The sequence below is a fragment of the Myotis myotis genome, unplaced genomic scaffold (assembly GCF_014108235.1).
Source record: "Myotis myotis isolate mMyoMyo1 unplaced genomic scaffold, mMyoMyo1.p scaffold_m19_p_2, whole genome shotgun sequence".
NCBI classification, from domain to species: Eukaryota; Metazoa; Chordata; class Mammalia; order Chiroptera; family Vespertilionidae; genus Myotis; species Myotis myotis.
The window spans coordinates 111,154,107-111,226,195 of NW_023416324.1; the positions used below are offsets into that span (position 1 = coordinate 111,154,107).

At 41.4% G+C, this 72,089-nt stretch overlaps 1 protein-coding gene and 1 pseudogene across 4 annotated transcripts; both read right to left on the reverse strand.

Annotated features, from left to right (window-relative positions):
* Nucleotides 1–9,248: 9,248 nt before the first annotated feature.
* On the reverse strand, nucleotides 9,249–10,254 carry LOC118676298 (annotated as a pseudogene).
* Nucleotides 10,255–59,989: 49,735 nt separating this feature from the next.
* On the reverse strand, nucleotides 59,990–68,820 carry TM4SF1 (transmembrane 4 L six family member 1). Of its 4 annotated transcripts, XM_036350552.1 has the most exons (6): nucleotides 68,488–68,809; nucleotides 66,873–66,962; nucleotides 66,639–66,784; nucleotides 62,734–62,914; nucleotides 60,829–60,887; nucleotides 59,991–60,177 (listed from the first exon to the last, which is right to left on the reverse strand). In XM_036350552.1, the coding sequence occupies exons 1-5, from the start codon at nucleotides 68,662–68,664 to the stop codon at nucleotides 60,873–60,875; spliced, it is 609 nt and encodes a 202-aa protein (XP_036206445.1). In that variant the 5' UTR covers nucleotides 68,665–68,809; the 3' UTR covers nucleotides 59,991–60,177; nucleotides 60,829–60,872. The 4 variants fall into 4 exon arrangements, with proteins under 4 accessions (XP_036206446.1, XP_036206445.1, XP_036206447.1 ...); XM_036350553.1 differs by lacking the exon at nucleotides 60,829–60,887 and having other exon boundaries at nucleotides 59,990–60,177; nucleotides 68,488–68,820; XM_036350554.1 differs by having other exon boundaries at nucleotides 59,991–60,887; nucleotides 62,711–62,914; nucleotides 68,488–68,817.
* Between the last annotated feature and the right edge of the window lie 3,269 nt (nucleotides 68,821–72,089).

Sequence of the window (72,089 nt, forward strand, 5' to 3'; positions counted from 1 at the left end):
ATGGGAAATGGAGAAGAAGGAAGTATCTAAAAGAAATTCATCATATGTTTGCCACAAAGACAAAAGTTTGAATGCAGCAAAGGCTAACATTCAGAGAGAAATTTCACCCAAGGAATTCAGTGGGTGAACTGTGATTTACTCCACTGACCATGGGCATAAAGTAGTGGTTATGGCTCAATCTAGGTACCCACTGGGAGTGCATATTTCCTTAAAAACACATTAGAAAAGCTACAGTAGAACAGCTGTGTAAACAGAAATGGGCCATTAGGGTGAAGAATCCTTGATTTTTTTTGTGTTTAAAATTCTTTCTCTAGAATTATCTGGCCCCAAATGTCTATAGTGCCACTAGACTTTAGGTCCATCTCCAACTAATGGTAACCATCTAGCATTTTGCCTACTGAGAGGCGGGAAGGAGCATACAACTCATATTCAAAGCTCCTCAAGCAATAGTCCATATTAGGAATAGACTTGTCTTGCCTGCCTTTTATTCCCTTCTTCCTGGCTCCATCCCTCCAGAGTCCATTTATTTATTCCAGCTCTTCACAGTGAAGGACCGAGAAGCTGCATTCCATCATTGATTCTTTAAATGTGTTTTGGACAATTATTACCTAGCAGGGAGGCAAATGAGCCATTTCTTGCCCCCAAGATGCTATGCTTAAAGTCTAGTTGGGGAAATAGAAAAGTTCAGTTAAAAGTTTGTAATACAAAATGTTGAATCCTCAATAGATTTAAGCATAGGCTTCGTGAAAGTACAGCAGGTACAGGAACCTTGAATAGAGCTGGGGTTTATGGGAGATTCCTTGGAAAGGTGGGGATAGAACTAGTCATGGCAACTAGCTGGGCAAACTAAGACTCAAGCAAAGTTAAATGTATACTGATACATAAGTGCAATGTATGACACTTGATTGTTTGGAAAACAATACGTTGAAATACATTTTGGGGACAATTAGAAATACATGAAAATAGATAATATTGGAAGGTTGTTTTTAATTTATTTTGGGTGTATTAACGGTATAGTTATGAAGGAAGTTGTTCTAATTTTTAGGAGACATATACACCTGAAATGCATTTAGCAAATGGTTTAACAAAAATCTGAAATCTGAAATGATTTAGCAAGAGGAGGCGGAGATGGGGAGGGAGAAGAAGTATGGATGTAAGATAGATTGATAAATGAAGCAAATGTGACAACCTGTTAACAATTGTTTAATTCAACCTGGATGTTCATTTCGCTAGTTTTTCTACTTTCTTGAATTTTTGAACTTTTTCATTAAAAATAGTTGAAAAAGTTCCCGGCTGGCATGACTCAGTGGTTGAGCGTCAGCCTATGAACCAGAGGGTCATGGTTCGATTCCAGGTCAGGACATATGCCCAGGTTGCAGGCTGGGTGTGGGGCATACAGGAGGCAGCCAATCAATTATTCTCTCTCATCATTGATGTTTCTATCTCTGCCTTCCTCTCTGAAATTAATTTTAAAAATATACATATATTTTTTAAAAAGTAGTTGAAAAAGAATACTCGGTAGACATTCAGTTGTATATTCACCAACAGTACCCAACATTCAGAGGGTGATTTCATTTTGGGAATTCAAAGTGGAAAATAAATGCTCTGTCCAAACAACTGCATCAGGCTGCACAGAGCACTGAGTTGGGAAAAAGTGGCCACTCTGCAGCTTGGGACCAGTGGAGCTGGCTGCGTCTGGCTACAAAGTGGGATACAAGGAATGTAATTGGGAAGATGGCTGAGGAAGGAGCCCAGAGCTCAAAAGGTCCTGTGTATGTCAGGCTAAAGAGTTTGGACTTTATCCTGAGGAAGTCAGAGCCACTTAAAAGTGGATAGCATTTTGATATCACTTCATACCTGTCAGAATGGCTATCATCAATAAATCAACAAACAAGTGTTAGAGAGGATGTGGAAAAAAGAAACCCTCATACACTGTGGGTGGACATGTAGACTAGTGCAGCCACTGTGGAATACAGTATGGAGGTTCCTCAAAAATTAAAAATGGAACTGCCTTATGGCTCAGAGATTCTACTTCTGGGAATTTATCCAAAGAAACCCAAAACACTAATTTGAAAGACTACCCCTATGTTCATTGCAGCATTATTTACAATAGCCAATATTTGGATACTTGGAAGCAGTCCAAATGTCTATCAGTAGGTGAGTGGATAAAAAAGCTGTGGTACATTTACACAATGGAATACTGCTGGGCCATAAAAAAGAAGGAAATCTTACCCTTTGTGACAGCATGGATGGACCTGAGAATATTATGCTAAGTGAAATAAGCCAGACAGAGAAAGGCAAGTACCATACAATTTCACTCATATGTGGAATCTAATGAACAAAATGAACTAACAAGAAAAATAGAGACAGACTCATAGAGAGCAGACTGACAGCTGTTGGGAGGGTGTTGGGGGGCTGGGTAGAAAGGGTGAAAGGCTTGAGCGAAAAAGAAAAAAGGAGAAAAAAACTCATGGACACTGACGACAGTGTGGTGATTGCCGGGGGAAGTGGAGGAGGGTATGAGGGGACAAATGGTGATGGAAGAAGACTTGACTTGGGGTGGTGAACACACAATACTGTGTACCAGATGATGTGTTGTGTAATTGTGCAATTGAAACCTGTATAATTTTGTTAACCAGAGTCACCCCAATACATTCAATAAAAAGGAAAAAAAAAAGAGTGGATAGAATTTTAAAGCTCATTCTAGTTTCAGTTTGAAGGATGGATCAGAGTTTGAAAGGTCTGTAACTAAGAGATCACTCTAGAGACAATTGTAGTAATTCCACTATATATAAAGAAGGCCGAATGCTGGTGAGGATGAAGAACAACAGAAATCCTCATTTTTGCTGGTGGGAATGGAAAATGGCCCAGTCACTTTGGAAAACAGTTTGGCAGCCTTGTACAAAGTTAAATATACACATACCATATGTTGGAACCATGCCAGAGGTGCCTAATAGTCAAGGCCAATTAAAGCACAGAGGCCTTGTTGTCAATTCATCGGACTGTCCAAGGCCACTCTGCACCTAGGCTAAGATAACATACACAGCTGCAAGGCCACAGCAATCTCACGGTAAGCTGTGTCCTTCTATAGCCAAATGCTTGATGTCACTGTTGGCAACTAGCCTTCTTTGTTTCTGGAATTACTGACTAGCTAGTGTGAGAAGCAGAGGTGGTAGGACAGAGAATGTAGCTCCTATGTGTGCGGGAAAGAGGAGAGCTCAGATGGAGCTGAAAGCTGATACTGCCATGATGTAATCCTAAGAGCTCATAGAGAGCTCAGATATAGCTACCATATTAACCAGAGTGCTGGGCAGGAGAGACTGGAGAAGATGCTGAGCCAGAGAGCTTAGGTACCGCTACAATGTGAGGTGGTGAGTCTAGGGGGCAGCAGTACACTGGGCTGCTCAGATAATAGCTGTGGGTGCAGAGATTAATGCTACTATGTGGGGCAATTATGTTAACCAGCCAGTGTCTGGATGCCTGCCTGTATGGACTTTGCTGTAAAGAACTGTTTTGTCTAATGGCTATGTAGTCACTGGCTTCTGCAATATAGACTCATTCTTATATGCCCACAACCTCTCATGGCTTCTCTGTCTAAGACCTGACATCCAAGGAGGTCCAGCCCCAGGGAGGGGGGCTCGGGCCCAACACCTGTTACTACTGAGTAGAGGATAAAGGAGGAACTTGGACTAAGTTCCCAACAGTTAGTACAGTGGGCAGGGTTCGAGAAGGAACCTGCCCTGGCATAGTCGGGAAGAATTTAGAGGAATACATGACTCAGCAGCAGTGTTCGTGCAGGGCTCTAGCTCTGTCTCTGACACCATACAACCTAGCAATCCCACTCCTAATTATTTACTTAAGAAAAATGAAAACATAACTCTACAAAGACCTTTACAGAAATGTTTATATTCACCAAAAATTGGAAGTATTAACTGATAGATAAATAAGTTGTACATTTATAAATGGGATGTTATGTAATGAAAATGGAAGGAACGATTGATATTAGAACATGAGTGAATCTTGAAAGACTTATGTTTAGTGAAAGAAGGCAGACTTCATACTATATATGATTTTAGTGCTATGATGTGCTGAAACAGACAGAGCTATTGGTATAGAAATCAGATCGGTGATTACCAGGGGCTAGGGTGGGGGAGAGTTGACTACAAAGGGCCACAAATAACTTTCTGGGGTGGCAGAAATACTGTATACAGTATTTTTATTGTGGTGGTGATTAGACAACAGTATACATTTGTCAAAACTAAGCCTTCAAAGTGTGAATTTCACTGTACAGAAATTTTATCTCAATACAGCTCATTTCAAAAAAAGGAGGGGAAGGTAATAGGGGGTTTGGGGGCTGGATGAGAAGATGAAGAGATTAAGAAGTACTAACTGGTAAATTCAAAATAATCAAGTAAAGTACAGCATAGAGAACTTAGTCAATAATATTACAATAACTATGTATGGTGTTAGATAGGTGCTAGCCTTATCAGGGGCTTAATAAGTTATATAAATGACTGATCACTAGGTTGTATACCTGAACCTAGTATCATATTGAATGTCAACTGTAACTGAAAAATTTTTTTAAAAAGTGGGAAGAAAAAGAATAATAGGATTTACAATTTACTGGATAGAGAATAGGGGGAGGAAAACTAAAAGATGTTTTGATGATTAAGAAAACAGGCATACTAGTCAATGAAAGAAAAATACCACATGATCTCACTCATCTATGGATAATAAAGACCATTATAAACTGATGAACAAAAATAGATACAGAGGCAGAGCAGCATCGAACAGACTGTCAAACTACAGCAGGAAGGCCAGGGAGGGTTGCGAGGGGGGGGGGGGGGAAGGGCGGGGGGGGGGCGCGGTAAGAGATCAACCGTAGGACTTGTATGCATATAAGCATAACCAATGGACACAAGACCCTGGGGGGGGGGGGGGCGGGTAGGGGAGGCTGATGGAAGGTCAAGGGGAAAACAAAAAGGAGACATATGTACTACCCTTTGTAATACTTTAAGCAATAAAACAAAATTCAAAAAAAAAAAAAAAAGAAAACAGGCATACTGCCCTAGCCAGTTTGGCTCAGTGGATAGAGCCTTGGCCTGTAGACAAAGGGTCCCGGGTTTGATTCTGGTCAAGGACATGTACCTTGGTTGCAAGCTCCTTCCTGGCCTGGGCCCTGGTCAGGGTTCATGCAGGAGGCAACTAATCGATGTGATTCTCTCACATTGATGTTTCTGTCTGTCTTTCCCTCTCTCTTCCACTATCCCTAAAAATCAATGGAAAAATATCCTCAGGTGAGGAGAAGGAAGAAAGAAAGAAAGAAAGAAAGAAAGAAAGAAAGAAGAAAGAAAGAAAGAAAGAAAGAAGAAGGAAGGAAGGAAGAAAAAAAGGAAGGAAGGAAGGAAGGAAGGAAGGAAGGAAGGAAGGAAGGAAGGAAGGAAGGAAGGAAGGAAGGAAGAAGGGAAACAGGAATACCAAAAAAAGTGGCGATGGCAAAAGATAGCACATGATACAGTCATTTAACTGAGGGAGTGAAATGCTGAATCAAGTTATATCTGGGAGTAGTTCAGAATACACTCAAATATTTTCATCTGTTTTTATAGTATTATTTTAGTGGCCATTTTGTCACTATATGAGGAACATGTTATTAACTTTTAAACGTGTATAATGGATTCTCAAAAAGAAATTTTACTCTGGGGACATACAGAGGAATTTTTTTTTTGTGTGTATATGTGCATGGGCATGCCTGTCTCAAATAAACTGATGATAATCTTCCTTGGGATATGTTTTTCACTGATTTTACATGTTCTTTAAGCAATTAAAATATATGCAAAATGATTTCTTAATTCTAATTAATAAAAAATATTTCACTTAAAAAATGAAGAATGCCTATAATAACGTGGCAGCACTAGGGATGCAGATAGTTTGGAGAGAATTTAAGAAGGTAGGTTCTTTTCCAGGAAGGAATTTTTCAGGTAAGATATGCTTGCACATGAGCATATGGGCCAACCAAATAAAAATACTATTACAGTATTTGTGGAGAGAAAAGACTGGAAATAATTTAATTCCCCATTAATAGGAAGCTGATTAAATATATTATGACATATCTACATAATATGGAATGAAATAAAGGTATGTGTGCTAATATGAATTGATTGATGAGTTCAAAAAACACTATTCAGAATATTACTATTTATGTAACAAAAAAGGTGTATATATACACTCCTATAGGCATAGAATATCTCCAGAAGATTATGACAAGAAGCTGTTCTATCTGTCAGGGTCCATTCAGGAGACAGAAATTACACAATAATTTGCATAGTGAAGATTTAATATAAAGAATAATCCTATATAATAAAAGAGCAACATGCAAATTAACCATCCCTCCACTATGGTCAAGCCATGCCCACAAGCCAATCAGGAGCGAGTATGCAAATTAACCTAACCAAGCTGGCAACTGCCATGGAGCTGGAGCAAGCAGGAGGCTTGGGTTGCCCCAGCCCTCGGCTCTGCTCAAGGCTATAAAGTTTCAATTATAGAAGATAAATAAATCCCAGATACCTGCTTCCAGCCAGCTATGGCCTCCGCTCAAGGAGGGACTGGGAGCCTGGGTTCGGCCGGACATGGGCTCTGCTCAAGGCTACAAAGTTTCAATTATAGAAGATAAATAAATCCCAGAAAAAGAAAAAAGAAAAAAAAGGAGAGGCTGGGAGCTTGGGTCACCAGGGGGTGTGGCCAGACTGAAAATGGCCATTAGCCCCTCACCCAGGCTGGCCAGGCACCCCAGCAGGACTCCCCCATCCTGAAGGGGCTGTGGGCAGCCTGAAAACAGCCCTCAGCCCCTCACCCAGGCTGGCCACACCCCCATGGGGTAAGGGTCCCCACTGGGGGGCTTGGCCAGCCTAAAAATGGCCCTCAGCCCCTCACTCAGGCTGGCCAGGCACCCCACTGGGACCTCTACCCTGATCCGGGACACTCTTTAGGGCAAACCAGCCAGCTCCCACCCATGCACCAGGCCTCTATCCTATATAATCAAAGGTTAATAATCAAATTGACCCTAACAGCAGAATGACAAGAAATGACTGGGAATGACTGGTCACTATGACACACACTGACCACCAGGGGCAGACACTCAATGCAGGAGCTGCCCCATGGTGGTCAGTGCGCCCCCACAGGGGGAGCTCTGCTCAGCCACAAGCCAGGCTGCCAGCTGCCAGCATAGCGGTGGTGGCGGGAGCCTCTCCCACCTCCTCAGCAGTGCTAAGGATGTCCAACTGCAGCTTAGGCCTGCTCCCCGCTGGCAAGTAGATATGCCCCGAGGGCTCCCAGGCTGCCAGAGGGATGTCTGACTGCCAGCCTAGGCCTGATGCCCCAGGGAGTGGGCCTAAGCCAGCAGGTGGACATCCCCCGAGTGGTCCCAGACTGCGAGAGGGCACAGGCCTGGCTGAGGGACACCCCCGAGTGCACAAATTTTTGTGCACTGGGCTTCTAGTTATTTATTAAGTGGGAATAAGAGACCTCTGATGAATACCCTAATGCTGAGAAAGAGTATCCAAGGAAGGCATGGACTTGGAAGGCAGGGCTCCTCAAAGCTGGGCCCAGACCTCCTTGGAGAGGAGGCAGCCCCTGAATGACGTAATGTTTTGCTGGGTTACCTCATGTCAGAGCTGGTCCATGGGTTACAGGCTGGGAGTCACAGACAAGGACTGACAACCAGGAAATTCCACAAGGGAATCAGGAGTCTGAGGCTAGCAGGACTCACTTGCTGAGGCTGTTGATGAAATTCACTGGGAAACTGCCGATGGAGAGTTCTGTGGAACCTGAAGGGAAGCTGGCTGGTCCACAAATTGCAGTCCTTGGGAAGCTGCCAGGAAGCTGATGACAGGGGTGTTTCTGAGCTGGCCCTGGGGAAACCACCTGAGCATCAGTGGAACTTGCTAGAGTGAGCTCCATCATTGTCTCTCCCACACACCCACCCAGCACCACAGGAATAAGAGCAGAAAGCGAACCAGAACCAGAAAGAGAAGCCCATTTTTCCTCTGGAGTCCCTAGCAAGGTTCAACATCATGTCGGCTGACAAAGGAAATGTTTCATTATCAGAAGCAGAGAAACAAACTGGAGATTTGTGGCGGAAAGGCTATAAAGTCATAAATGCCACAGCTGGTAGCAATTGTGTCTGGGGTGGAAAACTGGTTGATGAGACTCAGATGTGAGAGAGAAACTTTTCTCTGTAAATCTTTGTACTGTTTGATTTGGCAGAGGGGCATTAAAACATTTTTATAATTATACTGAGTTTCATACTAGAAAATATGTTGATGATAGTAATATGCCAGCTACTGTTCTAAATGCTTTAACTATGTTAAATCACCTATTGTTTCCCCAGTTGGTATTATTAGGTCCAAGTTTTACACAAGATGTAACTGAGGCACAAAGAAATTAAGTTAACTTGCCTAAGATTAGTTGGTAAATAATTGACCTGCAACTGATAATCTGGCTACAGAATCACTACACTATGTTAACTTCCCACATCTGTGAACTTCTGTGGCATAAAACATATGAACAAAGCAGTTGTTAATATTGCTCATCAGATTTTCTTTAGGGGTGAGTTGGGTTATATGATTAATGTGTGTGACATTTCCAATCAAGCATATCTATTTGTGAAAGATTCCCCATAGCCCTTTCTGTTCTTGCATGGACTCTCTGTGTTGACTGTAATGGGTAAATGGCTTGAACAAAAAATAAACCTTTGATTTTCTAAGCCCTTGATATTTTGTTGCTGCTTTTTACTGAAGCAAAATCTAGCTTATTTTTACTGATACAAATAATGTATTCTGATTAGAGTTAAATAGCAAAAAATGTTTTATAAAATGCTAAATAAGATATATTACTATTCTAAATATTTTTTAAGACCTTTATTAACAGGTGCTTGCAGTTTGTTGACTTTTTTGAAAAAATCAAGCTGTAAACTTTTATTACAAATTAAAAATGAGGTTCTTAAAAATCTCAACTTGACCAGGTATGAAACAATTTAAAAAATTTTTAAAGGTGTATTGAGAAAAACCAGGCTTTCTTTTTTTTCTTAAAAAACACGTTTGTCATTACCAAAAAGAGACATCTTTAGATAAAAATAAAGCCCCATGCTGCATAGATAATGCAGGTAGTTCTAGTTGTCTGGTCAACGGGCAAAAAGCAAGCACTTAGTCTTCAGCTCCAATCTTTTGTTCATTTCTTATTGCTGGAATTTCATATTTCTTCTTGTTGGATGACTAAACCGGATGATGGTAAAGATGGTAAGCCGGCATTTTTTACTCAGCCCAGCCCTGCTCAGCCTGGGGAGCAGACGAATTCTCAGCTGGTGGATCGGCTGCTTTTGTCTCTTTGCGGTCTTGTGGTTTAGGGTTTTCTGAGCATCTGCGTCGGTAGTTGAAGTTGCGTTGGTACTGACGCTGAGGTGGCTGCTGACCTTGGGTCTCATCTTGATTTTCCTTATCTTCTTCATTGCCGTCCTCTCTGGGCTGTCTTTGGCGAGGAGGGCCCCTGCGGAATCGTGGTCTGTAGCCCCAATACATATTCTGTCTCACTGGTCTGCCTTGTTCTCCTGCACCCTGGTTGTCAGCACCCTCCACTACTTCTCCCTGTACAGGAGGGTTGGGATACTGTGGTCGACTCCCATAGGGTCTCCGCATGTAGTAAGGTGGGAACCTTCACCAGCGATAGGGCAGGCGCTGTTGGGCCTGGCCTTCGGGAGCACTCTCTGATCCCTCATTCTTCTCCCTACTCTCACTATTCTGGTAATTCTGCTGGCAATTGCGTGGAGGACCTCTGCGACGTGGATAGCCTCTATAATGGTTATGGTCTGCTGCATATTTACTGCCTTGTACTGGAACTCCACCAGGGCCTGTAACATTTGCTGCCCCCGCACCCTTTTCTCCTTCAACAACATCAAACGCCACAGTATCTCCATCTCCTACACTGCGAAGGTACTTCCTGGGGTTATTCTTTATGGCAGTCGGGTGTACAAATACATCTTCCTCGGTGTCATTCCTGTTGATGAAACCATATCCGTTTCTTACATTAAGCCATTTTACTGTTCCCCAAACCTTCCTTGCGATGACCTTCTTGTCCCCCGCCGGCACGCGCAGCTGATGTGAGACCACCCAGGCCGCAGCTGCCCGTGGTGCCTGGCTTGGTGTTGGCAGCGCTGAGGGTGGGGGCTGCCGGCGGCTGCTGGGTTTTGGCCTTGCTGCTCATGGTTGTGGTGATGGTGACTGGGGCCGGCTGTGGCAGCTGCGGCTCCTCCCAGGGTGTGATGGTAACTAGGTCGGCAGCGGTGGGGCTGCTCAGGGCTCTCTGGGGTCCGCTCTCTGCTCCCGCTACCGATCGAACTCTAAATATTTTTTATCCTGCAAAATTTTGAATTTAGAAAACTTGAAAAAAACAGAATTGTATAATGATCACTATTCATCCTTTAACTAGATTCATTGATTGGTCATATTTTGCTCCTTTTGTGTTATGTTTTTCACATGCCATTTTTTCTGAATTATTTAAAAGAAAGTTGCATACATCATGAGGTTTCACTGGAAAACTTTCAATAGGCATCTTCTAAGACCAAGAACATTCTACATGACCACACTGCAAATTTTGGTTTTGAATAACATATTTAATTTTGTTTTACAATATACAAATAGCTTTAGAATTATAATTCTAATATTGCTATCATAAATCTATAAACTAGAGCTTAGATTTTGTTGCAGTCCTTTTTTTTCTTTGGAATATAAGGCCAATCAGGGTACTGTGTCCAGTATGGAACAGAGTAATTCAAGTAACTGAACACAATCCTAACTTAGTGAGACATATTCTAAGGTCAAAAGGGACTACAAAGTAATCTTGATAATAATTTGATATAGAGATTCATTTGCTTCTTTTTGCATTCGATTTTAGGATCTGCTTTTAAAAATATTTTTATTACATATTTTAGTGAATTGCCTTTGTGAAATTTAATGCATAGAATTGCCATAGCAAATGGTCTCAATCATCATAGTTTTGCTGTAATGCAATAGAAAATGTAGCTGTGGATAGCAGAAACTATAATTTACAAAATAGCAGTTTTTACAGTTTTAAAAAATGTAAATGTCTAATCTCTACTAAGAATTATATTTCAATTATATATTATTTTATGTTTACAAAGTGCTTCATCAACATAATTATCATGGACCTAACAATAGTTCTGTGGGGTATGCAGGAAGAACATTCTCCACAGATAACAAGCCAAAATGAAACAGGGAGACTGATTGGCCCAAAGTCTCTAGGCTGGGCTATGGGAGCTGCCCCTGTAAATCCACCTTTCTAATTCCAGCTGTTGGAGGCCTCTCACAGTTTCTGGATGAGGAATATGCTTTGGTACTATAAGGACACACAAATGCCTCATGTGGTTATAATTATAGGTGCCTCAGTCCAATTGTTAGCACCAGTTGGTGGATGTAACTGTCTCGCCCACTGATTGTTTTCAAGACAACTGCTCACTCAGAATGAGGGTGTATAAGGGGAAAGCCACAAGCAACTATATTAGTTACCTGTGACCCAAGAACAGATCAGCTCACTCTGCATATTTAGTTAGACCTGTGGGTGGCAACCCTGGCTGCACATTAATTTATGGTTAAAAATCTTGAAGCCCAAGGCACCCTCCACACTAACTGCATCAGACTTTGGAGTTGGAGTCTGGACATCAATTAAAAAATCCCCCAGGTGATTCTGATATGAATCAAGATCCAGAGAGTTAAGAGAAATGTAAATCTCATCTCCTCTAAACCTATAACTCTTTATTAAATGGCTCAACTCTTGATTTGAACATAACAAAAATACATTCGTTATCTAATTGGTCTACAAATTTTTGGCTCATTGCTATTAATTCAATAAAGCTAAACTTATAGAACAATCCTGCTTAGCATTACACTTTGCCTGTACTATCTAATTTAAATCTCTCTCTTTTTTTTTTGCACTTAATGATATTCATTTTATTTATTTTATTTTTATTTTATTTTTATTTTTTTATTTCAAATCTGCTTTATTATTATTATTATTAGTTAAGGTATTACAAATGTGTCCTCCTCCCCCCCATTAACCCCCAACCTCCCCCCCACACACAAACTCATGCTCCCATCCCCCTGTTGTCCATGTCCATTGGTTTGGCTTATATACATGTATACAAGTCCTTTGGTTGAGCTCTTCCCCTTACCCCCGCCCTCCCCTACTTTCCTTCTGGGGATTGATAGCCTGATCACTGTTTCTCAGTCTTTGGGTCTGGCCCTTTTCATCAGTCTATGTTGTTCTCTATAATCCACAAATGAGTGAGATCATGTGGTATTTATCTTTCTCTGACTGGCTTATTTCACTTAGCATAATGCTCTCCAGTTCCATCCATGCTGTTGCAAAAGGCAAGAGTTCCCTTTTTTTTACTGCAGCATAGTATTCCATTGTATATATGTACCACAGTTTTCTAATCCACTCATCTGCTGATGGGCACTTAGGCTGTTTCCAAATTTTAGCTATGGTGAATTGTGCTGCTATGAACATAGGGGTGCATATATCCTTTCTGATTGGAGTTTCTGGTTTCTTGGGATATATTCCTAGTAGTGGGATCACTGGGTCAAATGGGAGTTCCATTTGTAGTCTTCTGAGATAGCTCCATACTGTTCTCCACAGTGGCTGCACCAGTCTGCATTCCCACCAGCAGTGCAGAAGGGTTCCTTTTTCTCCACATCCTCTCCAACACTTGTTGTTTGTTGATTTGTTGATGATAGCCATTCTGACAGGTGTGAGATGATAACGCATTGTCGTTTTGATTTGCATCTCTTGTATAATTAGTGACTTTGAGCAGGTTTTCATATGTCTTTTGGCCTTCTGTATGTCCTCTTTCGAAAAGTGTCTATCTAGGTCCATTGCCCATTTTTTGATTGGATTGTTTATCTTCCTTTTGTTAAGTTTCATGAGATCCCTGTAAATGTTGGAAATTAAACCCTTATCGGTGGTATCATTGGCAAATATGTTCTCCCAATGTAGTGGGTCTTCTTATTGTTTTGTTGATGGTTTCCTTTGCTGTGCAAAAGCTTTTTAGTTTGATGTAGTCCCATTTGTTTATTTTCTGTTTAGTTTCCATTGCCCTAGGAGCATTATCAGAGAAGAAATTTCTTTGGCATATGTTTGCAATTTCGCTGCCTGTGGATTCCTCTAGTATTTTTATGGTTTCCCGTCATACGTTTAAGTCTTTTATCCATTTTGAGTTTATTTTTGTGTATGGTGTGAGTTGGTGATCTAATTTCATCCTTTTGCATGTATCTATCCAATTTTCCCAACACCATTTATTGAAAAGACTGTCTTGACTCCATTTTATGCTCTTGCCTCCTTTGTCAAATATTAATTGGGCATAGTGGTTTGGGTAGATTTCTGGGGTCTCTATTCTATTCCATTGATCTTTATGTCTGTTTTTGTGCCAGTACCAAGCTGTTTTAAGAACAGTGGCTTTGTAATACTGTTTGATATTTGGTATTGAGATCCCACCTACTTTGTTCTTTCTCAGGATTGCTGCAGCTATTTGGGGTCTTTTTTTATTCCAGATGAATTTTTGGAACGTTCGTTCTAGATTTGTGAAATATGCCGTTGGTAATTTAATGGGGATTACATTGAATCTATAAATTGCTTTGGGTAGTATGGACATTTTGATGATGTTGATTCTACCAATCCATGAACACGGTATATTCTTCCATCTGTTTATGTCTTCCTCTATCTCTTTTTTCAGTGTCCTGTAGTTTTCAGCATATAAGTCTTTTACCTCCTTAGTTAAGTTTATTCCTAGGTATTTTAATTTTTTTGGTGCAATGGTAAATGGGATTGCTTCTGTAGTTTCACTTTCTGTAAGTTCACTATTGGTGTAAAGAAATGCCATGGATTTCTTGGCATTAATTTTGTATCCTGCTACATTGCCGAATTCATTTATTAAGTCTAATAATTTTTTGATGGAGTCTTTAGGGTTCTGTATGTACAGTATCATGTCATCTGCAAATAAGGACAGTTTTACTTCTTCTTTTCCAATCTGGATGCCTTTTATTTCTTCTTCGTGTCTGATTGCAACGGCTAGTACTTCCAGTACTATGTTGAACAGGAGTGGTGAGAGGGGGCATCCCTGTCTTGTTCCTGTTTTTAGGGGGAATGGTTTTAGTTTTTGCCCATTGATTATGATGTTGGCTGTGGGTTTGTCATATATGGCTTTTATTATGTTGAGGTATGATCCCTCAATTCCTATCTTGCTGAGAGTTTTTATCAAGAAAGTGTGTTGGATTTTGTCAAATGCTTTTTCCGCATCAATTGATATGACTATGTGGTTTTTTTCTCTCAATTTGTTTATGTGATGTATCACGTTTATTGATTTGCGGATATTGTACCATCCTCGCATCCCTGGGATAAATCCTACTTGGTCATGGTGTATGATCTTTTTGATGTACTGCTGGATCCGATTTGCTAGGATTTTGTTGAGGATTTTGGCATCTATGTTCATGAGGGATATTGGCCTATAATTCTCTTTCATTGTATTGTCTTTACCTGGTTTTGGGATTAGGGTGATGTTGGCTTCATAGAATGAGCTGGGAAGTGTTCCTTCCTCTTGGATCTTTTGACATAGTCTGAGGAGGATAGATTTTAGGTCTTCCTTGAATGTTTGGTAAAACTCCCCTGTGAAGCCATCTGGCCCCGGGCTTTTGTTCGCTGGAAGCTTTTTGATTACTGCTTCGATTTCCTCCATAGTTATTGGCCTATTGAGATTTTTAGATTCTTCCTGGTTAAGTTTTGGAAGGTTGTATTTATTTGGGAATATGTCCATTTCCTCCAGGTTGTCTAGTGTGTTGGAGTAGAGTTGTTCATAGTATTTTCTAACAATCCTTTGTATTTCTATGGGGTCTGTTGTTATTTCTCCTCTTTCATTTCTGATTTTGTTTATTTGGGTCCTCTCTCTTTGTTTCTTGGTGAGCCTGGCTAGAGGTGTATCAATCTTGTTTATCCTTTCAAAGAACCAGCTCTTGGTTTTGTTGATCTTTTGTATTGTTTTTTTGGTCTCTATGTCGTTTATCTTCGTTCTGATCTTTGTTATTTCCTTCCTTCTGCTTACGGTGGACCTTTTTTGTTGCTCTCTTTCTAACTCTTTGAGTTGTAGAGTTAGGTAATTTATTCTCATTGTTTCTTGTTTCTTGCAGTAGGCTTGTAGAGCTATGAACTTCCCTCTCAAGACTGCTTTTGCTGTGTCCCATAGGTTTTGGATTGTTGTGTTTTCATTGTCATTTGTTGCCATGATGTTTTTTATTTCTTCTTTGATCTCACTGGTGACCCAGTCGTTGTTTAATAGCATGCTATTTAGTCTCCATGTGTTTGTTCTTTTTGGATTGTTTTTGTTGTAGTTGATTTCCAGTTTTATGCCTTTGTGGTCTGAGAAGATGCTTGATATGATTTCAATTTTCTTGAATTTGAAGAGACTTTGTCTGTGACCCAATATATGGTCTATCTTTGAAGATGACAAATGTGCACCTGAGGAGAATGTATATTCTGTGGCTTTGGGGTGAAATGTTCTGAAGATGTCAATTAATTCCATCTGATCTAGTGAGTCATTTAGGATTGATGTTTCTTTGCTGAGTTTCTGTTTAGAGGATTTGTCCAGTGGAGATAATGGGGTGTTAAGGTCCCCTACTATGATTGTATTGCTGTCAATCTCTCCCTTGATCTCCTCCAGAAGATTTCTTACGTATTTGGGTGCTCCTATATTGGGTGCATATATATTTACCAGAGTTATTTCTTCTTGTTGGACTGCTCCCTTTAGTATTATGAAGTGGCCTTCTTGATCTCTTTTTATGTCCTTCACTTTGAGATCTAATTTGTCAGATATAAGTATTGCTACCCCGGCTTTTTTTTTCGCTTCCATTGGCCTGAAAAACCTTTTTCCATCCCTTCACCATCAGTCTGTGTGCGTCTTTTTTCCTGAGGTGGGTTTCCTGTAGACAGCAGATATATGGGTCATGTTTTCTTATCCACTCATTTACCCTATTCCTTTTGACTGGGGAATTTAATCCATTTACATTTAAAGTTATTATTGATAGGAACTTGTTAGTCGCCATTTTTGTTCTTTACTGCTGCGTTCCTTCTTTGTTTCCTGTTTTTTCTATTTACAGCAGACCCTGTAGCATTTCTTGCATTGCTGGTTTGGTTGTAATAAACTCCCGTAGACCGTTTTTGTCTGTGAAGGTCCTGATTTGACCCTCAATTTTGATTGATAGCCTCGCTGGGTATAGTATTCTTGGATTCAGACCCTTCCTTTGCATGACTTTGTATATTTCATTCCATTCCCTTCTTGCCTGATGTGTTTCTGTTGAGAAACCGGTCGCTAGTCTGATGGGGGATCCTTTGTAGGTAACTTTCTGTCTCTCTCTGGCTGCTTTTAAGATTCTTGCTTTGTTGTTGGTGTTTGCCAATTTAATTATTATGTGCCTTGGTGTCGGTCTTTTCGGGTTCATTTTGTTTGGGACTCTGTGAGCTTCTTGGATTTGTGTGAGTTTTTTCCTCCCTATATCAGGGAAATTTTCTGTTACTATTTTTTCAAACAGGTTTTCTATTCCTTGCTCAGTTTCCTCTCCTTCTGGCACCCCTATTATTCGGATGGTGTTTTGTTTAGCATTGTCCTAGAGTTCTCTTAGGCTCTCCTCCTGCTTTTTAATTTTTTTTCCTAGAAGCTGTTCTGTTTGGGTGTTTTTTTCTACCTTGTCTTCTAGCTCGCTGATGCGGTCCTCTGCTTCTTCTAGTCTACTGTTGATGCTTTCTATTGAGTTCTTTATGGCAGTGACGTCATTTTTCATTTCTTCTTGGTTTCTCTTCATTTCCTCTTGGTTCTTCTTCATTTCCTCTTGGTTCCTACACATATTGTTGAATTGGTCTTCCATTCTTTTCATCCACCTTATGGCCATTACTCTGAATTCTTTCTCTGACAGGTTGCTTGCCTCCATTGCCTCCATTTCGTTTACTTCCTTTTCTGATGATGCCTGTTTTTCTTTCATATTTGGGTTGGTTCTTTGTTTCACCATGATTTCTCTTCTCAAGGTGTTTGGTTATGTAGTTCTCTCTCTGCTGCGCTGATTCAAAGGCACAAAATACAACACAACAAGGCACAACGTACAAGGCACCGAACTAAATGCATTCACGATATTAATAACCCCAAATAAATGTGACCCCCCGGGCAAAGAGATTTGGGGATAAAGAAGAAAAAAGAGAAAAAGATTAAAGAGAAAAACAAAAAACAAAAAGGAGTGCCAAAATGAGATTGGGAAAAGGGAGAGAAGAAAAAAACAAAAAGACAAAAACCAAACAAAAACAAAACAAAACAAAAAAACAAAAACAAAAACAAAAACAAAAACAAAATAAAAAAAGTAAGAGAATGAAATAGACGTGGGGAAGAGGCTATTTGTATGGGGAGAAAACTCCAAGAGAACCGCAACCAATCTCAATGAACTCCAGCAGCAGATCCCTGGAGACTAATGCAAACTACAAACAACCACCAATATCAAGCGAGGCAAGGGAAAACAGAAGCACAAAAATAACCAGATAAAGAAAAAGTAAGCAAAACAGAAAAATGAAAATGAAAAACAAAACAATTTCCCACACAAGTATAAAAAACCCCAATATACTCAAAATCAAGCAAACACTAGCAAAACGACAGAGAGAGAGAGAGAGAAAAAATTAGATAGTGAAGAAAGATAAGAGAGAGGTGTATATGGATTTAGAGTGAGGGATTGGAAATTAGATATATAAGTAAGGTGAAATTTAGACAGTGGGTAGAAAGAAGGAATAGGGAAAATCCAAAGCAGGAATAGGGTAAGAGAAACAGGACAACAAAAGGGGAAAAGTGAGGAAGAGAGTTTTGGCTTAAGGGTAAATATGAGATAGAGAGAAGTGATGCTAAAGGAACGATGAAAATAGAGTGTAGAACACTAATCCCATAATAAAATAAAGAAAAATTAAAATAAAATAAAATACAATAAAATAACACTTGAAAAAATGGTAAAAGGATAGCAATAATACTGGTTAAAAAATGTAGTAATTAAAAAGGTAAAATCAAGTGATGAAAAAAATAAAAAAATAATAAAATAGGTTCTTAATGAAATGGTGAAAAAAGAATTGAAAAATATATATATATAAAAATATTCGGAAGTGAAGGTGCTTCAGATCTTCCACTCTTCTTGTTGGCACACCTTTGTCCTGCCAGGCATTCAGGGGAGTGTTGAACTTCCCTGCGATACACTGTCCCTCGAGCAGTAAACCACAGACCTGATTTTAAGGCAGGTTGTATTTGTTTACCAGACTGCCTTTATTTGTGATCACAGAAGAGACAGTTCGTGGCTCTGCCTATGGGTGGCAGTGTGTCTTGATTGACCTCCGAGGCTATAAGTCCTCTCTATCAGTAGGGTTTTTTTTTTTTTTTTCCTCTATGGTATTTGGAACTGATTTGGGAAAGACCACTGCCCAGAGCTGGTTCCTTGCCACTGCCTGCTGTTTCCCAGGCTCCCCAAAAAGAACTTTCCCCTACAGGCTCTGCGAATGACCCCAACTGGGGAATCCCATGCACTGGGTTTAATAATCAAATGCACGGATCTAAGGGGAACTGTAACAAGAGCCTGATAGTTGTGCAAATTCACAAGCTGCCACCTTCCAGGTCTGCACATAGTCTCCGCGCAGTCTCCGGGCACCCACTCGCCCCTGGCACCAAGCAGCCAGCAGATTGGCAAAGTCCAAGGCTTCTCCTTTACATCCAGTCCAGCTATGGGCTCATTTTTCGCGTTCCCTTCTTCCAGCAGCCCTGTGGGGCCCCTTCCCCACTTGCGGGTCACGCTGGTCCCAACGGCTGCGGACTCTGTGGGGCGCAGATTCCGCCCTGCACGCACGCGAGCTCGGTCCTCCCTCCAACCCGAACTGCAAACTGCACCTTTAGGGGATGTCCAACCTTTCCGTGAGAAGAAGCAGTGCTCGTCTGAGTTCACGCAGTCACGCTGCTTGAGATCCCTTGTTTCCAGGTTAGTAGCTGGTCTCTGGATGCCGGCAGCAACCACCCAAGATGGCGCAGTCTCCGCTGCTTAGCTGGTGCACCACGAGGGGCTTCAGCCGCAGTCTCCAACCGTCCTTTTTTTCCTGGGGGTTCTCGGTCTTTCCTAGCTGCAGACAGTCTCTCAGCTGAAAATCCTCTGCCTATTCGGGCTGCATGTTACCCGTTTCAGCTGCTCACCCTTATCTGCTCCAGGACAAGGCACCGGACACGTCCGTTTACACCTCCGCCATCAATTTAAATCTCTCTTGAGTAGTCATTCTTTTCATTTCACAGGCAAGGAAGCTGAGGCATTTGGGGTTTAGTGTTTACATTATACAGCTGCTAAGTGGTGGAATTGGAATTCAAACCCAAGTAATCTTGACTCAAACACTCAACACATATAACATCTGAGCATCAGTGCCTGCATGAGAACTATTGATTTCATGGGCTGATTCTATGTTTGGTTGTTGACATTTGTTTATGACTTTACGTCTCCCAATATTAGTGATAGCAACTAAAATGGGCTCAGATCTTCCTCATCTCTGCTTTTTTAGTGTCTTGTGATCTTTTCCAGACAAGCAGGTTCCTTGAGGGAGAAGCCATGTTCTGTTCTATACTACTCTATCTTCCATGCCAAGACCAATGCCTGACCCAGAGTAAGGCTCACACCCTAACTATTGTTTGAATGACTGACACTCTAAGCTACATGGACTATACAAATTTGACTAGATTACACAGTCATATATAAAAAAATATATAAATCCTTTGGGAATTAATACTGTGGTGTTAAGCTAGAAAATAAATGAAATATTTAATCCACTAAAAGTACAAAAATGTTTCCCTTAAGAACAAGACAAGAATGTCCAGTTTTACCTCTCTTATTAATATAGTACTGGAAGTTCTAGCCACAGTAATCAGACAAGAAAATAAAAAGGCATCCAAATTGGAAAGAAGGAAGTAAAACTGTCCTTATTCATAGATGACATAATATTGTACATAGAAAATCCTAAAGACTCCACCAAAAAAGTATTAGATTTAATAAATGAATTTGGCAACACAGCAGGATACAAAATTAACATCCAGAAATTGATGGTACTTTTATATACCAATAATAAACTCAAAGAAAGAGAAACTAAAAGCAACCCCATTTACCATTGTAACAAATAAACAAAAAAATAAGACACCTAGGAATAAACTTAACCACGAAGGTACAAGACATGTACTCAGAAAATGATAGAGAATTGAAAAAAGAAATAGAATAAAATACAAACAAATGGAAACATATACAGTGTTCATGAATTGTAAGAATTAGCATCATTAAAATGTTCATACTGCTCAAAGCTATCTACAGATTCAATATGATCCTTATTAAAATATCACCGAGTATTTCACAGATCTAGAACAAATACTCCAAAATTTTATATGGAATCAAAGAAGACCCCAAATAACCACATCAATGTTAAGAAAGAAGAACAAAGTTGAAGGGATCACAATACTGGATATCAAACTATTGTACAAAGCCATTGTAATCAAAACAACCTGGTACTGGCACAAGAACAGGCATATAGATCAATGGAACAGAACAGAGAACCCAGAAATAGAGCCATGCCATTATAGTTGGTTAATATTTGACAAAGAAGGCAAGAGCACACAATGGGGTAAAGATAGTCTTTTTAATAAATGGTACTGGGAAAATTGGACAGAAATGTGCAAAAAATGAAACTAGAACACCAACTTACATCATCCATAAAAATAAACTCAAAATGTATAAAAGATTTAAATGTAAGTCATAAAACCATAAAAATCCTAGAAGAAATCATAAGCAACAAAATCTCAGACATCTTACATAGCAGAATTTTCACTGATATATCTCCTAGGGAGAGAGAAACAAAGGGAAAAATAAATAAATAAATAAATAAATAAATAAATAAATAAATAAATAAGACTACATCAAACTAGAAAGCTTCTGCACAGCAGAAAGAACCATCATCAAAGTGAAAGGGAGCCCACTCTATGGGAAAACATATTTGCCACTGATACATCTGATAAGGGGTTAATTTCCAAAATATATAAAGATCTCATATAACTCAATAAAAGGAAGACAAATAATCCAATTTAAAAATGAGCAAAGGACCTGAATAGACATTTCTCCAAAAAGGACATACAGATGGCCAAGAAACATGAAAAAATGTGCAATGTTACTAATCATCGGAGAGATGCAAATTAAAACAACAATGAGGTATCACCTGCCAGAATGTCTACCATTAATGAGTCAACAAATAACAAGTTCTGGCAATGATGTGGGGAAAAGGGAACCCTACTCCACTGCTGGTGGGAACGCAGACTGGTGCAGCCATTATGGAAAACAGTATGGTGTTTCCTCAGAAAATTAAAAATGGAACTTCTGTTTGATTCAGTGATCCCACTTCTGGGAATATATTATAAGAATCCTTAAACACCAGTCAGAAGGAATATGTTCACACCTATGTTCATAGCAGCAGTATTTATAGTAGCTAAGATCTGGAAACAGTCCAAGTGCCCATCAGTAGGTGAATGAATAAAAAAGCTGCTGTGGCACATTTACACAATGGAGTATTATGTGGCTGTAAAAAAGAAGTCTCTCTTATGCTTTTAGACAGCATGGGTGGACCTGGAGATTATTATGCTAAGAGAAATAAGCCAGTCAAAGAAAGACAAATATCACATGATCTCACTTATAAGTGGAATATAATGAACAAAATAAATTGATGAACAAAGTAGATCCAGAAGCATGTATGCATGGAACAGATTGACAGATCTCAGAGGAGCGGGTGGGAGCGGAACTGGAAGAGATTAACCAAAGGACTTATATGCATATATGCATAGCCCATTGACACAGACAATGATGTGTTAAAGGCCTGGAGTACGGCATGGGCTGGGTAGAGGGGGGCAAGGGAGAAAAATGGGGGACATCTGTAATACTGTTAACAATAAAAATAAATAAGTAAAGTGAGGGGGGACAGTACATAGTGAACATAGTGAGTATGCAGGGTTTCAGAATGAGTTACCCTAACATGTGCCTCTGTGGTATGGTGTATTACTTTGAGCTTGCCAGCTCAAGAGAAACTTCTCTCCTACCTCTTAACTTCATAGAAGAATTTTAAATTAGGGACCTTGCCATAATAGGAGTTATTATCTATATATATAATAGAGGAATATGCTATTTGTCCATTACAGAGTCACATCACGACTGGATCAGCAGGCTGTGTCCCTGTCCTCTGCTCAGGCAGCTGCAAGGCCCGTGGTAGGATAGGATACTATAGGAGGGGATAAGAAAGGAGAGGGAGAGGAAGGCAGGCCTGCATGCAGACAGACCTAGAGGAGAAACAAATACAGAAAGGGAACAAAAGACACAGGAATGGAAAAGGGAAGGAAACGCGGGGCTGCATGCAGGAGGGGGTGGCGACCATGGTGGGGGGGAGCAGGTGTGCCCGGTGAGGGGTGGGGTGCAGGCAGTGCAAAGCAGGGAGCCCTGACTACACGCAGGAGGAGGGCGGTGACCCCCGATTCGGGCCATTGGCAGGGAGGTGCCCACGGGTCCGGGAGGACGGAGTGGAGGACGGTCTGAGGCCTTCTGGGTGGAGGCGCTCCTGCTTTGTGGCAGCAGTGCCTGGGCTGTGCTGGTCTTGGCCACCCTTGCTGGGCTGGGTGTCCCGGGAAGGGAATGGGAGCAGGACAGCTGCAGGGAGGCTGGGGAAGGGGGGATGGCAAACACCTGGCCCGGGGTAAGCCCGAGGCTGGGGATTAATGCTCCCCCTCCCCCAATGGAAGCTTTAGGAAGGGAAGGAGGGAGGATAGGACTTTATGAAGGAGTCAATAGAGAGCAGAGTTAAAGAAGGAAAGAGGATGTGTGAGTGAACTGTAGGAGCTATAATGAAAATTAAGTATAGTTGTGTTCGGGGGATAGATTTTAAAAGTAGGAGTAAGAAAAGAAAAAAAAATAAATGATAGTAAATAATTGTTACACTGGGTGTAAATAGTAAATAATTATGCAGGTAGATAGATATTAAAACAGTGGAAGTAAGTAGAGAAGAATGTGGTTGAGAGAGAAAGAGGGAGGGAAGAAAAGTTTTAAAGGGGAACTGGTAGAGCTTAAAAGGAGAATGGGAAGAAGGAAGAAATGGGGGAGGGAGCAAAGCAGGTCTGAGGGAGGAAGTGAAGAAAAAAATTAAGGTGGGAAGGAAGGAAAAGAGGAGGGAGGGTAGGGATAAAGATAAAGGAAAGAAGGAATGTGGGGAGGGAGGGAGGGTAGGAGAAAGATGGGAAGAAGGATGATGGAACAGAAGTAGGAAATTAGGAGGAAGAAAAGTTTATAAATGATGAGTCAGTAGGAAAAAATGTTATATAAAGGAGAGAGAAAAATTGTGTGAGAGGGAGAAGCCCATAAGGAAGTCAAATACAATTGTGTGTGAAGGGGATAAGATTTTTTAAAAAAGTTAAAAGGGCGACCAGGCTGGCAGGGGAGGGCAGTTAGGGGTGACCAGGCTGGCAGGGCAGGGCAGTTAGGGGGATCAGGCAGGCATGCAGAGTGGTTAGGGCAGGCAGGCAGGTGAGTGATTAGGAGCCAGAAGTCCCAGATTGCGAGAGGGATGTCCAATCCGAGGGCTCCCAGATTGGAGAGGTTGCAGGTCAGGCTGAAGGACCTCCCCTCCCCCGTGCACTAATTTTGTGCACCAGGCCTCTAGTAAAAAATAACCTCTTTTGACTTACCTAAGTAGCAGGGAAAACATATAATCACTGAATATCTCCTCTTCTTATCAGCCCATCCATGACCTGTTTCCTTTCTAAAGCCTCAGGTGCCTGCTCAGCTCAAGATGTCATACATACCCCATTTTATCTGTCTCTGATCCTCTCATATATGTGAAGTCTCTGCCTCTCTCATATATGTGGGGTTCTCATATGCACAGAAACAATGGACAGGGCTTACTTAAGATAAGCCTTAAAGTGAAGACGTTTTATGTCTCAGAGTGATTACCTGCCCAGTTAGGAATTTATGATCAGGTTACCCTGTGAAGTTATTTACCATAGAACCCCTTTTTAATCTACAAGTCACATTTGAAATTAAAAAAATAGGTGATTCCACTGTTCCCTCTTCCAGTTTTTAGAAAACAAGTTGGCATGCCATGCAGTGAGAGGAAATGAAACATAGCTGTGTTCATTGGCCTGGAGTGTAATGCTCAGAGGCTCCGGCAAAGCCTGCAGACATCAACATTATATAGTTACAGATTCTCAAAAATTGAAGTAGTCTATTTTTAACATTTTATTTAAATTTTTTATTAATCAGTATAGACTGCTCCAAGAATTCAAAATATGGTGGGGAAAGGGAAATTTTCTCTTCTTTTCCTCATAGTTCTTCTGGTTGGCCTAAAAATCAAATTTACATGAGACAGATTAACAGAAAATAATTTAATTACTTATGTACATATGGGGGTCCATAATAAGAATTATGGATAAATTGGGCAGTTGAGGTTTATATGCCATCTTCAACTAAGAAGAAAATGTGGTGTGTGTGTGTGTGTGTGTGTGTGTGTGTGTGTGTGTGTGTGAGTGTGTGTGTGTGTGTGTGTGTATGTGTGCGTTTGGACTTCAATGAGGAAGAAGGCAAGCCACATGAAAATGAAAGGAAATATTTGGTAAACAAATGTTTGCTGAATCATCTTTAATAATGGAACACATAGAAGACTTCCATCAAATGACCTTGCTATCACACTCAGCTCATATTAACCCATAGTATCTATGATGCTAGCTCCTTTCCTGGAGCAGGTTCCCTCTCAAACTTATCTTAGGCAGTTAGGGAGAATATCAAAAGTTCTTTCTGAGTCTGTTGTTTCTTAAAAATAACCAGCTTAAAACAATTAATATCCCCCAAACAGACATATTTTGGAGTGATAAACTCTGCTCTCCCTCAGTGTCCATAGTGAACAAAACTGTAGCTCTCACTGAGCCTAGCAACAAGAAGGTCATTCTTCCTCTTGAAGTGCACCCTCTTAAACTGTGCAAATCTGGTTTGGCTGGCAAGGCATCCTTAACCTCGGGGAGACTTTGGTTCAGTGCTGTTTTTATTCCTCTCTGCCACATGCTATCACTGTTGAAGAACAGTTGGTTTGCCTTAAAATGTTTCCTGCCCTAACTGGTTTGGCTCAGTGGATAGAGAGTAGGCCTATAGATTGACAGGTCCCAAGTTCAATTCCGGTCAAGGGCATGTACCTTGGCTGCGGGCACATCCCCAGTAGGGGGTGTGCAGGAGAGGAGGCAGCTGATCGATGTTTCTTGCTCATCCATGTTTCTAACTCTCTATCCCTCTCCCTTCCTCTCTGTAAAAAATCCATAAAATATGTTTAAAAAATAAAATAAAATGTTTCCTGTCTGCTGTGAGGAGCCCTCAAGATGCCAGTCCATGCAGAGACCACAGTGGCTGTGCACAGACAACAGCGTGCACCCTCAGCACTCATCCCTACCAGGCTTCACGTGGCAGCCCTTTCAGCCCATCTCTTATTTTCTGTGCCCCTAGAGCTGGCTCTGAAGCTCTGAGTCAGGATGGATTCCTCTGTCCTGTCCTTTTTTTTCCCAGTGATCACCATGGGGTAGGACAGCAACATTATTTCCACCCCACCCCCAACTCCCAAAATATAAAGAGCCTCTCTATGTCACCTTTGCCTAGACAATATAAATTACTCAACCTTTACTTACATATTCTCTATGGTCTAAATGATATGTATCTTTTGAGGAACCCCATCTCGTTCACCCCAAAGCTATTTTCTATCTTAGCCCATAAGGGAAAAGGGAAAGTAGCTTGCACTTCTCACACAAAAGAATTAAAGAGATACAACAGAATATTAACTCCTTTTACAAGGCTAAGATAAAATAATTCCAGTATATTTTCATTCTGTCATTTTTATTATTCAATGAAGTTACAGACCTGTAATATAATATAAGCACAGACTCATGGTATGAGGGGTAAATATATCTAATCCCCTCAGAGGTGTTTTATCCTTCCATTTCTCCCCACCTCCATCACTGCCCATGTTTTTACCATATTGTACTCTACTTAAATATTATCTGGTCTAATGCCATGTTTATTGAGAAGGGAGTTAACTTGACCAAGGGCAAACCTGGGGCTGAGGGCCCTGACTCCTAGTCCTAGTCCAGGAGGACTGGAGTCCTAGTCCCATGATCTTTCTGCAACATCTTCATATCTGGAGATACTACCAGCCTTGGAAAACCAAAGAATTACCTAGAGACTGGATGGGAAATGGAAATGAGTCAAGGTAGATGGTCAAGGAAGACCCCACAGCACCTGATTTAATTTTCTGCTTCCCATTACTGAATACATATGTCTTTTTCAAACTGCTGAGTTCAAACTGCAGCTAATCTTTAAGCCATCTCACTCTTGTGGACCCCAAGAAGAAAGATTTATTTGATGTGAACCCCGAGAAAGAATTTATCTGCTGAGATGAACTTCCCATGGTCAATCAAGGGCTAAAATTTTATGAATAATAAGAATCTAAATTTTAAAAAAAGAGTCTAATGGCAATTTTCTGACAAGGGCTCTTCATGTACTCTGTATACAGGGAAGAACATCAGACTAAACTTTCAGCTCCCCACACTATGCCCCTCTTGTTTACCATCTGAGTTAACTACTGCAGAGAAGCCATGGTTTTATCTTTCTACTGAGGGACTGAGATCTGCCTCGTCCAGTTAGAATTGCATAAATTGTGTCTTCATTTGCATCTATATTGATCAATAACAACTGCAGAATTTGGAAACCTCATTTGTATAAAATTGGGATGGGCCAGAACTTTGTATAAAAGGTGGTCTCCCATTGTCTGGAAGGGAATACAGTTTAGATTGCTCCCTGAATATGTGTCTCTCAGGCTGCAGTTCATTTTGCTCAAATAAATGCTTTTTATTCTTTATTACAGTCTAAAATTAATTTTGGTTACACTCTGCTTGCTACTTTCCACATGTCTCTCTTCATCTCAGGGGTTTCTATCACATCTACTTATATATTACTAGAGGCCTGGTGCATGAATTCGTGCATGGGTGGGGTCCCTCAGTCCAACACTGCCTGCAGCTCCTACCTGCCGCTCCTACTCATCCTGGCCCCACTGCGCCTGCCATAGGCTCGCACCCAATCAATTCCTATCAGGAGAGGCTTGTGCCACTGCAGCAGCACTCGCCAGCCATGAGCCCTGCGTCTGGAGTCCTCCCAAGGGGAGTGGCCTGTGGGATCAGGCCAAAACCAGCTCCCCAACATCCCTCGAGGGGTCCCGGATTGGGAGAGGGTGCAGGCTAAGCTAAAGGATTTCACCAGTACACGATCAGGGCCTGGAAGGGACCATGAGAGGGCTCCAGGGGATGTCCGGCCCATCTCACTTAGTCCCTATAGGCCGGATGCCAGCAGCAAACTAACCTACTGGTCGGAGCGTCTGCCCCCTGGTGGTCAGTGCACGTCATAGTGAGCAGTTGGGCAGGCTTAGCATATCATTACCATATTACACTTTAATTGGTTGAACAGATGACCAGCCACTGGATGACTGGACACTTAGCATATTAGGCTTTTATTATATAGGACTAGAGGCCCGGTGCACAAAAATTTGTGCACTCGGGGGGCATCTCTCAGCCCAGCCTGCCCCTTCTAACAGTCTGGGAGCCCTCACAGGATGTCCTACTGATGTCCCTGTGGGGAGCAGGCCTAAGCTGCAGTCTGGCCTCCCTCTGTGGAAGGCAACTGGCCGATCAGGTATATAGATACTTTCTGAAGGCAGCACAGACTCCTTCCTTATTTCTTTCCTCTGTGGTTGGAGAATAGGGGACTAAAAGGTGGAGACAGAACTGTGGCCAGGCCTGGGGCTCTTGTAGGCAGCAGAAAGAAGGAGAGGGCTGGGGAAAGTCTAGACACGGTTTTCTTCAATTGTCCTCCCTTCCTCCGGGTCCCTCGCTCTCTTCTTTCCTTGTCATGGTGGACGCTTGGGCCTCGGACTGACAGGAGCCCAGCGACGGTGGAGTTCAGCCCCTTCACTTCTCAGCTGAACATACAACTGCCTCACATTCCAAGTGGAGCTGTTTTCAAGTGGCTAAAGTGCTGGTAATTCATGCTTCCTGGCCTTTCCCCTCTCGGGTTTCCTCCTTGGGTCAGTTGCAAACTTCACCGAGACACCGAAGCAACTCTGCCCTGGTAGTTCTGCACCAGCCCCTGCCTGGGCCCAGCTGGGCACCCTGAGGCCTCTGGGTCCACAGTCTGAGCTCAGGAAGGTCACCCAGAGCCCATTCCCCTGGACAGGTGGGGCAGGGGCGCTAGCTTGAAGAGCTGGAGGAAGATGGCAGAGTAAGAGTTGGTATGAACCAGCGCCTGCTTAGCCAGACTTCCTAAGCTCTCCACCGGGCCCAGGCTGGGCCCCTTCCCCACACCAGGAGGATCCCAGCTGAGGTCCCCCTTCCTGCACCCAGCGCTCTCCTCCCTGTTCTACCATTGGGGGAAGGGAGCAGCTCACCTGCTCTGGACCCTGCCAACCTGGCAGGCTGAGGCACAGGCAATGCAGCCTAGGGTGCTGGTGGCTGCAAGCCTTCTCCCCATCCCTGAAGCTTGGGGCAAGGTTGCAGCAGCTCACAGCCACCCCTGGGCACCATGCATGGAGACACCACTCTCCACTGAGCCACCATCTGCCCGGGACCTGTGGAGGTTGGGGTGGCCTCAATGGGCTCCCACTGGTCCCACTGAAGCCAAACTCAGCTTGGCCAGCCACCCCCACTGCCCGAGGGCTGTGCATGCCCCACGGGCCTTATCACCCTCATGAATCGCAGTGGTCTGGCTGTCCCATCCCAGAAAGTGGCTATCCCAATCACCATGGCTCACTCCCCGGTGCAATTGGGCCTTCCCAGCAATCATGTAGGCAGAAGCTGGGCCTCTGAGGGGAAGGAGGAGGGATGCATGGGCCAGGGAAAAAGTGGGGAACTTGGCAGTATAAACACAGCCACCCCCCCAAGTCATACCGGCCCCCTGTGCTGCATTCCCGAACCCCTGGGTGTCCTTGCCCAGCACTGTGCTCTTGGGCCTGGGGTGGGGGTGAGGGACCTGGAGCTGCGGCCTGAAGGCAGCCCTTGCTGGCTTGGAATCGCAGTGGTCAATCAGGGAGGGATGCAGGGTGCCCAATTCCGCCTCTCTCTCTCTCTCTCTCTCTCTCTCTCTCTCTCTCTCTCTCTCCCTCAGAGGGCGCTGCGTCCCTGGCAGGCAAGCGATGTCAATCACCTTGCCTGAGCCCCCGCCCACCCCCGGGTTGCACACGGGACTGGGCCCCGTGTCTCTGGCGGGTGGGCGGGGGCTCAGGTGAGGCAAATGGCATCACTTGCCTTCGCCTGAGCCTCCGCCCACCCCTTGGTAGCACATCGGAGTGGGCCCCATCCCCACCCCCAGGTCGTACACTGGGGCCTGGATGGCAGCTTGCGCTGTCCCGCCCTGCCTGCAGTATGCAAATTAGCCGCCATCTTTGTGGTGGTTAATTTGCATATCGCTCTGATCAGCCAATGGGAGGCGTAGCGAAGGTAAGGTCAATTACCATGTTTGTCTATTATTAGACAGGATTATTTTGGCTTCTTGGAATCTTTCTTTCCTTAAGCCCAATTCCATTATACCTGAGTTTATACTAATGAGGAGACTTAGGGGGTGGCCCCTATGTAGCCTCAGGATGGGGCTGATCACCAAAAAGACCAAGTGATCAGATGTTTGCAATTTTTAGCTCCACCCACTGACCTCCAGGAAGTGGAAGAGAGCTTGGAGGTTAAGCTTTATAAAAATTCTTGAACAACAATATTTGATGAGCTTCCAGATTGGTGAACACATCAAAATGTGAGGATAGTGATATACCCAGAGAGGACATGGAAGCTCTGTGTCCACCCCCGGCATTTTGCCTTATGCATCTCTTTCCCATCTGGCTTCTTCATGCTAATATTAAACTGGCAAACACAAGTAAAATGTTTTCCTGAGTTCAATGAGCCCCTCTAACAAATTATTGAGCCTGAAGAGGGGAGGTCAAGAGAACAACTGAAGTTCTCTGAAATAGGTACAGTTTTAGAGGACTGAACCCTTAAATCTGTGGAATCTGTCACTAAGTCTGGATAGTTTTAAAATTGAATTGCATTGTTGGGCACCCAGTTGCTAACCAGAGAAAAGGAAAATTGGTGGTTGGTGTTGGAAAACACCTGTATTTCCACACAAAATCCCTATGCTGGATTTCATTTGTGTGGAACTCTAATTTTATGAAGAGAACTGCACAGCTACTGGGGGCAGGGTTGTGAATGAGTCAAATCCCCAGCCATCATATTTCCATTGTCTACCTTCCCGAAACCCATGCTAAAACGTAATGGCTGTGTCCACACTCCTTCAAGTGGGTAACACCCCCATCCTAGAATCCCTCCATGTACCCTTTTCTACACAACCCCTATCTGCCCTAGATGTAACCATTATCCTGACCTATGGTAATCATTGCCTTACTTTTCTTCATAGTTTCATCATGCAAATGCATCCCAAACAGTATAACTTAGTTGTGCTTTTTTATTTTTTTGGCAGGAGGGTGAAAGGACGTGGGGTATGTATCATACCAAAGAAGATTTTACAGTGGGTAGTGATTCTAGAACTTGAGTAAGCATTGGAATCACCTTGAGCATTCATTAAACACAGATGAATCATTGGGTTCTACTCCCCTGTTGCTGGTTCAGTAGTCCTGGGGGGAGGACTGAGAATTTGCATTTCAAACCAGTTCTCAAGTGATGCTGATGATGCTGGACCAGGACCACACTATAAGAACCACAGACTCATGATATGTGATGCTATATCCAGGGATGCCCGAGATTCATCTTTAAATAAACAGGCTTCTTATTTCCAATAATATTTTTGAAATGAGCTCCCAGATTTTACAATGCATGTGTATATTCTTTCCACTATGCTTAGCCAGTTCCCATGTGCCCAACCAGAAGAGCTGAGGTCTGAGATCCCATGAGCTCTTGTTGTTCCTAGACCACTAGTGCCAAACCACTATTCTATGAAGGTCAGAAGCATTGATGTAGCAGAGTTCTCTTGGGTGACTAGTCTCTAAAATTTGGATGCATTTCTTTCAAGACTAAGATCAGTAAAATCCTAAGATTCTCCATTTTGCACACAATCAAGAAGGAAAGCTTTCTATCCTCAGCCATACCAAATAGTCAAACACAAAATTGCATTTGCCACTCTAGCTATACTGCTATGCAAACTGAAACCATGAGCTGGTTGGTGGTATAAACCAAAATACAGACTCAATCTCTTCCAACAGAATTTATATGAGTAAAAAGAAAAGTGAAACTAATATTTTGTCCTTACCATCTTTTTGTCACTCAGTGTGTTGGCTCCCAGTGATCTCTGCTCTCCTGTACCAGGGTTGGTCTGTGTCATTAGGTATAAAAGCCTGCTGCTGTCGTTTTTCTATCTATGGCTCTTGGGTGCGTGCTCTCTCCCTTTCATCATGTCTCTGGAGAAGCCCGTGCCTTGCTGTAAGCAGCTCATTGGAAAGGCTACCTTGCAGGTACTAAAGCCTCCTGATGAAGGGACATGAGGATCTTGGAAATGGAACCTCTACTCAAGTCAAGCCTCAGATGACAGAGGACCCCCATAGGCATTTTGACTGCTGCCTCATGGACAACCCTAACCTGGAGCCTGCATTAAAACTGCTCCTGAATTTCTGGCCCCCAGAAACCATGAGAAAAAAATTCTTCCCTTAAGCTGCTAACTTTGGGGGTAACCTTCTATATAGCAGAAAATAGAAAATACAGGTGCTTTTCCAATGTTACCCTGTTTTAGCCTCAAACAACCCTGAGGGATAGTAATTGCTGTATTTTACTGACATAAAATGCCATCAATTGTAAGATGCCCCATTTATTCTATGAGCCATTCAAAAAGAAAAGAAATGCTGTTAGTCAAACTATCATATGCCTTCAGTTGTAAGATGCATTCCTAAGATGCACTCCAATTTCAAGTATGTTATGTGTGACTAAAATGTGCATCTTAGAATGTATGTATTGTGCTATCTGCATTTTGTGGCTGGGATTTCTTCTCATGCATTGGAGAAATGAAAGTTGTTTGTTGTTTTTTTTAATCCCCATTATTAGCTTGGTGTGGAGTAGCCACTTAGTATATGTCTGTAAGAGGTTTTGTTTTGAATGGAGAGGTCAGTTGTCTGAATGGACATAACCTGGCTTCTAGGGCAAACTTGGTTACAACATAGATCTTGTTTTTAATTAAAGATCTATATGGGAAATTTTACAAATTTATCATGTTAGTCAAAGAAAGGTTCCTTTCTGGATTTTTAACCACCTGTCCTCTTACTGAAGTGCAAATGTGCTCCATAGGTGGCCTTTAAAATCAGCCCAAGGTGCTCAGGATCCTTAGAGTAGCTGAAATTCTCATGTACATTATGTGAGTCAGACATTAGTATAATTCCCACTGGACATCTGAGGCAAGTGAAGTTGAGAGATATTAGGAAACTTGTTTACGATAACAAAACTAGGACAAAAGCTGGAGTTCCACCGGCTGTTTTGACTGCTGCTCCTCCCACATCATTGTGCCTTCTCTAAAGAATGGTCCTGGCCTTAAATACATTCACAGCAAAGCAAAACAGGCAGCCAACTCCTGTGAGTGTTTTCAGAGGCCTCTAAATAGGCCTTTTACATGAATAGCTCACTGTCTTCATCTTGGAAGCACAGAGTGTTTCATTATCTCATTACTCCTGATAGCACCAGACATTTTCAAACAAATGAATTAATGTGTGCAGAAAGTTCTTGAGATTTGAAGACTATAGGCACAGTGTGAAAGTGCAGCATTGTCCTAAAGCCTGAACAGTTGTCATGTAGTCACAGACTTGGTGAGTCCTCCTGTGAAAATCTCAGACTTTCCAAGTCATGGAGTTAGAGGCAGGAATAGGGGAGGAAGGCCCAACAAAGCCACCCCTGGTTGGAGATGGAGAAAACCGATAAAGCAGAGATGCCACAGGGAATACCATTGGCAACTCTGATCAATTATTGATGTCTGCCTGATATGCTGAGTAGAGAAGAATTCTAAAGCCATGTCTGGACCTGCTGGGAAAGAGTTCTAGGAACGGTTAGTAATGTCTGCCATGGGAACAGGGCTGGAGAGTTTGAAGCATATGTTCAGAAATTTACCCTTCATGCTACAGATCAATGATTCTCAACCCTGGTTGCATATTAGAACCATTAGAAGAGCTTTTTAAAAATTTTAGTGCCCTGGCCTCATCCTAGATAAATTGAATCAGAATTTCAGAGTGGGGGCTAATAATCTACCTATATTTTAAGAACAAATTATAATTGGCATTCAGTTCTGAGATCCACTGCTGTAAGATTATTTCCTTCTAGAGCAGTAGTTCTCAGCCTTAACTATACTTTGGGATTGCATGGGTTGTATTAAAAATTTATTGATGCCTAGGTTGCATCCCCATTTGTCCTGATTTAATTAACCAGGGGTGTGGCCTAGGCACTGGGAATTTCAAAAGCTACCAAGTAACTTTTTTTACAGGCTTTACTTTTTAGAACAGTTTTAGGTTCATACCAAACTTGAACAGAAGGTATAGAGTTTAGTTCCCATATATCCTCTTCCCCAATGCAAATAGAATCTCCTCCATTATCAACATACCCCATAGAGTGGAACATTTGTTATAATGGGTGAACCTACATTGACACATCCAAGTCCATAGTTTATATTAGGGCTAATTCTTGGTGTTCTACATTGGTTTAGATAACTATACAATGGCGTGTATCCACCATTATAGTATCATATAGTTTCACTGTTCCAACAATCCTCTGTTCTCTGCCTAGTCACCCAACTCTGCCACCTCTTTCCCCAAATTTTGGCACCCACCATTTTTTTGTTTGCTTTTTATTTCTACTTTGGACCAAATTTATTCATTAAAAAAAATTTAAAGAATTCTTTAACCACTGATCTTTTTTACTATCTCCATAATTGTGTCTTTTCTAGAATGTCATATAGTTGAAATCATACAGTAAGTAGCCTTTTCCAATTGGCTTTTTTCACTTAACAATATGCACTTAAAGTCTTCCCCAGGAGGCTGTTGGTGACTTGGCACTCAGCCTACCTGAGCTGCTGCCACTATCACCATCATGGCCCGACAGCCAGGCACTTCTTACTCCGGGTTTGGAGTGCATGCCACTTTGGAGTGTCTGCAGAATCTTCCATGGGAGGAGGCACTGGGAGCCACTACAACTCAGTGCCCAGTCTTGCCATCACTATTGCCACTGTCCCAGCCCAGCCATGCAGCACGGCCCCAGAATCAGAAGTCGTTGTTTGGGAGCTGCAGTGTTGACCACAGAGGGAGCAGTTACTGTCCCTGTTCCAGGTGTTGCTGGAACTGCAGTCAGGACAGAAAATGAGTAAACTGTGGCTAAGCCACAGAATTGGAGGTTCTAGGAGCAGATAGAGGTGGCCAGGACAGTGCTGGTTGCAGGGGTGCGTTGGGAGTACAGTGGCAGTAATCCGAGGCCGAGACTTACTGTCAGGGAGCAAGCAGGGCAAGCACCCCTCCATCATCCAGCCAGGGAAGTTAGCCCTGATCTGATTCTGCAGGAGGCGGCCAGGCAGTGGAGCTGTGAGGTGTCCAGCGGTTCTCAACCTGTGGGCCGCGACCCCTTTGGGGGTCGAACGACCCTTTCACAGGGGTCGCCTAAGACCATCGGAAAACACATATATACTTACATATTGTTTTTGTGATTAATCACTATGCTTTAATTATGTTCAATTTGTAACAATGAAATTGGGGGTCATCACAACATGAGGAACTGCATTAAAGGGTCGCGGCATTAGGAAGGTTGAGAACCACTGTGTTAGACAGTGATCCTGAGGGACCAGTGATCCTGGGGGACCCTTTAGTTTCCAGAGGAACTTTTGAAGGAAAGCTGGATGGGGACTGGACAGTGGGGCCCGGGAAGGAGATCCTGCCCACCTGGAAAGCAGGGGAGCCCTCCCTTCTATAACCTGTGAAATGGCTGGTTCTGCCCCACCCTTCAGTGACCTGAGGCAAGGGAGAAAGGCTCTGGACTGGAAAATCTGCATCCCTGTGGCTGGGTATGGCAGTACCTAGGTCTCCAACATTTGACCTGGTCAGAGCCTGGCAGGAGGCCCTACTCAGTGGGGGCCAGTGGCATTGGAAGAGTGGACTGCCAAGTGAGACTGATTTATTTTTAGTTTTTCATTCCCTCCTACTTGAGGTGGTGGTGTGGGGTTTCCAGCAAGTCAGGCAGAGCTGAGACATTGGAAGGAGAGGAAGTGCTCATCCCCCTCCTACAAGCTATAGGATCCAGTCTCAACCCGAGTCTGTTCAAATCATCCTGGTCAAGATGAGAGACCCACCCTATTTTCTCCCCCATCTCCACAGAGACAAATTCCACTGGGAAAGGAGAGCAGCTCAGAATAGGGATATTCAAGGTACAAGACACGAAACAGACCCAGCCTCTGGGGCACAGAGGGCCGCCAGCCAGACTACTTGGGGCCCTGCCCTGCCAGGCTTCATTCAAGTTGTCCAGGGCCAGGCAGCAATACCAACTCACTGAGGGAAGCCACCGCTTTCCCAATACTGTCGTAAGGGTGCACCAAGGAGCAGGAAGGCCAATGGATCTTGAACGATTAGCAGAGCTAATACCATGCACCATTGTTATGCTGAGATAGCAATGGCTCAAAGCAATTTCCTGACCTAATAACCTCAAAGTAAATGTTTACTGAACCTTACTGATCTTTACTGATCTTTAATGAGCTTTGAGAGGGTCTTCCTGCTACCTGTTTGCCCTGCTTTACTGAGGGCAAGATGTGTATCTAAAATTGAATAAAAAGTGGATAAGGCCAAGTTTCCATGCACCTCTCAAAGAGAGGTTTCCACCTGGCCCCCCATGCCTTCTAAATTCATATTTATTGTATAGTATTTTCATTTGTGCATCAGCCCCTGCTTCAGATCCTGAACCCCCGCTGCAAAGGTTGCAGCAACTCACGTTGACCTGCACCAGAGAATCTCCCAGGAGATCCAGGGCTGACACATTAGGGGCAAAATTCAACAACATCAGAGCAAAATCCAGTGAGATCCACAGATAGCAGAATCAAATTTTTTTTATTATTATTTTCTTCTCTTGTTTTCACATCCCTGATTTTTCTCTATCCCTTTTTATTCTTTTTTTTCTCTAACCCTTCTTTTTCTTTTTCCTGTGTTCCCCTCTACTTTCTTTGGTCTCGTGTCTTTCACTATTTTTTTTTTCTTTCTTTTCTTTTTGTTGTTGTGTTTGTTGTCGTTTGGTTTTGTTTTTCATGTTGTTCTCAGTTCGGTCTTTTTTTATTTTATCAGCACCACTTTAACAGCTGATAAGACCAGGTTGGGGTTGAGCCTCACAGTAACCAAGCTTGAGGCCTAAATCCACCAAGAATGGGACAAAAACAAGCAATGGGGCCACATGCAACAAAAGGGCCCACATAGCCCACATTTCTAGATCACCAAGCTCAGAAGATGACATTTCTAGATCACCAAGCTCAGAAGATCAAAGAGACTATACCACTGGCTTCCACAATGAGGACACATCATCCAGACTGGGAGACATAACAGACTTATTCAATACAAAGAAACAAACACAAAGGAACAACAAAAATGGGGGAAAAAAGAAATAGGTCCCTAACAAAAGAAAAGGAAAATCTCTAGAAAGAGAGATAAATAAAATGGAAGTCAGCATTTTTATAAGAATAAGAGTCTAAAATAATGGTTTTTAGAATGCTCAACAGCATGAAAAAGGACATAGAAATAATGAAGATCAACCAGTCAGAAATGAAGTACACTATAGCTAAAATAAAGAATACACTGGACAGACACAGACTGATAATGAAGGGTTGGAAAAAAAAATTTCAGGAAAATGGGAATGAGAAAAAAGCTGGACTAGCAATACTTATATCTGAAAAAATAGACCTCAAAGTGAAGGCCATATCAAGAGATAAAAGGGCCACTGCATAATACTAAAGGGAGCAATTCAACAGGCATATATAACTCTGATAAACATATATGCATCCAATACAGGAGCACCCAAATACATAAAAATAAATTCTGGAAGATATCAAAGGAGAGATCAACAGCATTACAATCATAATAGGGGGCTTTTTTTATTTTATTTTATTTTTTATTGCTTAAAGTAATACAAAGGGTATTACATATGTGTCCATTTTTTTCCCAACGCCCTAGACAGTCCCCTAGGCTCCCCTATCCCCCAGTGTCTTATGTCCATTGGTTATGCTTATATGCATGCATACAAGTCCTTTGGTTGATCTCTTACCCCCCTACCTCCTGTCTCCCAACCCTCCCCAGCCTTCCCGCTGCAGTTTGACAATCTGTTTGAGGCAGCTCTACCTCTGTATCTATTATTGTTCAAAAGTTTATAATGGTCTCTATTATCCATGAATGAGTGAGATCATGTGGTATTTTTCCTTCATTGACTGGCTTATTTCACTTAGCATGATGCTCTCCAGTTCCATCCATGCCGCTGCAAATGGTAAGAGTTCCTTCCTTTTTAGAGCAGCATAGTATTCCATCGTGTAGATGTACCACTGTTTTCTAATCCATTCATCTACTGATGGGCACTTAGGCTGTTTCCAGATCTTAGCTATGGTGAATTGTGCTGCTATGAACATAGGGGTGCATATATCCTTTCTGATTGGTGTTTCTGTTTTCTTGGGATATATTCCTAGAAGTGGGATCACAGGGTCAAATGGGAGTTCCATTTTCAGTTTTTTGAGGAAACTCCATTCTGTCTTCCATAGTGGCTGCACCAGTCTGCATTCCCACCAGCAGTGCACAAGTGTTCCTTTTTCTCCACATCCTCTCCAGCACTTGTCGTTTGTTGATTTGTTGATGATAGCCAGTCTGACAGGTGTGAGATGGTACCTCATTGTTGTTTTGATTTACATCTCTCAGATGATTAGTGACTTTGAGCATGTTTTCATATGTCTCTTGGCTTTCTGAATGTCCTCTTTTGAAAGGTGTCTATTTAGGTCCTTTGCCCATTTTTTGATTGGAGTGTTTATCTTCCTTTTGTTAAGTTGTATGAGTTCCCTATAAATTTTGGAGATTAGGCCCTTATCAGATATGACATTGGCAAATATATTTTCCCACACAGTGGGTTTTCTCGTTGTTTTGTTGATGGTTTCTTTTGCTGTGCAGAAGCTTTTTATTTTGATGTAGTCCCATTTGTTCATTTTCTCTTTAGTTTCAAGTGCCCTAGGAGCTGTATCAGTGAAGAAATTGCTTTGGCATATGTCTGAGATTTTGTTGCCTTTGGATTCTTCTAGAATTTTTATGGTTTCCTGTCGTACATTTAAGTCCTTTATCCATTTTGAGTTTATTTTTGTGTATGGTGTAAGTTGGTGGTCTAGTTTCATTTTCTTGCATATATCTGTCCAATTTTCCCAACACCATTTATTGAAGATACTATCTTGGCTCCATTGTATGTTCTTGCCTCCTTTGTATGTTCTTGCCTCCTTTGTCAAATATTAATTGAGCATATTGGTTTGGGCCGATTTCTGGGCTCTCTATTCTATTCCATTGATCTATATGCCTATTCATTTGCCAGTACCAGGCAGTTTTGAGAACAGTGGCTTTGTAATACATCTTGATATCTGGTATTGAGATCCCACCTACTTTGTTCTTTTTCAGGATAGCTGCAGCTATTCGGGGTCTTTTTTTTTATTCCAGATGAATTTTTGGAGAGTTCGTTCTAGATCTATGAAGTATGCCATTGGTATTTTAATGGGAAGGGCATTGAATTTATAGATTGCTTTGGGTAGTATGGACATTTTAATGATGTTGATTCTACCAATTCATGAACAAGGTATGTTCTTCCATCTGTTTATGTCTTCCTCTATATCTTTTTTCAATGTCCTGTAGTTTTCTGAGTAGAGGTCTTTTACCTCTTTAGTTAAGTTTACTCCTACGTAGCTTAATTTTTTTGGTGCGATGGTAAACGGGATTGTTTTTATAATCTCTCTTTCTGAAAGTTCACTATTGGTGTATAGAAATGCCTCAGATTTCTTGGGGTTAATTTTGTATCCTGCTACATTGCCAAATTCATGTATTAAGACTAGTAGCTTTTTGATGGAGTCTCTAGGGTTTTGTATGTATAATATCATGTCTGCAAATAAGGACAGTTTTACTTCCTCTTTTCCAATATGGGTGCCTTTTTTTTCTTCTTCTTGTCTAATTGCAATAGCTAACACTTCCAGTACTATGTTGAACAGGAGTGGTGAGAGGGGGCATCCCTGTCTTGTTCCTGTTCTTAGGGGAAATGGTGTTAGTTTTTGTCCATTGAGTATGATGTTGGCTGTGGGCCTGTCATATATGGCTTTTATTATGTTGAGGTATGATCCTTCTACTCCCGCCTTACTGAAAGTTTTTATCAAAAATGGGTGTTGAATTTTTTCAAATGCTTTTTCTGCATCAATTGATATGACCATGTGGTTTTTTTCTTTCAATTTGTTTATGTGATGTATCACGTTTACTGATTTGCGGATATTGTACCATCCTTGCATTCCTGGGATCAATCCTACTTGGTCATGGTGTATGATCTTTATGATGAGTACTGCTGGATCCGATTTGCTAAGATTTTGTTGAGGATTTTGACATCTATGTTCATGAGGGATATTGGCCTGTAATTCTCTTTCATTGTGTTGTCTTTACCTGGTTTTGGTATTAGGGTGATGCTGGCTTCATAGAATGAGCTTGGAAGTGTTCCTTCCTCTTGGATTTTTTGTAGTAGTCTGAGGAGGATAGGTTTTAGTTCTTCCTTGAATGTTTGGTAAAACTCCCCTGTGAAGCCATCTGGTCCTGGGCTTTTGTTTGCTGGAAGGTTTTTGATGACTGCTTCAATTTCTTCCATAGTTATTGGCCTGTTGAGATTTTTAGATTCTTCCTGATTGAGTTTTGGAATGTTGTATTTTTCTAGGAATTTGTCCATTTCCTCCAGGTTGTCTAGTTTGTTGGAGTAGAGCTGTCCATAGTATTTTTTAACAATCGTTTGTATTTCTGTGGGGTCTGTTGTTATTTCGTCTCTATCATTTCTGATTTTGTTTATTTGGGTCCTCTCTCTTTGCTTCTTGGTGAGTCTGGCTAGAGGTTTGTCAATCTTGTTTATCCTTTCAAAGAGCCTGCTCTTGGTTTCATTGATTTTCTGTATTGTTTTTTTGGTCTCTATGTCATTTATTTCTGCTCTAATCTTTATTATCTCCTGCCTTCTGCTCACTCTGGGGTTTTCTTGTTGCTCTCTTTCTAATTCTTTGAGTTGTAGAGTTAGACGATTCACTACCATTTTTTCTTGTTTTTTGAGATAGGCCTGTAGAGCTATAAACTTCCCTCTCAGGACTGCTTTCATTGTGTCCCATAGGTTTTGGATTGTTGTGTTTTCATTGTAATTAGTTTCCAGGATGTTTTTAATTTCTTCTTTGATCTCATTGGTAACCCAATCCATATTTAATAGCATGCTATTCAGCTTCCAGGTGTTTGAGTATTTTGGGTTGTTTTTATTGTAGTTTATTTCTAATATTATGCCATCGTGGTCTGCGAAGATGCTTTTTATGATTTCAATCTTCTTGAATTTGGGGATACTTTGCTTGTGACCCAATATATGGTCTATTTTTGAATATGACTTATGAGCACATGAGTAGAATGTATATTCCCTGGCTTTGGGGTGAAGTGTTCTGAAGATGTCAATTAAGTCCATCTGATCTAGTGAGTCATTTAGGATTGCTGTAACTTTGCTGATTGTTTGTCTAGAGGACTTATCCAATGCTGTCAGTGGTGTATTAAAGTCCCCTACCATGATTGTATTGTTGTTGATCTCTCCTTTGATATCTTCCAGGAGTTTTTTTATGAATTTGGGTGCTCCTGCATTGGGTGCATATATGTTTACCAGGGTTATATCTTCTTGTTTTATTGATCCCTTTAGTATTATGAAGTGGCCTTCCTTATCTCTTGTTATGGCCTTCACTTTGAGGTCTATTTTGTCTGAGGTAAGTATTGCTACCCCAGCTTTCTTTTCCTTTCCATTTGCCTGAAAGATATTTTTCCATCCTTTCACTTTCAGTCTGTGTGAGTCCCTTCTAATGAGGTGGGTTTCTTGTAGACAGCAGATCTATGGGTCATGTTTTTTATCCATTCAGCCACTTGATGTCTTTTGGTTGGAGCATTTAGTCCGTTTACGTTTAAAGTTATTATTTAAAGGTACTTGTTTGTAGCCATTTCTTTTTTTGTGTGACTGTTTTCTTTCTGAGCTTTTTAGTTCTTCTTTTTACACCAGTCCCTTTAGCATTTCTTGCATTGCTGGCTTGGTGGTGATAAACTCCCTTAGCCTTTTTTTGTCTGTGAAGCTTCTTATTTCCCCTTCAATTTTGAATGATAGCCTTGTTGGATAGAGTATTCTTGGATTCATTCCTTTGCTTTGCATCACTTTGTAAATTTCCATCCATTCTTTTCTGGCCTGATGTGTTTCTGTTGAGAAATCATTTGATAATCTAATGGGAGATCCCTTGTATGTAACTTTCCATCTCTCTCTTGCAGCCTGTAAGATTCTCTCTTTGTCCTGAACATTTGCCATGGTAATTATGATGTGTCTTGGTGTGGGTCTTTTTGGGTTCACCTTGTTTTGGACTTTCTGGGCTTGTGTGACTTTTTTCTTCCCCACCTCAGGGAAGTTTTCTGATATTATTTCTTCAAATAGGTTTTCTAATCCTTGTTCATCTTTTTGTTGTTCTGGCACCCCTATTATTCGTATGTTGTTCCGTTTCATGTTGTCCCAAAGCTCCCTTAGGCTCTCCTTCCGTCTTTTAATTTTTTTCTCCAATTTCAGGACATTTTGGGTGTGTTTTGCTTCCTTGTCTTCTAATTCACTAATTCGGTCCTCCGCTTCTCCTAGTCTACTGTTGATACTTTCAACGGTGTTTTTTATTGCAGCTATATCACTCTTCATTTCTCCTTGGGTCTTACTTAAATTGTTGATTTTTTCATCTGTTTCTTCTTGCTTCTTGCATAGGTAGTTGACGTTTTCATCAGTTTCTTCTTGCTTCTTGTAGAAGTTGTTGATTTTTTCCTCCATCCGGTTTATGCACTCTAGGACCCTTATTCTGAATTCTTTTTCTGTCATGTTGCATGCCTCTGTATTACTTAGCTGCTTTTCTGGAGAGTCCTCCTTCTCTTTCCTTTGGGGGTTTCTTTGTCTACCCATGTTTGATCTCACTGACATATCTAGACGTTGAGTCGTTCAGTGGCTGCTCCCTGGGTGGCAGTGACTCCTTGGTCTGTGGTTGTTCTTCGGGCGGTTGCGGTAGCAGCTGCTCCTCAGTTGGCAGCAGCTCCTCTGGTGGGTGCTGTTCACAGTTGTGGTGGCTCTTCTGGATGGTGGGGGAGGCTTCACGTACAGCTGCTGTTCCTCAGCAGAGGGTGTGGTGCTCAGGAGGCTGCTGTTGCTTGGATCTGCTGCATTGATTTAAAGGCACAAAATACAACACAACAGGGCACCATGTACCAGGCACTTTTCAGGGGAGTTCTGCCCTTCCCGGCTGCAAACAGTCTCACCAGCTGAGCAATTTTGCCAATTCGGGGTGAGTGTTATTAGTTTCAGCTGCTCACTCTATTTGCTCCGGGACACGACCTGGGTCACGTCTGCCTATATCACCACCATCTTCTTTACTTCGGCCCATAATAGGGGACTTTAATACCCCACTGACACAACTGGACAAATCCTCTAAACAAAAAGTAAGCAAAGAAACAGCAATCCTAAATGACTCACTAGATCAGATGGACTTAATTGACATCTTCAGAACATTTCACTCCAAAGCTACAGAATATACATTCTTCTTAAGTGCACAAGGAACATTTTCAAAGATAGACCACATATAAGGACACAGGCAAAGTCTCTTCAAATTCAAGAAGATAGAAATCATATCAAGCATCTTCTCAGATCACAATGGCATAAAATTAGAAATCAAGTACAATAAAAATCATGAAAAAAATCAAACACTTGGAGGCTAAATAGCATGTTATTAAACAGTGACTGGGTTAATAAAGAGATCAAAGAAGAAATAAAAAGCATTCTGGAAACAAATGATAATGAAAACACAACAATCCAAAATCTATGGGAAACAGTGAAAGCAGTCTTGAGAGGGAAGTTCATAATTCTACAGGCCTACCTCAAAAATAAATAAAGTAAAATAAAATAAGATAAAAATGGTAATAAATAATCTAACCCTGCAGCTTAAAGAATTAGAAAGAGAGCAACAGGATAATCCCAGAGTGAGCAGAAGGAAGGAGATAATAAAGATCAGAGCAAAAATAAATGACATAGAGACCAAAAAATAAAAAAAAACAAAAGAAAACCCCCCACACACACACCAAAACACACACAAAAATATAAAAGTTCAACAAAACCAAGAGCTGGTTCTTTGAAAGGATAAACAAGATTGATGAACCTCTAGGCAGGCTCACTAGGAAACAAAGGGAGAGGACCCAAATAAACAAAATCAGAAATGAAAGAGATGAAGAAACAACCGACCCCACAGACATACAAAAATTGTAAAAAAAAAAAAAAATACTATGAACAACTCTACTCCAACAAACTGGACAACCTTGACGGAATGGACATATTCTTAGAAAACAAGAAGCTTCCAAAACTCAATGAAGAAGAATTAAAAAAAAACAAAAAACCTGAATAGGCCCATAACTACTGATGAAATTGAAACAGTAATCAAAAAACGTCCAGCAAATAAAAGACCTGGACTAGACGGCTTCACAAGGGAGTTTTACCAAACATTCAAAGAAGAACTAAAACCTATCCCTCCTCAGCATTACCTTAATCCAAAAATCAGATAAAGACACTACAAAGAAAGAGAATTACAAGTCGATATCCCTGATGAACATAGATGCTAAAATCCTCAACAAAATTCTAGCAAACCGGATCCAGCATTACATTAGAAAGATTATACACCATGACCAGGTGGGATTTATTCCAGGGATGCAAGACTGGTACAATATCCACAAATCAATAAACATGATACATCTCATATACAAATTGAGAGATAAAAATCACATAATCATATCAATGGATACAGAAAAGGCATTTGACAAAATCCAACACCCTTTCTTGATAAAAAATCTCAACAAATTAGGAATAGAGAGATCACACCTCAACATAATAAAAGACTTATATGACAAACATACAGCCAACATCATACTCAATGTGTTACAGAAGACCAGAGAAGAACCAAGCAACAGTTAGAGAGATGGAGTGACATTTATTATTATTATTATTATTATTATTATTATTGTTATTATTATTATTATGCGCGGGCCCAGAGAAAAATGTCTCTAGAATTCTGGGCGAAGTCACACAGGATGTTTCCTGTATTTATACCTTTTTACCCTCTTTGTCTCCCAAATATGGGGTTTTCTGGTTCCCTTTGTAAGTTCTTAAAGAACCCTATGTGCTGGGGCTTTGAGACCTCAACCAAAAGTTTGGCCTGGTGCCAGCACTAATAACTTCCTCTGGGGAAGGTTTAATGGCCTCTCTGAAATGGAAGTAGTCTTATTTTCCTTAATATTTAAGCAAGCAAGCATTTACAGAAGCCAAAATAGCAGGGTTAAAATTTCAAACAGCAGTTTTTATATAAGATGGATGCTTCAAATGGGCAAAAACTAAAACCATTTCACCGAAGAACAGGAACAAGACAGGGATGCACACTCTCACCACTCCTGTTTGACATAGTACTGGAAGTGCTAGCCATAGCGATCAGACAAGAAGAAGAAATAAAAGGCATCCAAATTGGAAAATAAAAATAAAATTGTCATTATTCACAGATGACATGATATTGTACATAGAAAACCATAAAGACTCCATCAAAAAACTACTAGACTTAATAAATGAATTCAGCAATGTAGCAGGATACAAAATTAAAACCCAGAAATCAATGGCTTTTTTATACACCAATAATAAACTCACAGAAAGAGGAACTAAAAAAGTAATCCCATTTACCATTGCACCAGAAAAATTAAGATAACTAGAAATAAACTAAGGAGGTAAATGACCTCTACCCAGAAAACTACAGGACATTGAAAAAAGAGATAGAGGAAGACATAAACAGATGGAAGAACATACCGTGTTCATGGATTGGTAGAATCAACACCATCAAAATGTCCATACTACCCAAAGCAATCTATAGATTCAATGCAGTCCCCATTAAAATACCAACAGCATATTTCACAGATCTAGAAATAACTCTCCAAAAATTCATCTGGAATAAAAAAAACAACCTGAATAACTGTTGTGATCCTGAGAAAGAAGAACAAAGTAGGTGGGATCTCAATACCAGATATCAAGATGTATTACAAAGCCACTGTTCTCAAACCTGCCTGGTACTGGGACAAGAACAGACATATAGACCAATGGAACCAACCAGAGAAGCCAGAAATTGACGCAAACCACTATGCTCAATTAATGTTTGACGAAGGAGGCAAGAACATACAATGGCATCAAGACAGTCTCTAATAGCAGTAAATGGTGCTGGGAAATTTGGTCAGACACATGCAAAAAAATGAAACTAGACCGCCGATTTACACCATACACAAAAATAAACTCAAAATGGATAAAGGACTTAAATGTAAGATGAGAAACCATAAAAATATTAGAGGAATCCACAGGTAGCAAAATCTCAGATATATGCTGAAGGAATTTCTTCACTGAAACAGCTCCTAGGGCAATGGAAACTAAGGGGAAAATAAATGGGACTACATCAAAGTAAAAAGCTTCTGTACAGCAAAAGAAACCATCAACAAAATAACTCGAAAAACCCACTGCATGGGAGAACATATTTGCCAATGTTACATCTAACAATGATTTAATTTCCAAAAATCATAGGGAACTCATACAGCTTAACAAAAGGAAGATAAGCAAACCAATAAAAAAATAGACACTTTTCAAAGGAGGACATACAGAAGGCCAAGAGACATATGAAAACATGCTCAACATCACTAATCACCTGAGAGATGCAAATCAAGACAACAATGAGGTACCAACTCACACTGTCAGAATGGCTATCAACAAATCAACAAATGACAAGTGCTGGTGAGGATTTGGAGAAAAAGGAACACTCTTGCACTGCTTGTGGGAATGCAGACTGGTGCAGCCACTGTGGAAAAAAGTATGGCGTTTCCTCAAAAAATTAAAAATGGAACTGCCATTTGACCCAGTAATCCCGCTTCTAGGAATATATCTCAAGAAAACAGAAATACCAATCAGAAGGGATATATGCACCCCTATGTTCATTGCAGCACAATTCATCATAGCTAAGATTTGTAAACAGCCCACGTGCCCATCAGCAGATGAATGGAATAAAAAACTGGTACAGTCTTAGCTGGTTTTGCTCAGTGGATAGAGCACCGGCAGACAGTCTGGAGGGTCCCTGGTTCGATTCCAGTCAAGGGCACATGCTGGAGTTGTGGGCTCGTTCCCCACTAGGGGGCATGCAGGAGGCAGCCCATCAATGATTCTCTCATCATTGATGTTTCTATCTCTAGCTCCCTCTCCCTTCCTCTATGAAATCAATAAAAATATTTTAAAAAATTAAAAAAAGGAAAAAACTATGGTACATCTACACAATGGAATAATGCTACTATAAAAAAGAAAGAACTCTTACCATTCGCAATAGCATTGATGTACCTGGAGAACATTACGGTAAGTGAAATAAGTCAGTCAGAAAAAGATAAATATCACACGATCTCAGTCATTTGTGAAATATAATGAACAACATAAGCTGATGAACAAAAATAGATCCAGAGACAGAGAAGCATAGAACAGACCATCAAACATCAGAGGGAAAGAAGGGGTGGGTAATGGTGATGTTGTAGGCTGGTAAGAGATCAACCAAAGAACTTGTTGGCATGCATATAAGTATAACCAATGAACACAGACACTAGGGAGGTGAGGGCATGTGATGGAGGTGGGGGTGGCTGGAGAGAGGTCAATTGGGGAAAAAGGGAACATATGTAATACTATATGTAATACTTTAAACATTAAAGAATTTAAAAAATGCATGTGTTCCCATGATACTTAATTTACAGAAACAGCACACAGATTTGGCCCATGAATCATAGTTTTTGAATCTCTGATCATTGAGCAGGCACTGTTCTAAACTGGGGATGCTATACCAAGCAATACAGTCAAGGAATCTGAGGGAGAACCAAGATGGCGGCATAGGTTAACGCTGGAGTTTGCTGCTTTGAACAACTACTTCAAAAGTGAAACCAAAAAACGGAAGGGACATCACCCAGAACCACAGGAACGCTGCCTGAGTGGAAGTCCTACAACTAGGAGGAAAGAGAAATGCATACGGACACTCAGAGGAGGCGCAGTGCTGAAGTCAAATTCTGAGGTGCGGAGTGCCCAGAGCGGGCTGGCGGCGGAGGGCGCGGTTGGCGTTTTCAATCGGGAGGGAGTCGCAGACTCTGAGCTCCAGATCCGGGCGAGTCTTTAGGGACCCAGACTCAAATGGGAGAAGCGGGACTGTCTGGCTTCGGTCAGAGCGAGTGCAGCTTTCTCTCTGAGCTTTGCAGCGGGTGCTGGGACTCAGAGAGGCAGAGCCCCTGGGGACAGGACTGAGAGCCGCCATAACTGCTCTCTCCGGCCCACCCTGTTGATCCTGTGCGACCCGCCCCGCCCAAGCCCTGCACAGAGGCATTTGCTGGATAGCCTCAGGCAAACGCCAGATTAGCACCTCCCTAGAGGACAGAAGTTCTCTCACTGCTGACACAGCTGATTCTCATAGCCACTTGGCCTGGAGGTCAAACCCTCCCTGGAATTAGCTACAACAATCAAGATTTAACTATAAGACTGCGAACAAAGACCACTAGGGGGTGCACCAAGGAAGCATAACAAAATGCGGAGACAAAGAAACAGGACAAAATTGTCAATGGAAGATACAGAGTTCAGAACCACACTTTTAAGGTCTCTCAAGAACTGTTTAGAAGCCGCCGATAAACTTAATGAGATCTACAAGAAAACTAATGAGACCCTCGATCTTATATTGGGGAACCAACTAGAAATTAAGCATACACGGACTGAAATAACGAATATTATACAGACTCCCGACAGCAGACCAGAGGAGCGCAAGAATCAAGTCAATGATTTGAAATGCGAGGAAGCAAAAAACACCCAACCGGAAAAGCAAAATGAAAAAAGAATCCAAAAATGCGAGGATAGTGTAAGGAGCCTCTGGGACAGCTTCAAGCGTACCAAAATCAGAATTATAGGGGTGCCAGAAGATGAGAGAGAGCAAGATATTGAAAACCTATTTGAAGAAATAATGACAGAAAACTTCCCCCACCTGGTGAAAGAAATGGACTTACAGGTCCAAGAAGCGCGGAGAACCCCAAACAAAAGGAATCCAAAGAGGACCACACCAAGACACATCATAATTAAAATGCCAAGAGCAAAAGATAAAGAGAGAATCTTAAAAACAGCAAGAGAAAGAAACTCAGTTACCTACAAGGGAATACCCATACGACTGTCAGCTGATTTCTCAACAGAAACTTTGCAGGCCAGAAGGGAGTGGCAAGAAATATTCAAAGTGATGAATACCAAGAACCTACAACCAAGATTACTTTATCAAGCAAAGCTATCATTCAGAATTGAAGGTCAGATAAAGAGCTTCACAGATAAGGAAAAGCTAAAGGAGTTCATCACCACCAAACCAGGATTATATGAAATGCTGAAAGGTATCCTTTAAGAAGGGGAAGAGGAAGAAAAAGGTAAAGATACAAATTATGAACAACAAATATGCATCTATCAACAAGTGAATCTAAGAATCAAGTGAATAAATAATCTGATGAACAGAATGAACTGTTGATTATAATAGAATCAGGGACATAGAAAGGGAATGGACTGACTATTCCTGGGGGGGAAAGGGGTGTGGGAGATGCGGGAAGAGACTGGACAAAAATCGTGCACCTATGGATGAGGACAGTGGGTGGGGAGTGAGGGCGGAGGGTGGGGCGGGAACTGGGAGGAGGGGAGTTATGGGGGGAAAAAAAAGAGGAACAAATGTAATAATCTGAACAATAAAGATTTAATTAAAAAAAAAATCCAGAATAATGCCAGCACACTGCAAAAAAAACAAACAAACAAAAAACAAAAAAAAAACAAAAAACAAACAAACAAACAAAAAGGAATCTGTCTCATGGATCTTGGAAAACCTTGTTTATGAAAGAGAAGCTTAGGCTTCCAGTCAAGATGGTAGTGTGGGTAAATGAGGTACTAGAATCTTTCCACAACCACATAAAAAACAAATACAACTAATCTTCAGAACAACCATCATTCAGAACCTTACATCTCTCTGAATGAAAGTCCTACAACTAGTAAATTGAAGAAGCCACATCAAGACTGATAGGAGGGGTGGAAGCATGGGACAGGTTGGTCCCACACCCATGAATGATGGTTTTTGATTGGGAGTGATACCTTGGCTGCAGATGTCCCCTCTGAGAAATGAGAGGATCCCAGGCTCACAACAGGCCCTCCAGCCAAGGGTTCCAGTGCTGGGAAGAGAAGTCCCCATAACTTCAGGTTGTAAAAAACAAGTAGGGATTGAGGCTGAGAAAGACAGGAGGCTGCTGGAGTCCCAGGCAGTTCCTCTTAAAGGACCCATGCATAGACTTACTCAGACTCACTCCCTCTGAGCTCCAGTAGTGGGACAGCAGCTTGAAAGAAACCAAGGACATATGGGGAGAATATGAATTGTCTGCCATCAGAGCAAGAGCTTGGTGGAGCAGCTTTCTCCCAGAACAAAGTGCTATCAGAGGCCATTGCTCCTTTGCTGAGCCCTCCTCAACACAGCGCCAACAGGCAGGCACCATATCTCAGTCTCCACCAACCTGGCTCACACTCTTTGCCCCACCTGGTGATTCCTTAAGACCCTTCCCCACCCAATTTGTGGGCTCATCCAAGCTATTTCCAGTGGATTTTTCATACAACTGGCCTCTCATGCTTTGGGCTTTCCTAAAATCCCTTAAACAAGCAGCAGCTGGCCTTAGTGTGCTCTGTACCTCTTGCTAAGTGGCCCCAGCCCCAGCACTAGCAGCAGCCTGCTTTGGTTCACAGTTTGTCATCTCCTTGGAACCTCCAAGCCCATCGTAAGTAGCAACCATTAGCAAATCACTCAGTAGCTCATGCCAGGTGGCCCCAGGCAGGGCATAGGCAGTGGCTGACTTTGCACCTCTCTGTGGCCCCAGAACCAGTGTACCTTGTGGACAGCTTCAAACCATGTCAGATTACAGCCCTACAACCTCCATGAACAACATATTCAAGGGGCAGCCTCAATGGGCACCAAAGCCCCCTGAAGCAAGTCCTGCTCTGAAAGGACAACACCTACACAGGAGCTCTTCCACTGAAGTCACAGCTGGTCCTCATAGCCAACTGGCCTGGGGATTAATCCTTCCCAGTGACACCAACAGCAATCAAGGTTCAACTACAGAAGGACAGTGCACATAGCCCATGCAGGGGCACACCTAAAGTTTCCAGCACAGGTAACTGGGGAGGCTGCACTACTAAGTCCTACAGGACACCTAATACACAAGGCCACTCTGCCATGTCCAGGACACATAGCAGCTTTGCCAAATATATAGAATCAAACACAGAGGAGTAGACAAAATGCAGAGACAAAGAGTCATTTACCAAATGAAAGAAGAGGAGAAATCTCCAGAAAAAGAACTAAATGAAAAGGAAGCAAGCAAACTACCAGATACATAGTTCAAAACAATGGTTATAAGAATGCTCAAAGAACTTTGTGAAAACTTCAAGGAACATGCTAGTGAGAACTTCAACAACATGAAAACAAAACAAAACAAAAAAGACCTAGGAACAATAAAAAAGAACCAGGGCTCTGAGAATCAAATCAGAGATTTGGAATGTGAGGAAGCAAAATGCATCCAATCAGATCAGCAAAAAGAAAAAAGATTTTAAAAATATGAAGATAGTGTAAGAAGCCTCTGGGGGTGCCAGAAGTAGAAGAGAGGGAGCAAGAAATTGAAAACCTATTTAAAAAAACAATGACAGAAAATTTTTCTTATCTGATGGAAACAATAGACATAGAAGTCCAGGAAGTACAGAGAGTCCCAAACAAGATGAACCCAAAGAAGCCTACACCAAGATGCGTCATAATTGAAATAACAAAGGGAAAGATAAAGAGAGAATCTTAGAAGCAGCAAAAGAAAAGCAATTAGTTACCTACAAGGGAGCTCCCTTTAGACTGTCAGCTGATTTCTCAACAGAAATATTGCAGGCCAGATGGGAGTGGCAAGAAATATTCAAAGTGATGAAAAGCAAGGGCCTACAACCAAGATTCTTCTGCCCCTGCAAAGCTATCACTTAGGATTAAAAGACAGATAAAGAATTTCCCAGACAAGAAAAAGCTAAAGGAGCTCATCACCACAAAACCAGTATTATATGAAATGTTAAAGGGTCTTCTTTAAGAAAAAGAACAAAAAATAAAAAATATGAACAATAAAATGGCAATAAATACATATCTATCAATAATTGAATATAAAAATCAAAATAAATGAACAAATAGAATAGAAACAGATTCATAAATATAGAGAACATTTGACAGTGTCATATGGGTGAAGGAATTTAGAAGTACAAATTAGTAGTTATAGTACAATCATGGGGGTATAATCAATAATATTCCAATAACTAGATATGGTATCAGATGGGTATTAGATTTTTTGGGATGATCACTTAGTAAGTTTTATGTCTAGTCACTGAAGTGTACACCTGAAACTAATATAATACTATATGTCAAGTATAATTGAAAAATTAAAAATGGCTTTTAAAAAAGAATATCTTGTTCACAGGTGTGTCCTCAGCAGCTTATGCAGTACAGGGCACACAATGGGCAATCCAGAAATACTAAACCAGTAAGTAATGAATGGTCTGAGGACTGGAAGAGATGAGTCAAACCTTTCCAGTGGTAGGACCATAGAAAACTCTCAGGTCCCTGAGATGCTAAGTAAAACACAACAAAATAATCTCCATTGGCAGTTTGATTCCTTAAAAAGGAAAAACAAACAAAACAGCACTAGTGATATCTGATATGTATCAAAAAAATAAATGTACAAGAATGATCACAGCAGCATATTTCCTAAAATACAAAAACTGGAAAACAAAATATCCATTGATAGAATGATAGGTAAATAAAGTGTAGTAAATTTGAACACCAGAACACTGTACAGCAAAGAAAAAGAACAAACTACTGTTACATGAGACAACACAGATGAATCTCAAAAAATATTGGAAAATGAAACCACCACTCCCACCTCCAGGTTGGACACTGAGAAGTGAAACCATAAATTGCTCCACAACTTACTGTTACATTATGACAATTTTATCATTCCATAGCCTTTGCAGGCCAGAATACTTTTGCTGAGGCAAACAACTTTATTTATTATAGAAACTTCCTGAAAGACCCATCATCTCTTCAATAGAGATCATCAACAGTTTACATCTCAAGAGTCTTTGAACCTCTCACCTCAAAAATCCTTGCCTTGATGTTTCTGCCAATGCTAACCGATATCATAATCCTCACCAATCCTATTCAAGCTTTCACATTGAAAGACTTACCTTAAACCAGAATGAAAATCTCAAGCTCAGCTATTCCTTTCTCCCTCCAACACACTACCAAAGCTCTCTCAAGGTGGCATCCTCCATGATAGCAATAAGCAGTACACTCAGCTTTCTCTTATGGAGAGATTGTTCTGGTGACATTTTAGGAGCCAGAATTCAACAACATAATGTTTAGTGAGAAAAACCAGACACAAAAGAGAACATGTTTTATGAATCAATTTATATAAAGCTCAAGAACAGGCAAAACAAATCCATGGTAATATAAATCAGAACCATATTTGCTTAGGCTGTGTGTAGTGATGGTGAGGTGCCCATTGCTTGAGAGAAGACAAGAGTTTTTTGGAGTGCTAGAAATGTCATATATCTTGATCTAGATGAGGGTTACATGGGTATAAACATGTATAAAATTCACTGAATTGTACATTTTTGTGCACATTTTACTGTTTTAAAAGTGATTTAAATAAAAATTCAAAAAAACTTTACAGGTTAAAAATTTAATAGGTGTCAGAGATTACGAGGATAGCTAACTGTAGTTTTAGGGCTTTCCTTGCTTTAGTCAAGGGCTTGCCTTAAACAATATGGGGTTAGATATTCTGAGAGATCCCACTTGGCTGCCCTGGTTTTGTTTTCAGAGCCTTCTAGGCATCATCTAGTTTACATCTGAGACCAAGAACAACCATTGCAATTGGCCCTGAGCCCTGAACATGAATCAGTGGTATTTGTACACATGTGACAGAAAAGGGTGTGGTGAGAATTAGCAAGTTGAATGCTTGACACAGGATGCAACTTGTGAATCTAGACACCTTTAAACTGCCCCTCTCGGGGAACTATTACAGTGTTGCTCCTATAAAAACCCAGTGTGCGAAATGTGGGATAAGGATACTCACTACCCCTTTCTCATTATTTGTGCAATTCACCCAAATTGTCTTATGTAGCAATGGTTTGTTCTTTTTAATTGCTGTGTAGTAGGAAAATGTGTGTATATGTGAAAGAGAGAGAGATAATTGATTAATTTCAGGAATTAACATGAAATACACCTCCAGAAAGGCTTAGCAAGTTTCTTTCACCACAGTAATTAAAATAAATATCTACATTGACAAAGATACACATACATAGATATTTAATATTAAAAGGGAAGGAGGAACAATTTGTACTAGCCTAGGGTGGGTGACTCAATTTCTGTACCTGTTAAAACACATTGGGCATCTTCACAAACCAGGCTGGTCCAAGTCCTATAAACCCATGCCATTGTTAACGTTCCTCTCATTTCAGAAATCTGAAGTGAGAAAAATTCAGGCTATACTATAAAAATCCCTGATTAAAAGTCAATGCTTAAAGGAATTTCATTGCTTTCATTTTTAAAATAGAAAAACAGATAATGTAGTTATTTTTTAAAATCCTATTTAGTAGCAAACTAAGTAGATACCATGAACTTACATTTCCAAACACAGAGCAGGAATGTTGGCCGCCCCATAATATTTTTTAGCCTGTGGTTACTGCCTGCCCCACCTAGCCCATCCCTCCACCTAATTGCAGGCACACTTACTCTTCAGTGTTGACTGTGGAATGACTCCTCTGTTTGCCAGCAAGAACAATGGTTTCTCATACATTTGGGGTGTTTCCTTTGAAGACTGTGGACTGCTCCCTGAATGATTCTGAGTCTTTCTTTTTTCACTTTTATTTTCTTTCCAAAAGTAATGTGTTTATTGTAGAAACTTCAATAAGTATAGATAAGCAAATCAAGACAAAAATCACCTAGGATCTGATCAAAATTACCTTTTAGTTTATATATATTAAATATAAATATTTTTTATTATGCTGACAACATTTGATCAAACAAGTTCCTTGTTGGGCTTTTAGACCCTTGTCAGTTTTCTTGGTATAAATAATACTCTCAAAATTATCACTGGAAACTGAACATCCTTGATGATTGTTTTAGAATAAATTTCTAAAGATAAAAATGCAGGGTTAAAAGATGTGCAGTCTTTATAGATTGTTGCTTTTCTGAAAAGTTGCACCAGATCCATATCTGATCCCACAGAGAGTGAGCATCAGTGGGAGCATAATTGAAGCATTCTTGTACATATGTAAGAAACAAGTTGTAATGAAGGTAACATCCCATCAGTTTTCTTAGATTTTGATTCAAGAGGGTTTCCTTTATGAGGGCAGTTATTTGTAAATTTGGTAACCATGGTAAATTTGGTCACTATTCCCTATGGCTCTTATATTGAAGTAGATAACTTTGGCGCCATGTTTGCTAGTCAGTTGATTCAAATTCTACAGCATTTTTATTGTTTTATGTGGCCAGGTGATAAAGAGCTGTTTCAGTATCCCTTAGGAAATTTCCAACCAAATTGAGGGGTTTAGAATATTACAGATTCAGGATAGCTGGTAACTTGGATAAGGTATTTGCTCTGGGCAATGCCAATCCTATCTAATAATAGACAAACATGGTAATTGACCATACCTTTGCTATGCCGCCCATTGGCTAATCAGCATGATATGCAAATTAACCGCCAACAAAGATGGCGGGTAATTTGCATAGTGCAGGCAGGGTGGGACAGCACAGCTGTCCAGCGCAGCCAGCCACCATCCAGGCCCTCATGTGCGACCGCAGAAACCACCTGCCTGCCGCCCCTGACCCCAGAAGCTGCCCAGAAGCCAGTGATGGGGGGGAGATGGGGGTCCCCTGCCCAGGCCTGACACCTCTGGGGGAGGCGTCAGGCCTGGGCAAGGGGCCAATCCAGCAATTGGAGGGTGATAGTGGTCGACGCCTCTGGCCGAGGCATCAGGCCTGGGTGGGGGGCGGAGCTGGCGATCGGGGAGAAATGGGGGTCACCTGCCCAGGCCTGATGCCTCTGGCTGAGGCGTCAGGCCTGGGCAAGGGGCCAATCCAGCAATTGGAGGGTGATGGGGGTCGACGCCTCTGGCTGAGGCGTCAGGCCGGGGTGAGGGTGGAGCCGGCGATGGGAGGGAGATGGAGGTCCCCTGCCAAGGCCTGATGCCTGGACCAGAGGCATCAAGCCTGGGCCCGGGGGGGGGCCAAGCCGGTGATTGATTGGCTAAGCTCCCTGTATGCCACTGGTAATATTCTTAGTAACTTGGGTAATAAGAATCCAAAAAGGTGATCTAGGGTTTTTCACCACACTCCTGGCAAAAAAAACGAAGGTCCACTGCTGGAAGGCTAAGAAATGTCATATCCTGCCCTAGCCAGTTTGGCTCAGTGGATAATGCCTTGGCCTGCCGATGGCAGGGTCTGGGTTCAATTCTGACCAAGGGCATGTATCTAGGTTGCAGGCTCCTCCCTGGCTGGGGCCCAGGTCAGGGCTCATGCAGGAGGCAACCAATCAAAGTGTTCCTCTCACTTTGATGTTTCTCTCTGTCTTTCCCTTTCTCTTCCACATTCTCTAAAAATCAATGGAAACATATCCTCAGGTGAGGATAAAAAAATAATAAAGAAATTATTATTATATGAAAGACACATGTTGAAAATGCCTAAAGAAAGTTGCCATTTTTTCATGGTGAAGGGACTGGAGTCTGTGTTGATGAAAAAACCTTGCTGGCTGTGGTGACTGGCAGTGGCTGCAGCAGCGGAGTGATGGGGCTGGTGCCTTCCCCTGATCAGCCTGGTCACCTCCCACAAAGGGAGGCCAGACTGTAGCTTAGGCCCGCTCCCCAAGGGGAGCAGGGAGCGGGCCTAAGCTGTCACTAGGACATCTCCGAGGGCTCCCAGTATGTGACAGGGGGCAGGCTGGGCTGAGGGACACCCCCCGCCCCCGCCAGTGCACGCCTTTCGTGCACCGGGCCCCTAGTTATTAAAGAATTTACAAACCAGGGGAAAGTGAACCACTCAATTTGGACCCTGGGTAGGGATGAAGAGGTCACAGGGGCTTGTTAAAGCTGTCTCGGGTGGGTGGAGAGGCTGAGGCAGTGTTGGAGGAGCTGTGATCCCAGCATGCTGGCAGGGACAGCAGAGGCAGGGGGCCAACAAGAGCTAAAAGTCTGGGTTTCACGTTAGACCTGGGTTTCGATCATAGTTTTATCAATTGGGAAAGATATAGTCTTGGGCAGATTACTTAACCTCTCTGAGCTTTGACTACAATGGAGACAAGCACCACCTTCTAGGACTATTGAGTGATTTTGGTGAAATAATATGTATAGGAACCAAGTACAGTAACTGACACATTGAAGGAATTCAATGGTTGCTATTATTACTATCATGGTTAGTAATTATTATGTAATTTCTTTTGAGGATACATTTAGAAAAACAAGACACTTATAACTTGTCATTATGCCTCTTTTTTGGATACTCTATTGCATGGGTTCTTAACCTTTCCAAGAACTTACAGGAGGTCCATGGATAGATAGATATCTGTGAAAAAGAATATTAAATTTAGATGGGAGAAAAAGTCATTATTTTTATCAACCTCAAATGAACATTTAGTATTTCCTTTATTATGACTGCATGCAACAAATCTCAATAGTATCAGCAATACTGATCATGCTTTCATCAACAATACAAAGTTACATATTATTTTCATATCACATTAAAATCATTGCAGGATCTTGAAATCTCATTTCAATTGGAATCGTATTGCAAAAGAACAGTAGTTCTTAGACCCACTCATTAGACCACTGCTAGTCACCCGTGGACACTGTTTACCTATGCACAGACACTGATGTGATAGAGCTCGCCATCAAGAAACCCATATCATAATTTTCAAAATCATTTTGATAAAATACTTCAATATATTGATTTACTTTGTAATCCTATATACTTTCATTTATTCACTTTTAATTTTCTCTTTCTCTCTCTCTCTCTCTCTCTCTCTCTCTCTCTCTCTTTCTTTCTTTCTTTCCTTTCTTAGTTTCTTTCTTTCTGAGAGAGAGAGAGACAGAGAGAGAGAGAGAGAGAGAGAGATTGAGAGAGAAACATGGATCTGTTGTTCCCTTTATTTATGCATTCATTGGATGTGCCCTGACCAGGGATCAAACCCACAACCTAGGTGTATAAGGACCATGCTCTAACCCAGTGGTCGGCAAACTGCGGCTCGGCAAACTGCAGCTCGCGAGCCACATGTGGCTCTTTGGCCCCTTGAGTGTGGCTCTTCCACAAAATACCGACTTCTGCGCATGGGCCACGGAGTTTCAATCGCACTGTACGTGCATGCCTGCATGTGGTATTTTGTGGAAGAGCCACACTCAAGGGGCCAAAGAGCCGCATGTGGCTTGTGAGCCGCAGTTTGCAGACCACGGCTCTAACCAACTGAGCTACCCTGCCAGGGCTATTCACATTTTTTAAAAATTCTTTATTGTTTGAAGTATTACATATGTCTCCTCCCCCCCCCCCCCCGCATACCCAGCACATGCCTTCACCCCTCTACTATCTGTGTCCATTGGTAATGCTTATATTCATTCAGACAAGTCCTTTGGTTGATCTCTTACCACCTCCCCTCCCTTGTCTTCCCTCTGAGATTGTGTTACAGAATTTACCAGGTGACCAGAAAATACACACAGGAGTACTTGGAGATACAGGAAAAACCCATTTATTTCCAGATGTACTAGTACTGTGACTCAGGAGAACCTGTTTCCAAATCCTGAGCAAGCCAATATGGAAGAAGCTTTCTCTTTATACCCTTTGGTTTCTTTGTCGCCCAAATATGGATCAGACTTCCGGACCTTTCGCGTGCTTTGCAAGAAGCCCTGTGTGTTGGGATGGGTGCCGTGAGACCACACCTAAAGTCCTGGCCTGGCGCCAGCACTGATAACTGCCCCTTCCACCACCCCCCCACCCCGCCCCCCGGGGGTTGTGTATGGTTCATGGTTTATGGCCTTTGTAAAATGAGAGTATTTAGGTCTTGCAAGACCAGATAATTAAGGAAGGGGAAGTGAGTTAATTATCGGCTAGCAAGAATGTGCATTAGGGATACTGATTAAGTACAGTCAGGCTGCTAGCCCCCCCCCCCCCAAATGTCTTATTTCCCCATCAATTGGATGGTCTGTTCTTTAAACAGTATCCTTGATAAAAGTCTGTAGACTTCATCAGACTGCCAGAGGGACAGAAGTACAAAAAAGATGAGAATCCTTCAGTCAAGAAAGTGCTGTTGGGTGCCTTACAGGCAAGAGGAGCTCTGTGTTCTAACAGCCAGCAAAGATGCTTTATTAACTGCTTGTCTGTTGCTGAGGCAAATAAATACCTTTAGAGATGTAGATGTGAACAAAAACAACTCCATCTCTGTGTTCCAGATTTCATTTCATTTTTTGTTTCATGCTGCAACCTTTCACTAACCTCACTCACTGTTCTTGGCAAGTATATCAAAGCTTTTAGTTGCTGACATCTGTGTGCCTTAAAATATAGCCATAAACACTGTTGGGAAGGAGGGACAACTGGAGATAAATATCAAACTGGTGATAGCATAGATTATAAGCAATTATCTATCGCAAGACCACCAGGAGGCATGGCCTCTGTCACTACTGCAGTCTTTGTCCCTGTCTTGTCAATTATAAGTACCTGTCATACTTTTTTTTTTTTGTATAGTAGCAGGAGTCCATAGAAGAGAATAATCTGTGCAGAATTGTTGGGTCGTGTGTTCTGCTCAGACCCAAAGTTCCCATAAGTAAATTACTCTGCAATATATTCTATTATATTTTAACGGAGTTGCCTGCTTCGTTTGTTGGTCTTAACATACCATCCTGTTACAGTGGTCATTACAGCTTAGTTCCATCATCAGACTGCATTGAAAGCAGAAAATTTCTGAAAACAATTCCCAATAAATAGGTCAGGGGATCCTGTCGCTTGAAAGAGCCTATCTCTATACAACCAACATAAAATATCAAGAAAGAAAATATTTGTCATCCCTCCCCCGCCCCAGCCTGATGCCAGCCGTACCCAGCAGAAAGGTAGGCTACTTAACAGGTGAGGCCTCCAAGGGATGGCCGAGCAATGAGCAGAGGAAGGTAGGAGAGGAGGGAGGGGATGAGGGAGAGAAGTGGGATAAAGAAACAGGGAAACACACAGTGCCTAACGATAGAAGTTTCATAACCTGCAGACTGGAAAAAATAGGGAGAAAAAAAGGAGACATTTTAAACAAAAGACAATGAAACTAAACAAGAAAAAATGGTAGTGGATACTTTATTTTGTTGTATTTAAACAAGAAAGTTTGGGATATTTCCTTGTGGTCCTCCTGCCCCATTTCCCTTCTCCCCCATTTTCTCATGGTGCTTTATTCCGTTTCCCAACATGCTTCCTGTCTAATCATCCAGGCCTTTCTCTTCTTAAATACGTGATCCTCAGTGCTTGTCTTTGAAGGACAAAAAAGTTTGCACATGTTAGGAAAACTTAGGATCTGAAGTGCTTGCAGCAACCAGCAGCATTGTACATTTTGACTCATTCATTAGGCTTGGAGAATCGTGAGTCAGTCCTCCCACTCTGGGCAAGGAGCTGTCCCTCCCAGAAGGCAAAAACAGTGCAAAGAAGCTTCATATTAGAGAGTTGCAGGTACATCAATGGGAAACACCATATAAACAATGAAAAAAAATCATCTTTTCAAGTTGTTGGATTTTCTCCTTCATGATCTTAAAAAAGCTACTAGAAATCTTTCATTTAATAAACACAAGCACATATATACAGTAGAAATTTGGATGTAATATTTATCATGGCAATGTTTCTTAAAAACATTACTTCAGAGTTTATCTCAAATGCATTGAGGACCATCACTCCATCTGTAAATAATCTCAAGAGTGTGGTTTATTTTCTCATTCTTTAAAATATATATATATATATATATATATATATATATATATATATATATATATATTTGTTTGCTAAGTGCAAACACTGACATCACATGAAGATGCCAGTCTTTACACACATTTATAAAAGGAGCATAAAAGAAATATAATACACTAGTACAAAGTTTTACAAATTAATACAAGTAAAATATATAAATTACAATGAAATGAAGGAAGATTGTGGTTCTGTCTTGGGGTGGTTATTTTAACAGTCATATTGCTGTAAAGAAAATGAAATATGCATTAGGTTACAAACAGGCTAAATGAACAATGATGGCATTTCAGTCTTTTAAATTCCTACTTTAAGCAAGCATGAAGCTGGCTGATCTCAACTTCAGCAGAGTTTCTAGGGACAATACTGAGAGCTCAGACAATGCTCACAAAACATTTCCTAAACAAACCAGACAGACCAGTTGTCCTCTCGGAGTAAAGGCTGCAGAAAGGGGCCATGGAAACTGTAGCTTACCAATGCTGAGTTGGCTTTGAGCATGTTTGGTAGGTTTTTAATCTTAGGAATTTTAGAGATAATGCCATGGGAGTTTCACACAGGAGTGGGCTCAGTGTGGGTAACCTTTCTCATTAAATGCTACCGAGTTCTACAGTTGACTCATCTTCAGTAAAAAACTTGCTCTTTGAAAGTCACTTTTGTCTTATAAACAAAGGTAACAGAGCTGCTCTGCAGTGTTGGGAAAAGCAGCCACTCCTACTGTGACTCAAATGTAAACCCAGGGAGACTAGTTTCTCCCTCCCAGGAGAGAGTGTCACTCTGCTAAACCACTACAGTAACTTTGGTCATTGACATATTATGCCTGTCCCCAAGATGCATGAGAACTGAGGTCTAGTGGGGCCTCACACAATTTAAACTGTGCCTTATGAAGCTCAAAGCTAAAGGATAGGTTACTTAGTAATCAGAGAGGACTCTTCCTTGCCTCTCCCAAACCATCTTGCTGGAAACAGCTCATGGTAAAGGGTTCCCACTCCTTTGTTTTCTTGGGATTTTGGCGAGCTCCCAAGGAAATTATTAATCTTACTGGATTAGCCTAATAAGGCAAACTAGATTTTTATTTTAACTTCCCCTCAAAAAATTAGAAAGTTTTCATTTACTTACAGCAATGTGTATTTTTTTATGGTAATAGTGGACTTTTGGTGTTCATTGGGTTTTATCTTATTTTAAAAGAAAGTTAAGAGACCTTGAACCATTTACAGAGAAGTAAATGGTTAGGGAAATATACATTAAATAAATTTCTATTTACCTAATCCTGTTTTACAGAATAAGACATAAAACAACACCACCCTCCAAATTAGACCAAAGCTGACCTTCCATCAATTTAATAATATATAATTTTTAGGAGGCTATAGAAACAAGATGTTCTTCACTACTAACAAATGCATATTTTTCTCCAAAATCATATCCCCAGGAAACAACTGCTTCCTGGTTTTCTTTCACAGTGAAAGGCTTTTCATGAGCTGCTACTAGTGATTCTCTCTGCTTAGCTGTTTGAGCTTTTTATGACTTCTTATTAGAAAGGAGCTGTAGAAAACCCAACAGAACAGCAAGTATTGCATACAGGTTAAGAGCAGGTGCGGCAGCAAAAGATGAACCAGGGTTGGAAGCCCATTACTTTCTTGACTAAGTGATTTTAGGCATATTGCTTAATGTCTGAGTCACAGTCTCAGCTGAAAAATTGGTTTAACACTATGCCTAATGCAATGAATGTTGACTATTATTTGTGAAAACTAGTTGGGAACAGGAGAGAAGCGAAGAGAGGACATTTCTTTTGTGTCTGCAGCCAGAACAGTGGGTTGGCTCCTGAATGGGGCACTTTGTCTATGGGTGGCATTTTCCCATATCCACAGAGCTAATTATGAAGGTAACTGTAACATTCAAGGAAACTTATTATTGAGAGCAAAACTGAACACTATAAATACTTTGCCACAAAGACAATGTAGGAATAAATGCTGGTAGGCTGAGCAATGTTTGATTTTTGCTTTTTTCTCTGTTACGGTGCATTATATTGATTGACTACATGAGGGACAGGCTACAATTTTTTCATGCAGGTTCTTACCTGATGGTGAGTACAGCAGTAGCCACATATGCCTCCAAGCATTCCGTTTATTACTTGAATGAGACACAAGATGAATTCAATTCCACCTAGTGCCAAGAGTATAGAAAACAGAGAAACATTCCATTCCACAACGTGCCTGGGTTCGATGCAGTGGGACCATGTGGATGTATCCAGAAGGTATCTGTGCATAAAAAGAGAAACTTCTGACACATGACCAGACCTAATGGGATATCTCATAAGCTACTTTTTGTGCGGTGTCTTTTTATTCAGAAAAAAGGGATGAATTAATTCAATGGCCTATCTCAACTTCTTCCAATCCATGACATTCCACAAAACAACAGTTTAGCCCAATTTTGTTGCCATGATAAACATAAAACTTAACAGAGAGTATTGAGCACTCAGTGTGAGACATTGAGCAGGGCTGGGAATGCAATAGTGAACATGACATGGGCTCTGTCCTGGAAAAGCACAATTTCAGGGAACAGACAATAGCTATCTCAAGCAACAGATATACTAATTAGGTAAACCAAGTGTGAAAAAGCCACAGAGGAATGAAACCTAACTTAGACCAGGGAGAAGACCTACATATGTAGCTTTCCCACAAGTCTGAGCTTCATGAAGGTAGAAACCAGACCTTTCATCATTGTTTATCCAGCCCCTAGACCACTATCTGGCACATAGTAGGTTCTCAACACATTTTTAAAGTAATTGACTGATACATAACAATCCAAAGTTACTATGAGAAATGTTAGGAAATAATGCTGAGGTAATATCTGAATATATATATATATATATATATATATATATATATATATTATAAAATCTTAGGAGATTTTCTAAATACCTGGATATTCTTATAGTCTGAAATATTCTCTCATTCTTCTTCTAGAATTTTGACCTTTGGTACATCATAGAGTGTTTAAATCCTTAATGAAACAGGATTTAATTATGTGAGAAAATCTAGGATTGACTTAATTCCACAAAGAGGTCTGGTATGATTCTTCCCTTTTCAGTTTTTCCTACCACACAGAAAGGGGTTGGGAATTAGAAACTTAATTTTGGAATGGCTCACTGAGACAATCCACAAATCAATTTGTTTACAAAACAGTCTGTCCTTCGGCTCTGTCTTTCTTTCTTTTTTAAAATTCTTCATTGTTTAAAGCATTACATATGTCTCCTTTTTCACTCATTGCCCTCTCCCCGGCCATTCTCCCCCCCACCCCCACCTCCCACCCCAGCACATGCCCTCACTTCCCTACTGTCTGTGTCCATGGGTTATGCTTATGTGAATGCATACAAATCCTTTGGTCCCAACCCTGTTTTTCTGTATGTCACTGAAACAAAAACCTGTAATTTCAGGATCAAAAGTAAAAAAAAGTTCTTTGGCCCCACTTGGCTATTGAACAACTAATCACTGGCTTGTGACCATTATTATTCCCCATGTTGCAATCTCTGAACAGGTTGAAATGAGGAATAACATAGAAGCAGTTTTCTTGTAGAAGCTAAGGTGAATTATGGGAGGAGTCATAAAAAACTTTAGCAATGGCTCTCAACTCTCCTTGTATTCCAGCTATATTAGTCATAACTTTTTTTTAAGAGATGGGTTTTTTGCAGTAGTTTTGTATGTCTGTGCATACATAAACAACCAATTTCTACTAGTACATTCAGTATGTACTGAACAAAAAAAAGTCACAATTTTTGAACACCAAAATTTTACTCCTGTAAGTGCTAATTTTCTTTCAAAGGCTACCATTGGGCTGTATTCATTGTAAGCAAGTAGATAATATTAACAGCCAACAGTGATAGTGCTCACAGGATATTTGCTTCTATGACAAATATTTTACATATGGTATCTTGCTGACAGCTGCCACTAGTTTTATTTTACAGATGAAGTAACTAAATGCAGAGATCTCAGTTCACTTTTTCCTGGCCATTTAGAGACTAAATGCAGAGCTTGGAAAAAACTCAGGTTTATCTAATTCCATACTCAATCTTATGACCTTAGTACATGCTATAAAATTCATGGGGGACAAACACTCTTCATAATATAAAGATAGTTAAAATTCATTATTCATATTATTTTTACTTATTTATCGCTAAGCCTTTCAAAATTCAAAGAAGCATGTCATTCACTTGTTATAATGTACATCAGTTTCTATCAGCTGTTTCTGTTCATTTCTTAATAACAGATAAGAAATAAGTATCAACATAAAACAATGGAGCATCATAAATTATCCTGATGTTAAAATTGTAAGACCTGTCTTATATAGCAACTAGAGGCCTGGTGCACAAAAATTTGTGCACTTGGGGGGGTCCCTCAGTCCAGCCTGTGCCCTCTTGCAGTGGGACTCCTCGGGGGATGACCACCTGCTGGCTTAGGCCCACCTTCCGGGGGATTGGGCCTAAGCTGGCAGTCAGACATCCCTCTAGCAGCCCAAGAGCCCTCGGGGGATGTCCACTTGCCAGCGGGGAGCAGGCCTAACTACAGTCGGACATCCTTAGTGCTGCTGAGGAAGTGAGAGAGGCTCCCACCACCACCACTGTACTGGCAGCCATCAGCCTGGCTTGTGGGTGAACAGAGCTCCCCCTGTGGGAGTGCACTGACTACCAGGAGCAGCTCCTGCATTGAGCGTCTGCCCCCTGGTGGTCAGTGTGTGTCATAGTGACCAGTCATTCCTAGTCGTTCTGCTGTTAGGGTCAATTTGCATATTACCCTTTTATTATATAGGATAGAGGCCTGGTGCACAGGTGGGGGCTGGCTGGTTTGCCCTGAAGGGTGGACTGGATCAGGGTGGGGGTCCTGCTGGGGTGCCTGGCCAGCCTAGGTGAGGGGCTGATGGCTGTTTGCAGCTGGTCACACCCCCTTCAGGGTGGGGGTCCCCACTGGGGTGCCTGGCCAGCCTGAGTGAGAGGATGATGGCTGTTTTCAGGCTGGCCACACCCCCTTTGGGGTGGGGGGTTCCCACTGGGGTGCCTGGCCATTCTGGGTGAGGGGCTGAGGGCCATTTTCAGGCTGGCCAAGCTCCGCCCGGCGACAAGGAGAAGCTCCCAGCCTCTCCTTTTTTCTTTTTCTTTTTTTATTCTGGTATTTATTTACCTTCTATAATTGAAACTTTGTTGCTTTGAGTGGAGCTCAGAGCCAGGGCCACGGCAGGCGGGAAGCTTGGCTTCCTTCATCATTGGGGCAACCAAGCATCCTGTTTGCTCCAGCTCCGTGGCTGCGGGCCGCCATCTTGGTTGGGTTAATTTGCATATAGTTGCTCTGACTGGCTGGTGGGTGTGGCTTAAGGCATAGTGAAGGTATGGTCAATTTGCATGTTTGTCTTTTATTAGTGTAGATATCACTTTAAGTAAGGATACATTGTACATAGTTATGTTTATGTGAATGTGTATGGGAAGGAAGAGTAGTAGTATGATTTTCCGAAGCTTTGATTAAATTCACATAGTTTCCATCTATATAAGGATTCCATAATATTTCTTATAAAATAGTAGAAGCAGCCAATTGTTCTGAAATAGTGTACATATGAACACAAACTACAGCCAGGCTCCGTGGGTCATGGGTTTGAATCCTGATTGCATGTCCTCACAATGTGGCTTTGGTTAAGTTACTTCATCTCTCTGTGTCTTTGTTTGCTCATTTTTTTAAGTGGGAGTGATAGTGGAAGTCACCTCACAGGGTTATCATGAGACTGCTTCAGTGTGTCCACTAAAAAGCCTTAGAGCTTCTCCATATCAGGCACTGAGCGTCAACCCTCAGACACCCTAATCCATGACTGAGTCAGTGCCAACAAACCTGGCTGAGTGGATGGATGAACGGATGAATGATGCCTTTTTAGTTTAATGGGTTTCCACTATACACATGTGGTGGATAAGAATGTGTGGTCTGTTACAGAACAATTACTCACTGTCCTTCAGTGTCCAGAAAGGTATAGTTCCACTGGTTGGAGGAATCAAGACATAGTGGTCCTGCCGCTAAGCCCAGAGCTGCCACAATGACACAGTAGCCAGACCCTGCAATTCCGATGAGAGATGCCAGCACAGAAGAAAGCATCTAGAGGAGGAGAAACACCGGGGATGAGCCACAGAGCGTCCTGCAATGGTGTGAAAACCAATGTCTCCACCAGAGCAGGAGGACCTACCGCGCATCTTTTGCCACAGTTGTCGTGGCCGCAGCAGCCACAGCAGTCCTCTTGTTCCAGCCCAATGAAGACAAATGCTGGCAGGAATATCTGATTAGAAAACAAACAGATTAAAGTCATTGTCTTTCCCCAAGTCCATAAGGGTCAGGTTAAGTACTTTCGGTAAAATACATTCGTTTCTGACATTGTTAACTGGCATTGGGTTAAATTGATCAGGTATCTCAAATAATGTGAAATGATGAAGAGAAAAAACCCTCTAAATGTAATATCTTCTTGTTTTCATATAATGTGTAAAGCATTCTTTAGGGTGAGGGTGTGTGATATGGGAGGACTAAAATAATAACCTTTGAATGCGCTTATTTCACATGAGTTCCTAACATAGCCCTAGCTGCAACTGCTGCTGGGTTTTGTTGTTATTGCTTTTTGCAAGTGTTGTTTTGCAATTATTAAACCTTGCCTTTAAATCTGATTTGTTTTTCATTGTAAAACATAGAAGATACCAACAATCCTTAACTGACACCTTTTTTTGTAAATGGAAGAGATGGAAGCTCTGTATTAATAAAAGTGAACTGCTTCTTTGAAGACATGATTGTATGGTTATAGCTTTATAACAAAGCTCTTTATATAAAGTAAGTATGACATACTTTGAGATAAAAAGAAGATTAAACAAGTACAATATTATTGAAGGACAAATGATTATATTAATGTGATAGTAATGTTTAAATTCAAAGCAGATTTATCAAACTATAATTAGTATATGAAGTTTTAAATGTTTTAATATCCTTTATTTGAATAAGAAAACTATTTTGTCTAGTATTAGCAATTCTATAAACTTCTCTTTAAAATTCTTAATTCCAGAATTTTAGAGTAGCAAGCTCAAGTTTGTACACATTCTTTCCATGATATGCTTAAAGCTAGTATTTTCAGCTCCAAAATTGGCAAGCACATTCCTCTCACTTGAATTAAAAATAAACTTTGAAAAAAACAACACATTCCACTGCTAGCTTCAGACACTGATCTGCTGCTAACGGCAAGATTTTCCTGGACACCACACCCAAGAATTACATAAAGGAGAAAATCTATAGTTCTTTCTAAATAATAATGCACTCACAATTTATATATATATATATATATATATATATATATATATATATATATATATATATATTTTTTTTTTTTTTTTTTTCCTGTTGCAGATGCCTGAGGACAAACAGCAGAGATTTTGGATCCCAAGTTCTGTTGATTTAGACAGAACACCAGCTGACTCCTCTCAACTCCCCAGAGCAAAAATTATCCAGGGCTGCCAGCTTCAGGACTAGAAACTCCAGTCTCTCTAATCTGATTTAACAGCTAGTATCTGTTTCTAGTTGTAAAGTAAGAGAGTTTAGCACAAAGATAGTTCATTTTTAGTTGAAAGAGGATTTTGTAAAACGACATCCAATGAAATTAGTATCTTATACCTATCTCAACTTTTGCATAATCTGCTTTCAAAAGAAGAATGAACAAAAATCACTGGATTTGGAAATAGGCATTATAGAAAACTTTCCATGAAAACACAAGAAATCATCACATTTAACAGAAGTTGTTAAAGTTGTAATAATTTTGAACAACTTACCAGCAAGCCCCCTCCTATGATGCCAGAAAAAAACCACACAAACTTGCTGAGGTGGTCTTCAGAGGCATACTTTGTTTCCCCATTGGGAAAGTACAGCAAGATGTTAGCTACAATGCAGAGGATGGCGAGCCCCACCAGAGACTGTCCGATGCATCGTGCGCACTTGCCGTAGCACATGGTGGCAAGGAGTCTGGGGGTTATTTTTCCCCCTTCACTCTGAAGGTGAGGGATGGCCCAAATCAGATGGGAGTGTGCCTGTCTGCACAGAAAACAAAAGCCGATTTTCAGCCCATTCCTACAGCCTCTTAAATACTGTGATTCTTCGTCACAGGGTGGATGAGGTAGCTTGCTTTCATTGGTCCTGATTACACGCTGCAGTTGGGGAGGGGAGAGAGAAGGAATGTCCCGCCCTTCAAAAGGGTTGGGACAAGTGAAACCAGGGGCAGGACATGAGGAACAGTCATAGGGAGGAGAGAAAATGATTAATCCTCAACAAGAAATTAACTGTGCAACTCCTTTACAGGATTAAAAAAAAATCCACAGGAAAGTCTAGTACAACTTACTAGTAACTGCCAAGTGTAAGTGTCCACGCTGTGATCTGCCCGGCTTGAGGCTTTGAAAGATGGTGGACTGTGATCCTGCTCCATGCAGGACAGTTTTCAGTTTGAGAGCTCTGGGTTCACTTCTACTTCTGCACTGATTTAATTCGAAACCCGGGCTAGTCCCTGAGGTCTGAGCTTGTTTCCTGTTCTGTTAAAGGCAAGGCGTCCAAGCCATTGCCCATGGATTTGAGGAAGCTGTCTGGAAAATTACAGAGCAGCCTTCTTTCCTCTGCCTATGGCATGCTCTGCAGGCTGTCCTGACTGTCCAGCCTTCAAAAACAAATCTGGTACTAAAACAAAGATGGCATTAGTCAACATCAAGAGCTCAGACACCTTTTTATTGCTGAGTATTGCTGTCAGGCAAAGTGATGGCAGGGAGGGTCCAGGGAGGTCTACAGTGTGGGGGAAGGATAGATAAGAAGAAGAAGAAGAAGAAGAAGAAGAAGAAGAAGAAGAAGAAGAAGAAGAAGAAGAAGAAGAAGAAGAAGGAGGAGGAGGAGGAGGAGGAGGAGGAGGAGGAGGAGGAGGAGGAGGAGGAGGAGGAGGAGGAGGAAAAGGGGGAGGAGGAGGAGGAAAAGGGGGAGGAGGGAGGAAGGGAGAGAGGGAGGGAGGGAGGGAGAGAGAAGAGGGAGGGGAAAGATGGAGGGGGAAGAGGGAAGAGGGAGGGAGAGAGAGAAGAGAAGAGAAGAGAAGAGAAGAGAAGAGAAGAGAAGAGAAGAGAAGAGAAGAGAACTGACAAGCAGACTGGGGACACAAGATTGAGAGAAAGTGGAATGACTAGAGTCACAGTCATTGATGCAGGGGATGGGGCAGAGTGAACTGTGGTCTCCCCAGCCAGACAATCCCCTGAGATGGGTTGTCACAGGCTTACACATAAAGGCAGAAAAAGGGTGTATGACCAACTTTCTGAAGTGGTTCCTGCAGAGAATTCTGGTTCTGAATCTGTTTACCCCTTGAATAGCAGGTTGGACCATCAGGCAGCATGGGGAGAGGACAGGGTGGCCAGATGAGCCAGGACAAAATAATGAGGACAGAAAAGAAGCCAAAGGCCAAGATGGTGAGTTATTAATTCAGAAAAGAAAAGGGAGTGAGGCTGGTGAATCCAGAAGCTCAGGCTGAGGCCAGAATCCAAGGAATTTGGGCCAAAACTAGAGAGCAAGATGCATACTAAATGTGAGGAGCCAACTGGAGTTACTGACGGCGATCCACTCTGGTAGGAGGACTTAAGAGGAAGCATGGCCTGAGCATGCTAGCAAACGTGAGGCCATGATCCACACTAGCCTGAGGAAATAGACAAATGGAAAACTTAGTGTTGGCAGGGAAGCTGGCACCACTGTCTGCTCAGGTGCAGGGAGGCAGTCTGCACAAGTGCACCATCCCTTCACCACCATGCATCCAACAACAGGGAATGGGTGCCCTCTGTCCTGGCTGAAGTCCTACTGCAGGCAGGATTCCACAGATGTCAGGGTCTGGGTGGCAGTATAGGTGAGTGAGTTGAGGCATTATCATTCTAACCTTCCACTTTGTTTTTCCATGACACCCACCACACCCTTGTCTGTCTAAAACCCTGCATATAACTCCCATTTTGTCCTTAAACATCCCCCCCCCCCCCCCCCATCCAGCACCATGCAGACCGTGATGCCCTAATGTATATCCTCATCAGCCACCCCAGCTCTGCTAAGGTCTCAGAGAGCAGGCTATCTTCCAGGGCATAGCAGCTAAAACAGTGTCAGCATTTAGTTGGCTCTCAATAAACATTTGCTAAATTTTGTTCAAATAAATAGCAGAGTTGAGTATGTTCATTTCTAAGGTTATTTGCTTTTAAGCAAAACCAAAATGTCTTATGAAAAGTTAGGCAGAATTGGCATTTCCATTTGAAAATTTTCAGTTTTACCCAGGATTCTCAGGAGCAGCTAATCAACCAAAAGATTCTCTCTGTGGTTCTCTTTTACATTTCCAGATCCCAGCTACCTTTGGGGGAAGATGACAAAAACTGTTATCTAGTTTCTGTACATTTAGGGGAAGAGGGAGGAACAATTAAATAGTATGTAGCCTCTCTCGTTGCAATAGAATTTTATGGCTCTCTTGTGTGGAGCTGCTTCCAGGTGAGGAAACTGAGGCTCCTATGGGTAAGTGAGGAAGCTAGAGTCACAGGCTGGTGAGTGACACACTCTGGATTCCTCCTACTCAGGTCTCATTGACTCAGACACTCGTGACCTTTACTTTACACGTTGACATCACAACACCCTCTCCAATGAAAAACGTGGACCAGATTTAAGCACTTTTTATTTGTCATTTCTGAATAACATAATTTCAAGACATTAATTATTTTGGTTCTACTTTAATTAGACAAATGATTTTAAAGTTAACCTTGTATTTTCAAATGAGAACACTTCCCACAAACATGGGTTGAATGGCCAGAAATCTAGTGGAATCACAGCACTAAGGCTATGGCCAATAGTCAATAAGCTTGGTTTTATTGTAGAAAAATAGAACTGTCAACAATCAAGATATATGCATGCACAATTAAAAGTTTAAAAATACTAATTAATTTTTCCTAAATTCAGTATAGGAGAGAAATAATAAAACCTATTTTCATTTTTTTTTCATCCTGATTTAATGTGTAAAAGGATTTCCCCACCTGGCCTTTGATCTTACATAAAAAAATATGTTAAACATTTTCCTCCAGAAAGCTTGGGGTGGACCTCTCTCCCTTGTGCTTTTGTGCCATTAAAAATTCATTCCAGTGGGGCTTCTGTGGGAATTGGAGATCATACAAGATTGAGAAGTGCAGTTGGCTTGGAGCTGATTTTTAGACACCACTTTCCAGGGTTCCCTGATGAAAGGAGCTTTTCTTTGGTGGTTGAGTTCTGAATAAAAAAAACCTTCCTGCTATAAATCTGCTGTCATTTTTGTGATTTCAGTGCTCTCACGGACTTAGATTGAAGTATACATAAGAAGTGGTGTGAGCAGTCTCCAAGTTATCATTCCAAGCTGGTG

Coding starts and splice junctions, on each gene's coding strand:
- TM4SF1 (XM_036350554.1), bottom strand. CDS start 68,664: ATGTGCTACGGCAAGTGCGCACGATGCATCGGACAGTCTCTGGTGGGG. Junction 62,915..66,638: donor TTTCTGGACACTGAAGGACA/GTGAGTAATTGT, acceptor TTTTATGCACAG/ATACCTTCTGGATACATCCA. Junction 60,888..62,710: donor AGAACCTGCATGAAAAAATT/GTAGCCTGTCCC, acceptor TTTTCTTTACAG/CAATATGACTGTTAAAATAA.